At 45.0% G+C, this 60,948-nt stretch overlaps 4 protein-coding genes across 4 annotated transcripts in view; all 4 read left to right on the top strand.

The window, feature by feature from the left end:
* Positions 1 to 3,857: 3,857 nt before the first annotated feature.
* LOC149970157 (G protein-coupled receptor 4-like) lies at positions 3,858 to 10,405 on the top strand. The gene is made up of 3 exons (XM_090228571.1): positions 3,858 to 3,946; positions 4,906 to 4,959; positions 5,395 to 10,405. Exons 1-3 carry the CDS (start codon positions 3,910 to 3,912, stop codon positions 6,342 to 6,344), a joined length of 1,041 nt encoding a protein of 346 aa, XP_090084697.1. The 5' UTR covers positions 3,858 to 3,909; the 3' UTR covers positions 6,345 to 10,405.
* Positions 10,406 to 22,489: 12,084 nt separating this feature from the next.
* On the top strand, positions 22,490 to 29,126 carry LOC149970156 (G protein-coupled receptor 4-like). The gene is made up of 3 exons (XM_090228570.1): positions 22,490 to 22,574; positions 23,534 to 23,587; positions 24,023 to 29,126. Exons 1-3 carry the CDS (start codon positions 22,538 to 22,540, stop codon positions 24,970 to 24,972), a joined length of 1,041 nt encoding a protein of 346 aa, XP_090084696.1. The 5' UTR covers positions 22,490 to 22,537; the 3' UTR covers positions 24,973 to 29,126.
* Positions 29,127 to 37,504: 8,378 nt separating this feature from the next.
* Positions 37,505 to 41,727, top strand: LOC149970155 (G protein-coupled receptor 4-like). The gene is made up of 3 exons (XM_090228627.1): positions 37,505 to 37,651; positions 38,435 to 38,488; positions 38,924 to 41,727. Exons 1-3 carry the CDS (start codon positions 37,552 to 37,554, stop codon positions 39,871 to 39,873), a joined length of 1,104 nt encoding a protein of 367 aa, XP_090084753.1. The 5' UTR covers positions 37,505 to 37,551; the 3' UTR covers positions 39,874 to 41,727.
* Positions 41,728 to 59,161: 17,434 nt separating this feature from the next.
* The window catches only part of LOC149970154 (G protein-coupled receptor 4-like), a 2,030-nt gene continuing 243 nt past the window's right edge, over positions 59,162 to 60,948 (top strand). The window contains exons 1-3 of the mRNA XM_090228626.1: positions 59,162 to 59,338; positions 59,621 to 59,674; positions 60,110 to 60,948. The exon at positions 60,110 to 60,948 is cut by the window's right edge and continues 243 nt beyond it. Coding sequence (XP_090084752.1) covers positions 59,173 to 59,338; positions 59,621 to 59,674; positions 60,110 to 60,948 — 1,059 coding nt within the window. The 5' untranslated portion in view covers positions 59,162 to 59,172. The remainder of the gene's footprint in view (positions 59,339 to 59,620; positions 59,675 to 60,109) is intronic.

The following is a 60,948-nucleotide window of genomic DNA, read 5'->3' as shown; positions in this document are numbered from 1 at the left end:
GATATTCTCCCGGTTGAGCCCATGGTCAACCATTATCTAATTCATACTCCCATGACGCTCTCTCCCACTGCGGCTGCTGCTGCTCCTGCTGCCTCTGTTCCTTCTTCGGCTGCACCTTGGTGCGGCTATACTCCCCTGGTTTAGCCCAGGGTCCTCTCCCGTCGAGGATTTCCTCCCATGTCCAGAAATCCTTACAACGTAACTCCTCTTCTTGCTGCTGCTGCTGCCTGTTGACACGCCGCTTGGTCCGTTGGTGGTGGGTGATTCTGTAATGAGTTTCGTCTTCATACGAAGGAGAGTCGGACCAAAATGCAGCGTGTGGTTTACGATCCATGTTTATTAATAATACGAAACACGAATCTCCAATACAATACTACAAAACAAAACGTAACGAAACCCTAACAGCCTATATAGTGTGAACACAGGGACACATAGGACAGGAACAATCACCCACAAACACACAGTGAAACCCAGGCTACCTAAATATGGTTCCCAATCAGAGACAATGACGAACACCTGCCTCTGACTGAGAACCATATCAGGCTGAACATAGAAATAGACAAACAAGACATGAAACATAGAATACCCACTCAGATCACACCCTGACCAATCAAAACATAGAAAATACAAAGTAAACTATGGTCAGGGCGTGACAATCAACTCCCGAGATGAGTTGATAGGCTTAAACCGAAGTGAAATGGCTAGCTGGATAGCGCACACGCTAATTGTCGTTGTGTTGCTGGTTCGAGCCCAGGGAGGAGCGGGATGGAAGCTATACTGTTACACTGGCAATACTAAAGTGCCTATAAGAACATCCAATAGTCAAAGGTTAATGAAATAGAAATGGTTTAGAAGGAAATAGTCCTATAATTCCTATAATAACTACAACCTAAAACTTCTTACCTGGGAATATTGAAGACTCATGTTAAAAGGAACCACCAGCTTTCATATGTTCTCATGTTCTGAGTAAGGAACTGAAACGTTAGCTTTCTTACATAGCACATATTGCACTTTTACTTTCTTCTCCAACACTCTGTTTTTACATTATTTAAACCAAATTGAACATGTTTCATTATTTATTTGAGGCTAAATTGATTTTATTGATGTAATATATTAAGTAAGGGAATACCCCCTGAAATGGACAAAAATGAATAGGAAGTCATTGGCACTGGACAAACCATATACACGGTGTCCAATACCACTCAATTCGGCGTCGTTTCGTTCAAAGTTGATTGCAAATGCCATATGGCAAATGCCAGGTGTAACACTTTAAAAATCCAACAGGTGGCGAGTGCGCTCCACCGTGGTTTTTCATATTGCAAATGTAACACAAGTCAACATCCAAAAGTACAATTTTGAAAAAGTGAAAAAAAAATCTAAAACTTATCACCCCTTTTAAAAAGTGCCGTTTTTGGAAATTCTTTTGATTTTTTTTTTTGTCAATTACACATGTGTAAGAATTGTATGAATATACTTTTATCCAATTTTATTATCATTATTTTTATTTTTTTACTTGTGCATAAGGAATATGTTTTCTCCACTTGCAATATGATTTCATAGGAAGTCAAAAGTCAAAAATAGCAAAAATTTTGAAAAAACTTCACACCCTTAAAAAGTGCTTTCTAGACTGTTTTTCGAAATATGCCAGACAAGCATTTGTGTAAGTTTATCATGGCATAATGCTATGCTAGGCTCTGCTGGCAGCAGGCAACATTTTCACAAAAATAAGAAAAGCAACCAAATTAAATCATTTACCTTTGAAGAACTTCGGATGTTTTCACTCAGGAGACTACCAGTTAGAGAGCAAATGTTCCTTTTTTCCCAAAATATTATTTTTGTTGGCGAAATAGCTCCCGTTTGTTCGTCACGTTTGGCTAAGAAATCGACCGGAAAATGCGGTCACTACAACGCTGTACTGTTTTCCAAATTAGCTCCATAATATCGACAGAAACATGGCAAACGTTGTTTAGAATCAATCCTCAAGGTGTTTTTCATATAACAATTCGATAATATACCCGTCGGGACAATTGGTTTCTCATAAGAAGCAATTGGAAAAATGGCTACTTGTGTACTTTACGCAAGATTTTCTGCGGGAGCCATGCGGGATCCATTATGTGACCACTTGCTATATATGGTCCCTTACAGCTATTCTTCAACATAAATGCGTAAAAAGACGTCACAATGCTGTAGACACCTTGGGGAATACGTGGAAAACGTAAGCTCATTCGTAGCTCATTCACAGCCATATAAGGAGTCATTGGCATGAGGCGGTTTCACTTCCTGATTGGATTTTTATCTGGGTTTCGCCTGTCACATCAGTTCTGTTGCACTCACAGACAATATCTTTGCGTTAAAGTGTTTTCTATCCAAAGTTGTTAATTATATGCATAGTCGAGCATATTTTCGTGACAAAATATCTTGTTTAAAACGGGAACGTTTTTTAACCAAAAATGAAAATACTGCCCCCTAGTTACAAAAGGTTAATAGTTCAAACAAGGTTAACTAATGCAGGCAGTGTATGTCTCTACGCACCCCAATGTGTCCCTCCTTCCAAGCTGTGTGTGTGTGTGATTGAGTTTTCCTTTGAAATTTTATGGGAAAAAATGACTGATTTACAGTTCATGGGGGTTGCCTAATCACACATATGAACATATGAAGTTTTGGACAGATCTGACTTTTTTAACCCTTCGAAACAGCCCCTGTGATACCGATTATGGCACTTTGGGTTGGCACAGGAAGCTATAAGTCAACACATATCCTCATTGGGGTATGCCTTTACAGAATCCTGAGTTTTAAGTCTTTAAGTTAAGAACTGATTTACACAGGGTTGAATGCACTATGTCTGTCAAACTGCAGGCAGGGTATGGATATACACGTTTAGGGTGATTTTAACCACTTCCGGTTGCTACAGGAAGCTTAGAATCGACACAGGTAGACCTCATAGTGGCTTGATGGACTGTCATTGAAGACAGGTTCATAAGGCATTCATAACCTACATAGGCTTCAGGTTGACTTTAGAGGAGCAGGCAATGTATTCCTATGGGGAGAGAAGTCATTGTAATCTGTGAGACCAAAAAAACCCTGTTTTACTGTTAAGGGTTAATGCCACACGGTCAAGGTTAGGCTTGCACGGATCGGGAGGACCTCAGGAACGTACCTGAGGTCGAATTGTGCTTCTCACCCTAACGGTTCTCTCACTGTCACCCAAAAGCAAATTACATTTAGGGCCAGGCTTCATTTTGGGCCTACGTTTTTTCACGGTCGCTGCACTCAGAGCGAGCTACGGTCAAGCGGGGCATCTCGTTGAACTCGGCACAGCCTAGAGATTATGGAAATGCCATTGCAGGCTCTGTGTGTCTTTAAGCACCGCACTTTGTCACTCCATCCTTGCTGTGTGTGTGTGTGTGTGTGTGTGTGTGTGTGTGTGTGTGTGTGTGTGTGTGTGTGTGTGTGTGTGTGAGAGAGCTTTTCTTAGACATCTGTTGGGAGAAATGACTGACTTACAGTTCATGGGGGTTGCCTAATCACACATATTAAGTTTTGAAAAGATCTGACCTTTTTAACCCTTTGAAACGGCACCTATGACGTCATTTTAAGGCACTTCCGGTTCACACAGGAAGCTGAAAGCGACCTCTAATGCATATTATAAGATGTGTGCATGAAGTGTATTATGTTACAGGTCAGATGTCACATTCCTGTTGTCATTCTGAAATACATCGAAGTAGAAACTTAGTGTGGAATGGATTAGGTCCGGGATCTTTTAACCACTGGTAGTAATGTCACATGATCTCCCTGACCAATCAGCTATCGAAGACTGACAAATGCTACAGTAACACATATTGTGCAATGACTTTTGACATCCTGGAGTGGTGGACTTCCTGTCTCACAGTATTTAAGGCTCAGACGCACATGCTGTATTGTCACTGGGTGTGCACCGTGAGTATCTGTGAGTATCTGTGCTGTATCTGTATCTGTGCTGTATCTGTGAGTATCTGTGCTGTATCTGTGAGTATCTGTGAGTATCTGTGCTGTATCTGTGAGTATATGTAAGTATCTGTGAGTATCTGTGCTGTATCTGTATCTGTGAGTATCTGTGAGTATCAGTGAGTATCTGTGCTGTATCTGTGAGTATCTGTGCTGTATCTGTATCTGTGCTGTATCTGTGAGTATCTGTGCTGTATCTGTGAGTATCTGTGAGTATCTGTGCTGTATCTGTGAGTATATGTAAGTATCTGTGAGTATCTGTGCTGTATCTGTATCTGTGAGTATCTGTGAGTATCAGTGAGTATCTGTGCTGTATCTGTGAGTAATTGTGCTGTATCTGTGAGTATCTGTGAGTATCTGTGCTGTATCTGTGAGTATCTGTGAGTATCTGTGCTGTATCTGTATCTGTGAGTATATGTGCTGTATCTGTGAGTATCTGTGCTGTATCTGTATCTGTGAGTATCTGTGCTGTATCTGTGAGTATCTGTGCTGTATCTGTGAGTATCTGTGCTGTATCTGTGAGTATCTGTGCTGTATCTGTGAGTATCTATGAGTATCTGTGAGTATCTGAGAGTATCTGTGCTGTATCTGTGAGTATCTGTGCTGTATCTGTATCTGTGAGTATCTGAGAGTATCTGTGCTGTATCTGTGAGTATCTGTATCTGTGAGTATCTGTGAGTATCTGTGCTGTATCTGTATCTGTGAGTATCTGTGAGTATCTGTGCTGTATCTGTGAGTATCTGAGAGTATCTGTGCTGTATCTGTGAGTATCTGTGCTGTATCTGTATCTGTGAGTATCTGTGCTGTATCTGTATCTGTGAGTATCTGTGAGTATCTGTGAGTATCTGTGCTGTATCTGTATCTGTGCTGTAAAAAAGAATGGCACGTTTCTAACTTGCATTTCCACTTCCTGATAATTAGTTGATTTGATAGGCGCTACAAGACGAACGCCAGTTAATCTAATTGACCCACCAGGTAAGACAATACTGTAGATTCCACATGGTTGCTAAATGGCTATTTCAACTGATCTTGTGCTTCACGTGATGACTTAGTTTTTCTATTATATGATATTCATTAAAACACGTAGTAACGGCTCAATTGATTAGTTCATTGCATAAAGAAGAGACGTTTTAAGGTATCCTAACATTTACACAATGTGAGAAGGTTCATGTCTATAGGCACTTTGACAGCTCTATTTTGTGTTACATGTTCAGGTTTACTAAAAATACGCAGAACGTAGAAGTATATTGAGCATACTTCCTGTTTCTTTAGAAGGGAAATGCTTTTAGATTTAGAGTAAATATGCATCATTGAGCTCAAAACTAGACCTGTTTTAAAGAATCATGACTGGGATCTTAGATGTTATAGAGTAAAACAGCAGCTATTTCACTTTGTTTCCTCTGAGTGTAGGAGCACAACAGGAAAATATTAAGGAACTTGAACTCGGGAATCTGAAGAACCCTGCCATCAACCAGTTCCTGCAACAACAAGCACCACCAAGGATGGCTGGAGAAAACCTCTACAATGTCACGGACGACGTCCCGTCCACTTGGAGCATCGTTGAAACCGTCGTACAGTGGACAACGTTCTCCATCGGCTTTCCTCTGATCTGTCTGTCCATTTATGCCATGTACTTCCTGATCCGAGCTGATCACATCGCTCCGGTCTACGTTATCAACCTTCTTATTGCAGATCTCGTTCAGATCTGCACGAGGCCGTTCAACCCGTCTGGTACCTGGAAAACGATTGTACTTTTTATTGATTTCTTCGGTATCAGTGCGAGCATTAGTTTCATGGTATGTGTTGCTCTGGAGAGATATCTTGTGATTGCATTTCCTCTCTGGTACCGTTTTCGTCGTAACATCAAATACTCACTCATAATGTCCTCCTTTATCTGGGTTATCCCTTTCATCCAAATCTGCATGTTCTACCTCACACCGACTCTCGAGAGGAAACTGATTCTGTTTGCAGTTAACCTCCTCATACCCTTTCCGTTGCTCGTATTCTTCCTCGTGGGCACGTTGAAAGCTCTGTCCGTCTCCATCTCTGTGCCAGCTGTCGAACAGAGACGGATTATTGGTACCCTGGCCCTTGTGCTGGGCAATTACACAGTCCTGTTCCTACCCCTCATCATACAATATCTGATATCAGGGGTAACAGGCCGAGAAAATGTAAAGATCGGGACCCTCTTTGAGAGATTCAGCCCCCTTGTGGATCCCCTACTCTATGTGTTCATGAGAAAGGGAGCTAAGGACACTCTGGCCTTCCCCTGCTTCGGCAAGCTCATGGGTGACGAGGAGCAGAGTCAGGTCACCAACACCATGACCATGACTGATAGTGTAGTAGAAGGCTCCAGGTAGGACAGATGCAGGGTAATGGACTGTATCTGTACGATTCACTATGTATAACTCCTATCAACTCTAACCACTAGGCTACCCTGCCTCCTCTACACTATAACCACTAGGCTACCCTGCCTCCTCTACACTCTAACCACTAGGGTACCCTGCCGCCTCTACACTCTAACCACTAGGCTACCCTGCCTCCTCTACACTCTAACCACTAGGCTACCCTGCCTCCTCTACACTCTAACCACTAGGCTACCCTGCCTCCTCTACACTCTAACCACTAGGCTACCCTGCCTCCTCTACACTCTAACCACTAGGCTACCCTGCCTCCTCTACACTCTAACCACTAGGCTACCCTGCCCCCTCTACACTCTAACCACTAGGCTACCCTGCCTCCTCTACACTCTAACCACTAGGCTACCCTGCCGCCTCTACACTCTAACCACTAGGCTACCCTGCCTCCTCTACACTCTAACCACTAGGCTACCCTGCCTCCTCTACACTCTAACCACTAGGCTACCCTGCCTCCTCTACACTCTAACCACTAGGGTAATGGACTGTATCTGTACGATTCACTATGTATAACTCCTATCAACTCTAACCACTAGGCTACCCTGCCTCCTCTACACTCTAACCACTAGGCTACCCTGCCTCCTCTACACTCTAACCACTAGGCTACCCTGCCTCCTCTACACTCTAACCACTAGGCTACCCTGCCCCCTCTACACTCTAACCACTAGGGTACCCTGCCTCCTCTACACTCTAACCACTAGGCTACCCTGCCCCCTCTACACTCTAACAACTAGGCTACCCTGCCCCCTCTACACTCTAACCACTAGGCTACCCTGCCCCCTCTACACTCTAACCACTAGGGTACCCTGCCTCCTCTACACTCTAACCACTAGGGTACCCTGCCTCCTCTACACTCTAACCACTAGGCTACCCTGCCTCCTCTACACTCTAACCACTAGGCTACCCTGCCCCCTCTACACTCTAACCACTAGGCTACCCTGCCTCCTCTACACTCTAACCACTAGGCTACCCTGCCTCCTCTACACTCTAACCACTAGGCTACCCTGCCTCCTCTACACTCTAACCACTAGGCTACCCTGCCCCCTCTACACTCTAACCACTAGGGTACCCTGCCTCCTCTACACTCTAACCACTAGGCTACCCTGCCCCCTCTACACTCTAACAACTAGGCTACCCTGCCCCCTCTACACTCTAACCACTAGGCTACCCTGCCTCCTCTACACTCTAACCACTAGGCTACCTGCCACCTCTACACTCTAACCACTAGGCTACCCTGCCTCCTCTACACTCTAACCACTAGGCTACCCTGCCTCCTCTACACTATAACCACTAGGCTACCCTGCCGCCTCTACACTCTAACCACTAGGCTACCCTGCCTCCTCTACACTCTAACCACTAGGCTACCTGCCACCTCTACACTCTAACCACTAGGCTACCCTGCCTCCTCTACACTCTAACCACTAGGCTACCCTGCCTCCTCTACACTATAACCACTAGGCTACCCTGCCTCCTCTACACTCTAACCACTAGGCTACCTGCCACCTCTACACTCTAACCACTAGGCTACCCTGCCTCCTCTACACTCTAACCACTAGGCTACCCTGCCTCCTCTACACTATAACCACTAGGCTACCCTGCCGCCTCTACACTCTAACCACTAGGCTGCCCTGCCGCCCCTACACTCTAACCACTAGGCTACCCTGCCCCCTCTACACTCTAACCACTAGGCTACCCTGCCTCCTCTACACTATAACCACTAGGCTGCCCTGCCTCCTCTACACTCTAACCACTAGGCTACCTGCCTCCTCTACACTATAACCACTAGGCTACCCTGCCTCCTCTACACTCTAACCACTAGGCTACCCTGCCTCCTCTACACTCTAACCACTAGGGTAATGGACTGTATCTGTACGATTCACTATGTATAACTCCTATCAACTCTAACCACTAGGCTACCCTGCCTCCTCTACACTCTAACCACTAGGCTACCCTGCCTCCTCTACACTCTAACCACTAGGGTAATGGACTGTATCTGTACGATTCACTATGTATAACTCCTATCAACTCTAACCACTAGGCTACCCTGCCTCCTCTACACTCTAACCACTAGGCTACCCTGCCGCCTCTACACTCTAACCACTAGGCTACCCTGCCTCCTCTACACTCTAACCACTAGGCTACCCTGCCTCCTCTACACTCTAACCACTAGGCTACCCTGCCTCCTCTACACTCTAACCACTAGGCTACCCTGCCTCCTCTACACTCTAACCACTAGGGTAATGGACTGTATCTGTACGATTCACTATGTATAACTCCTATCAACTCTAACCACTAGGCTACCCTGCCGCCTCTACACTCTAACCACTAGGCTACCCAGCCTCCTCTACACTATAACCACTAGGCTACCCTGCCGCCTCTACACTCTAACCACTAATGGACTGTATCTGTACGATTCACTATGTATAACTCCTATCAACTCTAACCACTAGGCTACCCTGCCTCCTCTACACTCTAACCACTAGGCTACCCTGCCTCCTCTACACTCTAACCACTAGGCTACCCTGCCTCCTCTACACTCTAACCACTAGGCTACCCTGCCGCCTCTACACTCTAACCACTAGGCTACCCTGCCTCCTCTACACTCTAACCACTAGGATACCCTGCCTCCTCTACACTCTAACCACTAGGCTACCCTGCCTCCTCTACACTCTAACCACTAGGCTACCCTGCCTCCTCTACACTCTAACCACTAGGCTACCCTGCCACCTCTACACTCTAACCACTAGGCTACCCTGCCTCCTCTACACTCTAACCACTAGGCTACCCTGCCGCCTCTACACTCTAACCACTAGGCTACCCAGCCTCCTCTACACTATAACCACTAGGCTACCCTGCCGCCTCTACACTCTAACCACTAATGGACTGTATCTGTACGATTCACTATGTATAACTCCTATCAACTCTAACCACTAGGCTACCCTGCCGCCTCTACACTCTAACCACTAGGCTACCCAGCCTCCTCTACACTATAACCACTAGGCTACCCTGCCTCCTCTACACTCTAACCACTAATGGACTGTATCTGTACGATTCACTATGTATAACTCCTATCAACTCTAACCACTAGGCTACCCTGCCTCCTCTACACTATAACCACTAGACTACCCTGCCGCCTCTACACTCTAACCACTAGGCTACCCTGCCTCCTCTACACTCTAACCACTAATGGACTGTATCTGTACGATTCACTATGTATAACTCCTATCAACTCTAACCACTAGGCTACCCTGCCGCCTCTACACTCTAACCACTAATGGACTGTATCTGTACGATTCACTATGTATAACTCCTATCAACTCCTTGTTCAAATTATCGGATCGAAACGAAGCTTTAACAGTGTTCTCTTCTTTGTTAAAATTATACCTTTACGGGCCTCCCGAGTGGCGCAGTGGTCTAAGGCGTCACTACAGACCCGGGTTTGATTCCAGGCTGTGCCATAACCGGCCGCGACCGGGAGTCCCAAGTTACCGGCACACAATTTTCCCAGCATTGTCCGGGTTAGGGGAGGGTTTGGCCAGGGGGGGATTTACTTGGCTCATCGCGCTCTAGCGACTCCTTGTGGCGGCCCGGGCGCCTGCAGGCTGACTTCGGTTGCCAGTGGACGGTGTTTCCTCCGACACGTTGGTGCAGCTGGCTTCCGGGTTAAGCGTGCGGGTGTTAAGGTGTGCGGTTTGGCTGGTCATGTTTCGGAGGATGCAACCTTAGCTGCAACTCCCCAACGGGCTCGGGGGAGGCAATGAGACAAGATCGCAATTGGATAGCACGAAATTGGGGAGGAAAAAGGGGGTTAAAAAATGTATTGTTTTATTGTTGTAGTTAAAATGTGAAGAGTACATGCCTTGCTTTTTTATATAAAATACATGACATACTGTATTGTACACAGCCCTATTCTGCATTGCGCTATCTGTGTTGGGCTTGTATTGCAGCTTTTCAGAAAAATATGGACTTGTTTCCTTCAATAAACTGATAATGTGGATATTTGAGATCACTCTTTCTCCTCTTTTGTTCCCATTCTCTCCCGGAGTCCCTTTAAAAAAAGAGGACACTGAAAGTGGTCAGAGTTAGAGCCAGTTTGTTCATTGTACCTTGGTGACGCAGTGGCCAGGGCAGATAGGGGTTTGAATGACTAGGCATGTTGGGCAGCCTTCCTTCTCCAGAGACACAGTCTGGTTGATGGGCTGACAGGGCTGCGTGAGAGACCCCTCAACGGGTTCCAGGAGAACGAACAGGGAGATCAGGAGAACGCACAGGAACAGGGAGATCAGGAGAACGCACAGGAACAGGGAGATCAGGAGAACGCACAGGAACAGGGAGATCAGGAGAACGCACAGGAACAGGGAGATCAGGAGAACGCACAGGAACAGGGAGATCAGGAGAACGCACAGGAACAGGGAGATCAGGAGACCGCACAGGAAAAGGGAGATCAGGAGACCGCACATGAACAGGGAGATCAGGAGAACGCACAGGAACAGGGAGATCAGGAGAACGCACAGGAACAGGGAGATCAAGGTGCCTACACACGAAGACCTAACATCCTGAAAGAGAGCCTAAGTGAAAACAAATGATTTTCTCTGGCATTAGAAATTGTACAGTGGAAATGTCTTGTTATTTGTGAATAGTTGTAATAACTATATATAACAGTAAGAGAAGTCTGATCAATAGAGACGGGTTTACCTGAAGGATTCAGTCTGATCAATAGAGATGGGTTTACCTGAAGGACTCAGTCTGATCAATAGAGATGGGTTTACCTGAAGGACTCAGTCTGATCAATAGAGATGGGTTTACCTGAAGGACTCAGTCTGATCAATAGAGACGGGTTGAAGGACTCAAAGGGGTCAGCAGGCAGTCGTCACGTTCTGACCTTTATTTTCCTTTGTCTTTATTTAGTGTTGGTCAGGGTGTGAGTTGGGGTGGGCAGTCTATGTTTAGTCTTTATTTAGTATGGTCAGGGTGTGAGTTGGGGTGGGCAGTCTATGTTTAGTCTTTATTTAGTATGGTCAGGGTGTGAGTTGGGGTGGGCAGTCTATGTTTAGTCTTTATTTAGTGTTGGTCAGGGTGTGAGTTGGGGTGGGCAGTCTATGTTTAGTCTTTATTTAGTATGGTCAGGGTGTGAGTTGGGGTGGGCAGTCTATGTTGTCTTTATTTAGTGTTGGTCAGGGTGTGAGTTGGGGTGGGCAGTCTATGTTTTGTCTTTATTTAGTGTTGGTCAGGGTGTGAGTTGGGGTGGGCAGTCTATGTTGTCTTTATTTAGTGTTGGTCAGGGCGTGAGTTGGGGTGGGCAGTCTATGTTTAGTCTTTATTTAGTATGGTCAGGGTGTGAGTTGGGATGGGCAGTCTATGTTTAGTCTTTATTTAGTGTTGGTCAGGGTGTGAGTTGGGGTGGGCAGTCTATGTTTAGTCTTTATTTAGTATGGTCAGGGTGTGAGTTGGGGTGGGCAGTCTATGTTGTCTTTATTTGGTGTTGGTCAGGGTGTGAGTTGGGGTGGGCAGTCTATGTTGTCTTTATTTAGTGTTGGTCAGGGTGTGAGTTGGGGTGGGCAGTCTATGTTTAGTCTTTATTTAGTATGGTCAGGGTGTGAGTTGGGGTGGGCAGTCTATGTTGTCTTTATTTAGTGTTGGTCAGGGTGTGAGTTGGGGTGGGCAGTCTATGTTTAGTCTTTATTTAGTATGGTCAGGGTGTGAGTTGGGGTGGGCAGTCTATGTTTAGTCTTTATTTAGTATGGTCAGGGCGTGAGTTGGGGTGGGCAGTCTATGTTGTCTTTATTTAGTGTTGGTCAGGGTGTGAGTTGGGGTGGGCAGTCTATGTTTAGTCTTTATTTAGTATGGTCAGGGTGTGAGTTGGGGTGGGCAGTCTATGTTTAGTCTTTATTTAGTGTTGGTCAGGGCGTGAGTTGGGGTGGGCAGTCTATGTTTAGTCTTTATTTAGTATGGTCAGGGCGTGAGTTGGGGTGGGCAGTCTATGTTTAGTCTTTATTTAGTATGGTCAGGGTGTGAGTTGGGGTGGGCAGTCTATGTTGTCTTTATTTAGTATGGTCAGGACGTGAGTTGGGGTGGGCAGTCTATGTTGTCTTTATTTAGTGTTGGTCAGGGTGTGAGTTGGGGTGGGCAGTCTATGTTGTCTTTATTTAGTGTTGGTCAGGGCGTGAGTTGGGGTGGGCAGTCTATGTTTCGTCTTTATTTAGTATGGTCAGGGTGTGAGTTGGGGTGGGCAGTCTATGTTGTCTTTATTTAGTATGGTCAGGGCGTGAGTTGGGGTGGGCAGTCTATGTTGTCTTTATTTAGTATGGTCAGGGTGTGAGTTGGGGTGGGCAGTCTATGTTGTCTTTATTTAGTATGGTCAGGGCGTGAGTTGGGGTGGGCAGTCTATGTTGTCTTTATTTAGTGTTGGTCAGGGTGTGAGTTGGGGTGGGCAGTCTATGTTGTCTTTATTTAGTGTTGGTCAGGGTGTGAGTTGGGGTGGGCAGTCTATGTTTAGTCTTTATTTAGTATGGTCAGGGCGTGAGTTGGGGTGGGCAGTCTATGTTTAGTCTTTATTTAGTATGGTCAGGGTGTGAGTTGGGGTGGGCAGTCTATGTTTAGTCTTTATTTAGTGTTGGTCAGGGTGTGAGTTGGGGTGGGCAGTCTATGTTGTCTTTATTTAGTATGGTCAGGGTGTGAGTTGGGGTGGGCAGTCTATGTTTAGTCTTTATTTAGTGTTGGTCATGGCGTGAGTTGGGGTGGGCAGTCTATGTTTAGTCTTTATTTAGTGTTGGTCATGGCGTGAGTTGGGGTGGGCAGTCTATGTTTAGTCTTTATTTAGTATGGTCAGGGTGTGAGTTGGGGTGGGCAGTCTATGTTTAGTCTTTATTTAGTGTTGGTCATGGCGTGAGTTGGGGTGGGCAGTCTATGTTTAGTCTTTATTTAGTATGGTCAGGGTGTGAGTTGGGGTGGGCAGTCTATGTTTAGTCTTTATTTAGTATGGTCATGGCGTGAGTTGGGGTGGGCAGTCTATGTTTTGTGTTTGTATGTTTAGGTTTCTGTTTTCGGCCTAGTATGGTTCTCAATCAGAGGCAGGTGTCGTTAGTTGTCTCTGATTGAGAATCATACTTAGGTAGCCTGGGTTTCCCTGTTGGTTTGTGGGTGTTTGTTTCCTGTGTCAGTGTTTGTCACCACACGGGACTGTTTCGGTTTGGTTTATTTCATGTTATCGTTTATTGTTTTGTATTTCATAGTGTTCAGGCTTTTCTTATTAAAATTTGTCATGAACACTTACCACGCCGCATCTTGGTCCGATCCTTACTCCTCTTCGGACGAAGAGACGTGTGTCCTGATGGGCTGTGTGTTTGGGCATTTAAACAGTGGAGGAGGCTGGTATTCAGGGTTGGAGGCTCTCTGCTCATGATTTCTCCCCTTTCACAACAACCTTGAATAGAATCCCATGTTGGTAACAGAATGGATGACTTTGACACAATGACTTCCTCCTGAACTCTACTTTGCACAGTTTAGACTTCTGCATGTGACTCGGTACCTGTACCCCAGCACATTGACTCGGTACCTGTACCCCCACACATTGACTCGGTACCTGTACCCCCACACATTGACTCGGTACCTGTACCCCCACACATTGACTCGGTACCTATACCCCCACACATTAACTCGGTACCTGTACCCCCACACATTGACTCGGTACCTGTACCCCCACACATTGACTCGGTACCTGTACCCCCACACATTGACTCGGTACCTATACCCCCTGTATGTTGCCTCATTATTGTGTTACTTTTCTAAACTTTTATTCAGTAAATATTTGCTTCACTATTTTCTTGACTGCAGTGTTGGTTAAGGGCTTGTGAGGAAGCATTTCACAGTAAGGTCTGTATACCACCTCTACCAGGGTTGGTTAAGGGCTTGTGAGGAAGCATTTCACTGTAAGGTCTGTATACCACCTCTACCAGGGTTGGTTAAGGGCTTGTGAGGAAGCATTTCACAGTAAGGTCTGTATACCACCTCTACCAGGGTTGGTTAAGGGCTTGTGAGGAAGCATTTCACTGTAAGGTCTGTATACCACCTCTACCAGGGTTGGTTAAGGGCTTGTGAGGAAGCATTTCACTGTAAGGTCTGTATATCACCTCTACCAGGGTTGGTTAAGGGCTTGTGAGGAAGCATTTCACAGTAAGGTCTGTATACCACCTCTACCAGGGTTGGTTAAGGGCTTGTGAGGAAGCATTTCACTGTAAGGTCTGTATACCACCTCTACCAGGGTTGGTTAAGGGCTTGTGAGGAAGCATTTCACAGTAAGGTCTGTATACCACCTCTACCAGGGTTGGTTAAGGGCTTGTGAGGAAGCATTTCACTGTAAGGTCTGTATACCACCTCTACCAGGGTTGGTTAAGGGCTTGTGAGGAAGCATTTCACAGTAAGGTCTGTATACCACCTCTACCAGGGTTGGTTAAGGGCTTGTGAGGAAGCATTTCACAGTAAGGTCTGTATACCACCTCTACCAGGGTTGGTTAAGGGCTTGTGAGGAAGCATTTCACAGTAAGGTCTGTACACCACCTCTACCTTGTCACAACACAACTGATTGGTTCAAACGCATTCAAATGCATTAAGAAGGATATAAATTCCACAAATTCACTTTTAACAAGGCACACCTGTCAATTGAAATGCATTCCAGGTGACTACCTCATGAAGCTGGTTGAGAGAATGCCAAGAGTGTGTAAAGCTGTCATCAAGGCAAAGGGTGGCTACTTTGAAGAATCTCAAATATAAAATATTTATTTACAACTTTTATGTAGTTGGTTACTACATGATTCTATATGTGTTCTTTCATAGTTTTGATGTCATCCATTTATTCTACAATGTAGAAAATAGTAAAAATGAAGAAAAACCCTTGAATGAGTAGGTGTGTCCAAACTTTTGACAGGCACTGTATGTAACCCCACAATTTCAACATTAGTGACAAGGAAGTCATTTTTCTGAAGTATTTGCACAATATTTCATTTGTTGCATTTGTGTGTGGTGGAGGACTGTTATCACGTTTCATCATTGTCTCAACATATTGGTGTTAAGTCTGACGGACCTAGACATTGTGACTGACCTATAAAAGTCTGGTGGAATATCACTAGTAAGTTTGTTTTATTCTCAAGTAGCTGCCTGTACTCCAGCACATCAAGTCTGTGAATATAAAACTAACAGCTTCTTCACCCAAAAAGGTGTATGCATATTAGAGGTCGACCGATTAATAGGAATGGCCGATTAATTAGGGCTGATTTCAAGTTTTCATAACAATCGGAAATCGGTATTTTTGGGCAGATGTTTTTTTTATACCTTTATTTAACAAGTCAGTTAAGAACACATTCTTATTTTCAATGACGGCCTGGGAACAGGTTAACTGCCTCGTTCAGGGGCAGAATGACAGATTTTCACCTTGTCAGCTCGGGGGATTCAATCTTGCAATTCAATTCAATCTTGCAATTTTACAGTTAACTAGTCCAACGCAATAACGACCTGCCTCTCTCTCGTTGTACTCCACAAGGAGTGGAGTGGAGCCTGTTACGTGAATGCAGTAAACCAAGATAAGTTGCTAGCTAGCATTAAGCGTATCTTATAAAAAACAATCAATCATAATCACTAGTTAACTACACATGGTTGATGATATTATCTAGCGTGTCCTGCGTTGCATATAATCTGACTGAGCATACAAGCGTACAAGTATCTAAGTATCTGACTGAGCGGTGGTAGGCAGAGGCAGGCCCGTAAACACTCATTCAAACATCACTTTCGTGTGTTTTGCCAGCAGCTCTTCCTTGTGCGTCAAGCATTGCGCTGTTTGTGACTTTGTGATCAATGTAATGAGTTTCGTCTTCATACGAAGGAGAGTCGGACCAAAATGCAGCGTGTGGTTTACGATCCATGTTTATTAATAATACGAAACACGAATCTCCAATACAATACTACAAAACAAAACGTAACGAAACCCTAACAGCCTATATAGTGTGAACACAGGGACACATAGGACAGGAACAATCACCCACAAACACACAGTGAAACCCAGGCTACCTAAATATGGTTCCCAATCAGAGACAATGACGAACACCTGCCTCTGACTGAGAACCATATCAGGCTGAACATAGAAATAGACAAACAAGACATGAAACATAGAATACCCACTCAGATCACACCCTGACCAATCAAAACATAGAAAATACAAAGTAAACTATGGTCAGGGCGTGACAGTACCCCCCCCCCCCCAAGGTGCGGACTCCGGCCGCAAAACCTGAACCTATAGGGGAGGGTCTGGGTGGGCATCTGTCCGCGGTGGCGGCTCTGGCGCTGGACGTGGACCCCACTCCATGACAGTTTTAATCCCCCTCCTAAACGTCCCTAAATAGGTTACCCACCACAATGATAACATGGGACAGAGGGACAGCTCGGGACAGAGGTAACTCGGGACAGATGGGTAGCTCAGCACTGAGAGGAAGCTCAGCACTGAGAAGAAGCTCAGCACTGAGAGGAAGCCCAGGCAGGTAGTAGAAACTACCAGAACCTGGCTGGCTGGCGGTTTCAGCAGATCCTGGTCGACTAGCAGATCTGGAAGAATCTGGTTGACTGGCGGATCTGGGAGAATCTGGTCGACTGGCGGATCTGGGAGAATCTGGTCGACTGGCGGATCTGGGAGAATCTGGTCGACTGGCGGATCTGGGAGAATCTGGTCGACTGGCAGATCTGGGAGAATCTGGACGACTGGCAGATCTGGGAGAATCTGGACGACTGGCAGATCTGGAAGAGTCTGGACGACTGGCAGATCTGGAAGAGTCTGGACGACGGGCAGATCTGGAAGAGTCTGGACGACGGGCAGATCTGGAAGAGTCTGGACGACTGGCAGATCTGGAAGAGACTGGTCGACACAGACTGGCTGCTCTGGCTGCTCCATGCTGACTGGCAGCTCTGGCTGCTCCATGCTGACTGGCGGCCCTGGCTGCTCTGGCTGCTCCATGCTGACTGGCGGCCCTGGCTGCTCTGGCTGCTCCATGCTGACTGGCGGCCCTGGCTGCTCTGGCTGCTCCATGCTGACTGGCGGCCCTGGCTGCTCCATGCTGACTGGCGGCCCTGGCTGCTCCCTGCTAACTGGCGGCCCTGGCTGCTCCCTGCTAACTGGCGGCCCTGGCTGCTCCCTGCTAACTGGCGGCCCTGGCTGCTCCTTACAAACTGGCAGCTCCGGCGGCTCCTTGCAGACTGGCAGCTCTGGCGGCTCCTTGCAGACTGGCAGCTTTGGCAGCATCCTGCAGACTGGCAGCTCTGGCGGCTCCTTGCAGACTGGCAGCTCCTTGCAGACTGGCAGCTCTATGCATACTGGCAGCTCCTTGCTGACTGGCAGCTCTATACAAACTTGCAGCTCCATGCAGACTGGCAGCTCCATGCAGACTGGCAGCTCCGAACAGGCGGGAGACTCCGGCAACGCTGTAGAGGCGGAAAGCTCTGACAGCGCTAAACAGGCGGGAGACTCCAACAGCGCTGAAGAGGAGGAAGGCTCTGGCAGCGCTGAACAGGTGAGAGACTCCGACAGCGCTGGAGAGGAGGAAGGCTCCGACAGCGCTAAACAGGCGAGGCGCACTGTAGGCCTGATGCGTGGTGCTGGCACTGGTGGTACTGGGCCGAGGACACGCACAGGAAGCCTAGTGCGGGGAGCTGCTACCGGAGGGCTGGGGTGTGGAGGTGGCACAGGATGGGTTAGACCGTGAAGGCGTACTGGAGATCTTGAGAGCGGTGTTGGCACAGGACATGCAAGGCTAGGGAGGTACACAGGAGGCCTGGTGCGTGAGACTGGCACTGTCTTCACCAGCTGACTAGCACGCACCTCAGGACGAGTAGAGAGCACTGACCCAGGTGCCAATAAATCCCCGACACGCTCCTTCGGGCGAATATCATATTTAAAGCACCAACACAGCAACTCCCTCATTTCACTCTCCTCCAATTTCCCCATTAACTCCTTCACAGTCTCTGCTTCGCTTACCTCCAACACCGGTTCTGGTCTCCTCCTTGGCTCCTCACGATAAACAGGGGGAGTTGGCTCAGGTCTGCGACCTGGCGTAGCCATACTCCCTGTTAGCCCCCCCCCAAGAAATTTTTGAGGCTTACTCTCGGGCTTCCATCCGCTCCGTCGTGCTACTTCCTCATATTTGCGCCTCTCAGCTTTCGCCGCCTCCAGTTCTTCCTTGGGACGGCGATATTCTCCCGGTTGAGCCCATGGTCAACCATTATCTAATTCATACTCCCATGACGCTCTCTCCCACTGCGGCTGCTGCTGCTCCTGCTGCCTCTGTTCCTTCTTCGGCTGCACCTTGGTGCGGCTATACTCCCCTGGTTTAGCCCAGGGTCCTCTCCCGTCGAGGATTTCCTCCCATGTCCAGAAATCCTTACAACGTAACTCCTCTTCTTGCTGCTGCTGCTGCCTGTTGACACGCCGCTTGGTCCGTTGGTGGTGGGTGATTCTGTAATGAGTTTCGTCTTCATACGAAGGAGAGTCGGACCAAAATGCAGCGTGTGGTTTACGATCCATGTTTATTAATAATACGAAACACGAATCTCCAATACAATACTACAAAACAAAACGTAACGAAACCCTAACAGCCTATATAGTGTGAACACAGGGACACATAGGACAGGAACAATCACCCACAAACACACAGTGAAACCCAGGCTACCTAAATATGGTTCCCAATCAGAGACAATGACGAACACCTGCCTCTGACTGAGAACCATATCAGGCTGAACATAGAAATAGACAAACAAGACATGAAACATAGAATACCCACTCAGATCACACCCTGACCAATCAAAACATAGAAAATACAAAGTAAACTATGGTCAGGGCGTGACAATCAACTCCCGAGATGAGTTGATAGGCTTAAACCGAAGTGAAATGGCTAGCTGGATAGCGCACACGCTAATTGTCGTTGTGTTGCTGGTTCGAGCCCAGGGAGGAGCGGGATGGAAGCTATACTGTTACACTGGCAATACTAAAGTGCCTATAAGAACATCCAATAGTCAAAGGTTAATGAAATAGAAATGGTTTAGAAGGAAATAGTCCTATAATTCCTATAATAACTACAACCTAAAACTTCTTACCTGGGAATATTGAAGACTCATGTTAAAAGGAACCACCAGCTTTCATATGTTCTCATGTTCTGAGTAAGGAACTGAAACGTTAGCTTTCTTACATAGCACATATTGCACTTTTACTTTCTTCTCCAACACTCTGTTTTTACATTATTTAAACCAAATTGAACATGTTTCATTATTTATTTGAGGCTAAATTGATTTTATTGATGTAATATATTAAGTAAGGGAATACCCCCTGAAATGGACAAAAATGAATAGGAAGTCATTGGCACTGGACAAACCATATACACGGTGTCCAATACCACTCAATTCGGCGTCGTTTCGTTCAAAGTTGATTGCAAATGCCATATGGCAAATGCCAGGTGTAACACTTTAAAAATCCAACAGGTGGCGAGTGCGCTCCACCGTGGTTTTTCATATTGCAAATGTAACACAAGTCAACATCCAAAAGTACAATTTTGAAAAAGTGAAAAAAAAATCTAAAACTTATCACCCCTTTTAAAAAGTGCCGTTTTTGGAAATTCTTTCGATTTTTTTTTTTGTCAATTACACATGTGTAAGAATTGTATGAATATACTTTTATCCAATTTTATTATCATTATTTTTATTTTTTTACTTGTGCATAAGGAATATGTTTTCTCCACTTGCAATATGATTTCATAGGAAGTCAAAAGTCAAAAATAGCAAAAATTTTGAAAAAACTTCACACCCTTAAAAAGTGCTTTCTAGACTGTTTTTCGAAATATGCCAGACAAGCATTTGTGTAAGTTTATCATGGCATAATGCTATGCTAGGCTCTGCTGGCAGCAGGCAACATTTTCACAAAAATAAGAAAAGCAACCAAATTAAATAATTTACCTTTGAAGAACTTCGGATGTTTTCACTCAGGAGACTACCAGTTAGAGAGCAAATGTTCCTTTTTTCCCAAAATATTATTTTTGTTGGCGAAATAGCTCCCGTTTGTTCGTCACGTTTGGCTAAGAAATCGACCGGAAAATGCGGTCACTACAACGCTGTACTGTTTTCCAAATTAGCTCCATAATATCGACAGAAACATGGCAAACGTTGTTTAGAATCAATCCTCAAGGTGTTTTTCATATAACAATTCGATAATATACCCGTCGGGACAATTGGTTTCTCATAAGAAGCAATTGGAAAAATGGCTACTTGTGTACTTTACGCAAGATTTTCTGCGGGAGCCATGCGGGATCCATTATGTGACCACTTGCTATATATGGTCCCTTACAGCTATTCTTCAACATAAATGCGTAAAAAGACGTCACAATGCTGTAGACACCTTGGGGAATACGTGGAAAACGTAAGCTCATTCGTAGCTCATTCACAGCCATATAAGGAGTCATTGGCATGAGGCGGTTTCACTTCCTGATTGGATTTTTATCTGGGTTTCGCCTGTCACATCAGTTCTGTTGCACTCACAGACAATATCTTTGCGTTAAAGTGTTTTCTATCCAAAGTTGTTAATTATATGCATAGTCGAGCATATTTTCGTGACAAAATATCTTGTTTAAAACGGGAACGTTTTTTAACCAAAAATGAAAATACTGCCCCCTAGTTACAAAAGGTTAATAGTTCAAACAAGGTTAACTAATGCAGGCAGTGTATGTCTCTACGCACCCCAATGTGTCCCTCCTTCCAAGCTGTGTGTGTGTGTGATTGAGTTTTCCTTTGAAATTTTATGGGAAAAAATGACTGATTTACAGTTCATGGGGGTTGCCTAATCACACATATGAACATATGAAGTTTTGGACAGATCTGACTTTTTTAACCCTTCGAAACAGCCCCTGTGATACCGATTATGGCACTTTGGGTTGGCACAGGAAGCTATAAGTCAACACATATCCTCATTGGGGTATGCCTTTACAGAATCCTGAGTTTTAAGTCTTTAAGTTAAGAACTGATTTACACAGGCTTGAATGCACTATGTCTGTCAAACTGCAGGCAGGGTATGGATATACACGTTTAGGGTGATTTTAACCACTTCCGGTTGCTACAGGAAGCTTAGAATCGACACAGGTAGACCTCATAGTGGCTTGATGGACTGTCATTGAAGACAGGTTCATAAGGCATTCATAACCTACATAGGCTTCAGGTTGACTTTAGAGGAGCAGGCAATGTATTCCTATGGGGAGAGAAGTCATTGTAATCTGTGAGACCAAAAAAACCCTGTTTTACTGTTAAGGGTTAATGCCACACGGTCAAGGTTAGGCTTGCACGGATCGGGAGGACCTCAGGAACGTACCTGAGGTCGAATTGTGCTTCTCACCCTAACGGTTCTCTCACTGTCACCCAAAAGCAAATTACATTTAGGGCCAGGCTTCATTTTGGGCCTACGTTTTTTCACGGTCGCTGCACTCAGAGCGAGCTACGGTCAAGCGGGGCATCTCGTTGAACTCGGCACAGCCTAGAGATTATGGAAATGCCATTGCAGGCTCTGTGTGTCTTTAAGCACCGCACTTTGTCACTCCATCCTTGCTGTGTGTGTGTGTGTGTGTGTGTGTGTGTGTGTGTGTGTGTGTGTGTGTGTGTGTGTGTGTGTGTGTGTGAGAGAGCTTTTCTTAGACATCTGTTGGGAGAAATGACTGACTTACAGTTCATGGGGGTTGCCTAATCACACATATTAAGTTTTGAAAAGATCTGACCTTTTTAACCCTTTGAAACGGCACCTATGACGTCATTTTAAGGCACTTCCGGTTCACACAGGAAGCTGAAAGCGACCTCTAATGCATATTATAAGATGTGTGCATGAAGTGTATTATGTTACAGGTCAGATGTCACATTCCTGTTGTCATTCTGAAATACATCGAAGTAGAAACTTAGTGTGGAATGGATTAGGTCCGGGATCTTTTAACCACTGGTAGTAATGTCACATGATCTCCCTGACCAATCAGCTATCGAAGACTGACAAATGCTACAGTAACACATATTGTGCAATGACTTTTGACATCCTGGAGTGGTGGACTTCCTGTCTCACAGTATTTAAGGCTCAGACGCACATGCTGTATTGTCACTGGGTGTGCACCGTGAGTATCTGTGAGTATCTGTGCTGTATCTGTATCTGTGCTGTATCTGTGAGTATCTGTGCTGTATCTGTGAGTATCTGTGAGTATCTGTGCTGTATCTGTGAGTATATGTAAGTATCTGTGAGTATCTGTGCTGTATCTGTATCTGTGAGTATCTGTGAGTATCAGTGAGTATCTGTGCTGTATCTGTGAGTATCTGTGCTGTATCTGTATCTGTGCTGTATCTGTGAGTATCTGTGCTGTATCTGTGAGTATCTGTGAGTATCTGTGCTGTATCTGTGAGTATATGTAAGTATCTGTGAGTATCTGTGCTGTATCTGTATCTGTGAGTATCTGTGAGTATCAGTGAGTATCTGTGCTGTATCTGTGAGTAATTGTGCTGTATCTGTGAGTATCTGTGAGTATCTGTGCTGTATCTGTGAGTATCTGTGAGTATCTGTGCTGTATCTGTATCTGTGAGTATATGTGCTGTATCTGTGAGTATCTGTGCTGTATCTGTATCTGTGAGTATCTGTGCTGTATCTGTGAGTATCTGTGCTGTATCTGTGAGTATCTGTGCTGTATCTGTGAGTATCTGTGCTGTATCTGTGAGTATCTATGAGTATCTGTGAGTATCTGAGAGTATCTGTGCTGTATCTGTGAGTATCAGTGCTGTATCTGTATCTGTGAGTATCTGAGAGTATCTGTGCTGTATCTGTGAGTATCTGTATCTGTGAGTATCTGTGAGTATCTGTGCTGTATCTGTATCTGTGAGTATCTGTGAGTATCTGTGCTGTATCTGTGAGTATCTGAGAGTATCTGTGCTGTATCTGTGAGTATCTGTGCTGTATCTGTATCTGTGAGTATCTGTGCTGTATCTGTATCTGTGAGTATCTGTGAGTATCTGTGAGTATCTGTGCTGTATCTGTATCTGTGCTGTAAAAAAGAATGGCACGTTTCTAACTTGCATTTCCACTTCCTGATAATTAGTTGATTTGATAGGCGCTACAAGACGAACGCCAGTTAATCTAATTGACCCACCAGGTAAGACAATACTGTAGATTCCACATGGTTGCTAAATGGCTATTTCAACTGATCTTGTGCTTCACGTGATGACTTCGTTTTTCTATTATATGATATTCATTAAAACACGTAGTAACGGCTCAATTGATTAGTTCATTGCATAAAGAAGAGACGTTTTAAGGTATCCTAACATTTACACAATGTGAGAAGGTTCATGTCTATAGGCACTTTGACAGCTCTATTTTGTGTTACATGTTCAGGTTTACTAAAAATACGCAGAACGTAGAAGTATATTGAGCATACTTCCTGTTTCTTTAGAAGGGAAATGCTTTTAGATTTAGAGTAAATATGCATCATTGAGCTCAAAACTAGACCTGTTTTAAAGAATCATGACTGGGATCTTAGATGTTATAGAGTAAAACAGCAGCTATTTCACTTTGTTTCCTCTGAGTGTAGGAGCACAACAGGAAAATATTAAGGAACTTGAACTCGGGAATCTGAAGAACCCTGCCATCAACCAGTTCCTGCAACAACAAGCACCACCAAGGATGGCTGGAGAAAACCTCTACAATGTCACGGACGACGTCCCGTCCACTTGGAGCATCGTTGAAACCGTCGTACAGTGGACAACGTTCTCCATCGGCTTTCCTCTGATCTGTCTGTCCATTTATGCCATGTACTTCCTGATCCGAGCTGATCACATCGCTCCGGTCTACGTTATCAACCTTCTTATTGCAGATCTCGTTCAGATCTGCACGAGGCCGTTCAACCCGTCTGGTACCTGGAAAACGATTGTACTTTTTATTGATTTCTTCGGTATCAGTGCGAGCATTAGTTTCATGGTATGTGTTGCTCTGGAGAGATATCTTGTGATTGCATTTCCTCTCTGGTACCGTTTTCGTCGTAACATCAAATACTCACTCATAATGTCCTCCTTTATCTGGGTTATCCCTTTCATCCAAATCTGCATGTTCTACCTCACACCGACTCTCGAGAGGAAACTGATTCTGTTTGCAGTTAACCTCCTCATACCCTTTCCGTTGCTCGTATTCTTCCTCGTGGGCACGTTGAAAGCTCTGTCCGTCTCCATCTCTGTGCCAGCTGTCGAACAGAGACGGATTATTGGTACCCTGGCCCTTGTGCTGGGCAATTACACAGTCCTGTTCCTACCCCTCATCATACAATATCTGATATCAGGGGTAACAGGCCGAGAAAATGTAAAGATCGGGACCCTCTTTGAGAGATTCAGCCCCCTTGTGGATCCCCTACTCTATGTGTTCATGAGAAAGGGAGCTAAGGACACTCTGGCCTTCCCCTGCTTCGGCAAGCTCATGGGTGACGAGGAGCAGAGTCAGGTCACCAACACCATGACCATGACTGATAGTGTAGTAGAAGGCTCCAGGTAGGACAGATGCAGGGTAATGGACTGTATCTGTACGATTCACTATGTATAACTCCTATCAACTCTAACCACTAGGCTACCCTGCCTCCTCTACACTATAACCACTAGGCTACCCTGCCGCCTCTACACTCTAACCACTAGGCTACCCTGCCTCCTCTACACTCTAACCACTAGGCTACCCTGCCTCCTCTACACTCTAACCACTAGGCTACCCTGCCTCCTCTACACTCTAACCACTAGGGTAATGGACTGTATCTGTACGATTCACTATGTATAACTCCTATCAACTCTAACCACTAGGCTACCCTGCCTCCTCTACACTCTAACCACTAGGCTACCCTGCCTCCTCTACACTCTAACCACTAGGCTACCCTGCCTCCTCTACACTCTAACCACTAGGCTACCCTAGCCCCTCTACACTCTAACCACTAGGGTACCCTGCCTCCTCTACACTCTAACCACTAGGCTACCCTGCCCCCTCTACACTCTAACAACTAGGCTACCCTGCCCCCTCTACACTCTAACCACTAGGCTACCCTGCCCCCTCTACACTCTAACCACTAGGGTACCCTGCCTCCTCTACACTCTAACCACTAGGGTACCCTGCCTCCTCTACACTCTAACCACTAGGCTACCCTGCCTCCTCTACACTCTAACCACTAGGCTACCCTGCCCCCTCTACACTCTAACCACTAGGGTACCCTGCCTCCTCTACACTCTAACCACTAGGCTACCCTGCCTCCTCTACACTCTAACCACTAGGCTACCCTGCCTCCTCTACACTCTAACCACTAGGCTACCCTGCCTCCTCTACACTCTAACCACTAGGCTACCCTGCCCCCTCTACACTCTAACCACTAGGGTACCCTGCCTCCTCTACACTCTAACCACTAGGCTACCCTGCCCCCTCTACACTCTAACAACTAGGCTACCCTGCCCCCTCTACACTCTAACCACTAGGCTACCCTGCCCCCTCTACACTCTAACCACTAGGGTACCCTGCCTCCTCTACACTCTAACCACTAGGGTACCCTGCCTCCTCTACACTCTAACCACTAGGCTACCCTGCCTCCTCTACACTCTAACCACTAGGCTACCCTGCCTCCTCTACACTCTAACCACTAGGCTACCCTGCCTCCTCTACACTATAACCACTAGGCTACCCTGCCCCCTCTACACTCTAACCACTAGGCTACCCTGCCTCCTCTACACTCTAACCACTAGGCTACCTGCCACCTCTACACTCTAACCACTAGGCTACCCTGCCTCCTCTACACTCTAACCACTAGGCTACCCTGCCTCCTCTACACTATAACCACTAGGCTACCCTGCCGCCTCTACACTCTAACCACTAGGCTACCCTGCCTCCTCTACACTCTAACCACTAGGCTACCTGCCACCTCTACACTCTAACCACTAGGCTACCCTGCCTCCTCTACACTCTAACCACTAGGCTACCCTGCCTCCTCTACACTATAACCACTAGGCTACCCTGCCTCCTCTACACTCTAACCACTAGGCTACCTGCCACCTCTACACTCTAACCACTAGGCTACCCTGCCTCCTCTACACTCTAACCACTAGGCTACCCTGCCTCCTCTACACTATAACCACTAGGCTACCCTGCCGCCTCTACACTCTAACCACTAGGCTGCCCTGCCGCCCCTACACTCTAACCACTAGGCTACCCTGCCCCCTCTACACTCTAACCACTAGGCTACCCTGCCTCCTCTACACTATAACCACTAGGCTGCCCTGCCTCCTCTACACTCTAACCACTAGGCTACCTGCCTCCTCTACACTATAACCACTAGGCTACCCTGCCTCCTCTACACTCTAACCACTAGGCTACCCTGCCTCCTCTACACTCTAACCACTAGGGTAATGGACTGTATCTGTACGATTCACTATGTATAACTCCTATCAACTCTAACCACTAGGCTACCCTGCCTCCTCTACACTCTAACCACTAGGCTACCCTGCCTCCTCTACACTCTAACCACTAGGGTAATGGACTGTATCTGTACGATTCACTATGTATAACTCCTATCAACTCTAACCACTAGGCTACCCTGCCTCCTCTACACTCTAACCACTAGGCTACCCTGCCGCCTCTACACTCTAACCACTAGGCTACCCTGCCTCCTCTACACTCTAACCACTAGGCTACCCTGCCTCCTCTACACTCTAACCACTAGGCTACCCTGCCTCCTCTACACTCTAACCACTAGGCTACCCTGCCTCCTCTACACTCTAACCACTAGGGTAATGGACTGTATCTGTACGATTCACTATGTATAACTCCTATCAACTCTAACCACTAGGCTACCCTGCCGCCTCTACACTCTAACCACTAGGCTACCCAGCCTCCTCTACACTATAACCACTAGGCTACCCTGCCGCCTCTACACTCTAACCACTAATGGACTGTATCTGTACGATTCACTATGTATAACTCCTATCAACTCTAACCACTAGGCTACCCTGCCTCCTCTACACTCTAACCACTAGGCTACCCTGCCTCCTCTACACTCTAACCACTAGGCTACCCTGCCTCCTCTACACTCTAACCACTAGGCTACCCTGCCGCCTCTACACTCTAACCACTAGGCTACCCTGCCTCCTCTACACTCTAACCACTAGGATACCCTGCCTCCTCTACACTCTAACCACTAGGCTACCCTGCCTCCTCTACACTCTAACCACTAGGCTACCCTGCCTCCTCTACACTCTAACCACTAGGCTACCCTGCCACCTCTACACTCTAACCACTAGGCTACCCTGCCTCCTCTACACTCTAACCACTAGGCTACCCTGCCTCCTCTACACTCTAACCACTAGGCTACCCTGCCTCCTCTACACTCTAACCACTAGGGTAATGGACTGTATCTGTACGATTCACTATGTATAACTCCTATCAACTCTAACCACTAGGCTACCCTGCCGCCTCTACACTCTAACCACTAGGCTACCCAGCCTCCTCTACACTATAACCACTAGGCTACCCTGCCGCCTCTACACTCTAACCACTAATGGACTGTATCTGTACGATTCACTATGTATAACTCCTATCAACTCTAACCACTAGGCTACCCTGCCGCCTCTACACTCTAACCACTAGGCTACCCAGCCTCCTCTACACTATAACCACTAGGCTACCCTGCCTCCTCTACACTCTAACCACTAATGGACTGTATCTGTACGATTCACTATGTATAACTCCTATCAACTCTAACCACTAGGCTACCCTGCCTCCTCTACACTATAACCACTAGACTACCCTGCCGCCTCTACACTCTAACCACTAGGCTACCCTGCCTCCTCTACACTCTAACCACTAATGGACTGTATCTGTACGATTCACTATGTATAACTCCTATCAACTCTAACCACTAGGCTACCCTGCCGCCTCTACACTCTAACCACTAATGGACTGTATCTGTACGATTCACTATGTATAACTCCTATCAACTCCTTGTTCAAATTATCGGATCGAAACGAAGCTTTAACAGTGTTCTCTTCTTTGTTAAAATTATACCTTTACGGGCCTCCCGAGTGGCGCAGTGGTCTAAGGCGTCACTACAGACCCGGGTTTGATTCCAGGCTGTGCCATAACCGGCCGCGACCGGGAGTCCCAAGTTACCGGCACACAATTTTCCCAGCATTGTCCGGGTTAGGGGAGGGTTTGGCCAGGGGGGGATTTACTTGGCTCATCGCGCTCTAGCGACTCCTTGTGGCGGCCCGGGCGCCTGCAGGCTGACTTCGGTTGCCAGTGGACGGTGTTTCCTCCGACACGTTGGTGCAGCTGGCTTCCGGGTTAAGCGTGCGGGTGTTAAGGTGTGCGGTTTGGCTGGTCATGTTTCGGAGGATGCAACCTTAGCTGCAACTCCCCAACGGGCTCGGGGGAGGCAATGAGACAAGATCGCAATTGGATAGCACGAAATTGGGGAGGAAAAAGGGGGTTAAAAAATGTATTGTTTTATTGTTGTAGTTAAAATGTGAAGAGTACATGCCTTGCTTTTTTATATAAAATACATGACATACTGTATTGTACACAGCCCTATTCTGCATTGCGCTATCTGTGTTGGGCTTGTATTGCAGCTTTTCAGAAAAATATGGACTTCTTTCCTTCAATAAACTGATAATGTGGATATTTGAGATCACTCTTTCTCCTCTTTTGTTCCCATTCTCTCCCGGAGTCCCTTTAAAAAAAGAGGACACTGAAAGTGGTCAGAGTTAGAGCCAGTTTGTTCATTGTACCTTGGTGACGCAGTGGCCAGGGCAGATAGGGGTTTGAATGACTAGGCATGTTGGGTAGCCTTCCTTCTCCAGAGACACAGTCTGGTTGATGGGCTGACAGGGCTGCGTGAGAGACCCCTCAACGGGTTCCAGGAGAACGAACAGGGAGATCAGGAGAACGCACAGGAACAGGGAGATCAGGAGAACGCACAGGAACAGGGAGATCAGGAGAACGCACAGGAACAGGGAGATCAGGAGAACGCACAGGAACAGGGAGATCAGGAGAACGCACAGGAACAGGGAGATCAAGGTGCCTACACACGAAGACCTAACATCCTGAAAGAGAGCCTAAGTGAAAACAAATGATTTTCTCTGGCATTAGAAATTGTACAGTGGAAATGTCTTGTTATTTGTGAATAGTTGTAATAACTATATATAACAGTAAGAGAAGTCAGATCAATAGAGACGGGTTTACCTGAAGGACTCAGTCTGATCAATAGAGACGGGTTTACCTGAAGGACTCAGTCTGATCAATAGAGACGGGTTTACCTGAAGGACTCAGTCTGATCACTAGAGACGGGTTTACCTGAAGGACTCAGTCTGATCAATAGAGATGGGTTTGCCTGAAGGACTCAATCTGATCAATAGAGACGGGTTTACCTGAAGGACTCAATCTGATCACTAGAGACGGGTTTACCTGAAGGACTCAGTCTGATCACTAGAGATGGGTTTACCTGAAGGACTCAGTCAGATCAATAGAGACGGGTTTACCTGAAGGACTCAGTCTGATCAATAGAGACGGGTTTACCTGAAGGACTCAGTCTGATCAATAGAGACGGGTTTACCTGAAGGACTCAGTCTGATCACTAGAGATGGGTTTACCTGAAGGACTCAATCTGATCACTAGAGATGGGTTTACCTGAAGGACTCAGTCTGATCAATAGAGATGGGTTTGCCTGAAGGACTCAGTCTGATCAATAGAGATAGGTTTGCCTGAAGGACTCAGTCTGATCACTAGAGACGGGTTTACCTGAAGGACTCAGTCTGATCACTAGAGATGGGTTTGCCTGAAGGACTCAAAGGGGTCAGCAGGCAGTCGTCACGTTCTGACCTTTATTTTCCTTTGTCTTTATTTAGTGTTGGTCAGGGCGTGAGTTGGGGTGGGCAGTCTATGTTTAGTCTTTATTTAGTATGGTCAGGGCGTGAGTTGGGGTGGGCAGTCTATGTTTAGTCTTTATTTAGTGTTGGTCAGGGTGTGAGTTGGGGTGGGCAGTCTATGTTTAGTCTTTATTTAGTATGGTCAGGGTGTGAGTTGGGGTGGGCAGTCTATGTTTAGTCTTTATTTAGTATGGTCAGGGTGTGAGTTGGGGTGGGCAGTCTATGTTTAGTCTTTATTTAGTATGGTCAGGGTGTGAGTTGGGGTGGGCAGTCTATGTTTAGTCTTTATTTAGTATGGTCAGGGCGTGAGTTGGGGTGGGCAGTCTATGTTATGTCTTTATTTAGTGTTGGTCAGGGTGTGAGTTGGGGTGGGCAGTCTATTTTTAGTCTTTATTTAGTATGGTCAGGGCGTGAGTTGGGGTGGGCAGTCTATGTTTAGTCTTTATTTAGTATGGTCAGGGCGTGAGTTGGGGTGGGCAGTCTATGTTTAGTCTTTATTTAGTGTTGGTCAGGGCGTGAGTTGGGGTGGGCAGTCTATGTTGTCTTTATTTAGTATGGTCAGGGTGTGAGTTGGGGTGGGCAGTCTATGTTTTGTGTTTCTATGATTGACTCGGTACCTGTACCCCCGCACATTTACTCGGTACCTGTACCCCCACACATTGACTCAGTACCTGTACCCCAACACATTGACTCAGTACCTGTACCCCCACACATTAACTCGGTACCTGTAACCCCACACATTAACTCGGTACCTGTACCCCCACACATTGACTCGGTACCTGTACCCCCACACATTGACTCGGTACCTGTACCCCCACACATTGACTCGGTACCTGTACCCCCACACATTGACTCGGTACCTGTACCCCCACACATTGACTCAGTACCTGTACCCCCACACATTGACTCAGTACCTGTACCCCCACACATTAACTCGGTACCTGTACCCCCACACATTAACTCGGTACCTGTACCCCCACACATTGACTCGGTACCTGTACCCCCACACATTGACTCGGTACCTGTACCCCCACACATTGACTCGGTACCTGTACCCCCACACATTACCTCGGTACCTGTACCCCCACACATTGACTCGGTACCTGTACCCCTACACATTAACTCGGTACCTGTACCCCCACACATTAACTCGGTACCTGTACCCCCACACATTAACTCGGTACCTGTACCCCCACACATTCACTCGGTACCTGTACCCCACACATCAACTCGGTACCTGTACCCCCACACAATGACTCGGTACCTGTACCCCCACACATTGACTCGGTACCTGTACCCCCACACATTAACTCGGTACCTGTACCCCCTGTATGTTGCCTCATTATTGTGTTACTTTTCTAAACTTTAGTTTATTCAGTAAATATTTGCTTCACTATTTTCTTAACTGCAGGGTTGGTTAAGGGCTTGTGAGGAAGCATTTCACTGTAAGGTCTGTATACCACCTCTACCAGGGTTGGTTAAGGGCTTGTGAGGAAGCATTTCACTGTAAGGTCTGTATACCACCTCTACCAGGGTTGGTTAAGGGCTTGTGAGGAAGCATTTCACAGTAAGGTCTGTATACCACCTCTACCAGGGTTGGTTAAGGGCTTGTGAGGAAGCATTTCACAGTAAGGTCTGTATACCACCTCTACCAGGGTTGGTTAAGGGCTTGTGAGGAAGCATTTCACAGTAAGGTCTGTACACCACCTCTACCTTGTCACAACACAACTGATTGGTTCAAACGCATTCAAATGCATTAAGAAGGATATAAATTCCACAAATTAACTTTTGACAAGGCACACCTGTCAATTGAAATGCATTCCAGGTGACTACCTCATGAAGCTGGTTGAGAGAATGCCAAGAGTGTGTAAAGCTGTCATCAAGGCAAAGGGTGGCTACTTTGAAGAATCTCAAATATAAAATATTTATTTACAACTTTTTTGTTGTTGGTTACAACATGATTCCATATGTGTTCTTTCATAGTTTTGATGTCATCCATATTATTCTACAATGTAGAAAATAGTAAAAATGAAGAAAAACCCTTGAATGAGTAGGTGTGTCCAAACTTTTGACAGGTACTGTATGTAACCCCACAATTTCAACATTAGTGACAAGGCAGTCATTTTTCTGAAGTATTTGCACAATATTTCATTTGTTGCATTTGTGTGTGGTGGAGGACTGTTATCACGTTTCATCATTGTCTCAACATATTGGTGTTAAGTCTGACGGACCTAGACATTGTGACTGACCTATAAAAGTCTGGTGGAATATCACTAGTAAGTTTGTTTTGTTCTCAAGTAGCTGCCTGTACTCCAGCACATCAAGTCTGTGAATATTAAACTAACAGCTTCTTCACCCAAAAAGGTGTATGCATATTCGAGGTCGACCGATTAATCGGAAGGGCCGATTTCAAGTTTTCACAACAATTGGAAATCTGTAACTGTTTAACTGGTCTAGGAACAGGGGGTTAACTGGTCTAGGAACGGTGGGTTAACTGGTCTAGGAACAGGGGGTTAACTGGTCTAGGAACAGTGGGTTAACTGGTCTAGGAACAGGGGGTTAACTGGTCTAGGAACAGTGGGTTAACTGGTCTAGGAACAGGGGGTTAACTGGTCTAGGAACAGGGGATTAACTGGTCTAGGAACAGGGGGTTAACTGGTCTAGGAACAGTGGGTTAACTGGTCTAGGAACAGGGGATTAACTGGTCTAGGAACAGGGGGTTAACTGGTCTAGGAACGGTGGGTTAACTGGTCTAGGAACAGGGGGTTAACTGGTCTAGGAACAGGGGGTTAACTGGTCTAGGAACAGTGGGTTAACTGGTCTAGGAACAGTGGGTTAACTGGTCTAGGAACAGTGGGGTTAACTGGTCTAGGAACAGTGGGTTAACTGGTCTAGGAACAGTGGGTTAACTGGTCTAGGAACGGTGGGTTAACTGGTCTAGGAACAAGGGGTTAACTGGTCTAGGAACAAGGGGTTAACTGGTCTAGGAACAGGGGGTTAACTGGTCTAGGAACAGTGGGTTAACTGGTCTAGGAACAGTGGGTTAACTGGTCTAGGAACAGTGGGGTTAACTGGTCTAGGAACAGTGGGTTAACTGGTCTAGGAACAGTGGGTTAACTGGTCTAGGAACAGTGGGTTAACTGGTCTAGGAACAGTGGGTTAACTGGTCTAGGAACAGTGGGTTAACTGGTCTAGGAACAGTGGGGTTAACTGGTCTAGGAACAGTGGGTTAACTGGTCTAGGAACGGTGGGTTAACTGGTCTAGGAACAGGGGGTTAACTGGTCTAGGAACAGGGGGTTAACTGGTCTAGGAACAGTGGGTTAACTGGTCTAGGAACAGTGGGTTAACTGGTCTAGGAACAGTGGGTTAACTGGTCAAGGAACAGTGGGGTTAACTGGTCTAGGAACGGTGGGTTAACTGGTCTAGGAACAGTGGGTTAACTGGTCTAGGAACAGTGGGGTTAACTGGTCTAGGAACAGTGGGTTAACTGGTCTAGGAACAGTGGGTTAACTGGTCTAGGAACAGTGGGTTAACTGGTCTAGGAACAGTGGGTTAACTGGTCTAGGAACAGTGGGTTAACTGGTCTAGGAACAGTGGGGTTAACTGGTCTAGGAACAGTGGGTTAACTGGTCTAGGAACGGTGGGTTAACTGGTCTAGGAACAGGGGGTTAACTGGTCTAGGAACAGGGGGTTAACTGGTCTAGGAACAGTGGGTTAACTGGTCTAGGAACAGTGGGTTAACTGGTCTAGGAACAGTGGGTTAACTGGTCAAGGAACAGTGGGGTTAACTGGTCTAGGAACGGTGGGTTAACTGGTCTAGGAACAGTGGGTTAACTGGTCTAGGAACAGTGGGTTAACTGGTCTAGGAACAGTGGGTTAACTGGTCTAGGAACAGTGGGTTAACTGGTCTAGGAACAGGGGGTTAACTGGTCTAGGAACAGTGGGTTAACTGGTCTAGGAACAGGGGGTTAACTGGTCTAGGAACAGGGGGTTAACTGGTCTAGGAACAGTGGGTTAACTGGTCTAGGAACAGTGGGTTAACTGGTCTAGGAACAGTGGGTTAACTGGTCTAGGCTATTCTTCAACATAAATGCGTAAAAAGACGTCACAATGCTGTAGACACCTTGGGGAATACGTAGAAAACGTAAGCTCATTCGTAGCTCATTCACAGCCCTATAAGGAGTCATTGGCATGCGGCGGTTTCACTTCCTGATTGGATTTTTTTATCTGGGTTTCGCCTGTAACATAAGTTCTGTTGCACTCACAGACAATATCTTTGCAGTTTTGGAAACTTCAAAGTGTTTTCTATCCAAAGTTGTTAATTATATGCATATTCGAGCATCTTTTCGTGACAAAATATCTTGTTTAAAACGGGAACGTTTTTTATCCAAAAATGAAAATACTGCCCCCTAGTTACAAAGGGTTAATAGTTCGAACAAGGTTAACTAATGCCGGCAGTGTATGTCTCTACTACCCAATGGGTCCCTCCTTCCCTCCTAACCCCTAACCCTAACCCCTAACCCTAACCCTAACCCAACCCTAACCCTAACACCCCAATGGGTCCCTCCTTCCAAGCTGTGTGTGATTTAGTTTTTCTTTTAAATGTTATGGGAGAAATGACAGGCTTCATTTTGGGCCTACTTTTTTCACGGTCGCTGCACTCAGAGCGAGCTACGGTCAAGCGGGGCATCTCGTTGAACTCGGCACAGCCTAGAGATTATGGAAATGCCATTGCAGGCTCTGTGTGTCTTTAAGCACCGCACTTTGTCACTCCATCCTTGCTGTGTGTGTGTGTGTGTGTGTGTGTGTGTGTGTATGTGTGTGTGTGTGAGAGAGCTTTTCTTAGACATCTGTTGGGAGAAATGACTGACTTACAGTTCATGGGGGTTGAGGCCTAATCACACATAGGAAGTTTTGGAAAGATCTGACCTTTTTAACCCTTTGAAACGGCACCGGAAGTCAAAAGTCAAAAATAGCAAAAATTTTGAAAAAACTTCACACCCTTAAAAAGTGCTTTCTAGACCGTTTTTCGAAATATGCCAGACAAGCAGACAAGCATTTGTGTAAGTTTATCATGGCATAATAAAAATAAGAAAAGCAACCAAATTAAATCATTTACCTTTGAAGAACTTCGGATGTTTTCACTCAGGAGACCAGTTAGAGAGCAAATGTTCATTTTTTCCAAAAATATTATTTTTGTTGGCGAAATAGCTCCCGTTTGTTCGTCACGTTTGGCTAAGAAATCGACCGGAAAATGCGGTCACTACAACGCTGTACTGTTTTCCAAATTAGCTCCATAATATCGACAGAAACATGGCAAACGTTGTTTAGAATCAATCCTCAAGGTGTTTTTCATATAACAATTCGATAATATACCCGTCGGGACAATTGGTTTCTCATAAGAAGCGATTGGAAAAATGGCTACTTGTGTACTTTACGCAAGATTTTCTGCGGGAGCCATTATGTGACCACTTGCTATATATGGTCCCTTACAGCTATTCTTCAACATAAATGCGTAAAAAGACGTCACAATGCTGTAGACACCTTGGGGAATACGTGGAAAACGTAAGCTCATTCGTAGCTCATTCACAGCCATATAAGGAGTCATTGGCATGAGGCGGTTTCACTTCCTGATTGGATTTTTATCTGGGTTTCGCCTGTCACATCAGTTCTGTTGCACTCACAGACAATATCTTTGCGTTAAAGTGTTTTCTATCCAAAGTTGTTAATTATATGCATAGTCGAGCATATTTTCGTGACAAAATATCTTGTTTAAAACGGGAACGTTTTTTAACCAAAAATGAAAATACTGCCCCCTAGTTACAAAAGGTTAATAGTTCAAACAAGGTTAACTAATGCAGGCAGTGTATGTCTCTACGCACCCCAATGTGTCCCTCCTTCCAAGCTGTGTGTGTGTGTGATTGAGTTTTCCTTTGAAATTTTATGGGAAAAAATGACTGATTTACAGTTCATGGGGGTTGCCTAATCACACATATGAAGTTTTGGACAGATCTGACTTTTTTAACCCTTCGAAACAGCCCCTGTGACACCAATTATGGCACTTCCGGTTGGCACAGGAAGCTATAAGTAAACACATATCCTCATTGGGGTATGCTTTTACAGAATCCTGAGTTTTAAGTCTTTACGTTAAGAACTGATTTACACAGGCTTGAATGCACTATGTCTGTCAAACTGCAGGCATGGTATGGATATACACTTTTAGGGTGATTTTAACCACTTCCGGTTGCTACAGGAAGCTTAGAATCGACACAGGTAGACCTCATAGTGGCCTGATGGACTGTCATTGAAGACAGGTTCATAAGGCATTCATAACCTACATAGGCTTCAGGTTGACTTTAGAGGAGCAGGCAATGTATTCCTATGGGGAGAGAAGTCATTGTAATCTGTGAGACCAAAAAAACCCTGTTTTACTGTTAAGGGTTAATGCCACACGGTCAAGGTTAGGCTTGCACGGATCGGGAGGACCTCAGGAACGTACCTGAGGTCGAATTGTGCTTCTCACCCTAACGGTTCTCTCACTGTCACCCAAAAGCAAATGACATTTAGGGCCAGGCTTCATTTTGGGCCTACTTTTTTCACGGTCGCTGCACTCAGAGCGAGCTACGGTCAAGCGGGGCATCTCGTTGAACTCGGCACAGCCTAGAGATTATGGAAATGCCATTGCAGGCTCTGTGTGTCTTTAAGCACCGCACTTTGTCACTCCATCCTTGCTGTGTGTGTGTGTGTGTGTGTGTGTGTGTGTGTGTGTGTGTGTGTGTGTGTGTGTGTGTGTGTGTGTGTGAGAGAGCTTTTCTTAGACATCTGTTGGGAGAAATGACTGACTTACAGTTCATGGGGGTTGCCTAATCACACATATTAAGTTTTGAAAAGATCTGACCTTTTTAACCCTTCGAAACAGCACCTATGACGTCATTTTAAGGCACGTCCGGTTCACACAGGAAGCTGAAAGCGACCTCTAATGCATATTATAAGATGTGTGCATGAAGTGTATTATGTTACAGGTCAGATGTCACATTCCTGTTGTCATTCTGAAATACATCGAAGTAGAAACTTAGTGTGGAATGGATTAGGTCCGGGATCTTTTAACCACTGGTAGTAATGTCACATGATCTCCCTGACCAATCAGCTATCGAAGACAAATGCTACAGTAACACAAATTGTGCAATGACTTTTGACATCCTGGAGTGGTGGACTTCCTGTCTCACAGTATTTAAGGCTCAGACGTACATGCTGTATTGTCACTGGGTGTGCACCGTGAGTATCTGTGAGTATCTGTGCTGTATCTGTATCTGTGAGTATCTGTGCTGTATCTGTGCTGTATCTGTATCTGTGAGTATCTGTGCTGTATCTGTATCTGTGAGTATCTGTGCTGTATCTGTATCTGTGAGTATCTGTGAGTATCAGTGAGTATCTGTGCTGTATCTGTGAGTATCTGTATCTGTGAGTATCTGTGCTGTATCTGTATCTGTGAGTATCTGTGAGTATCAGTGAGTATCTGTGCTGTATCTGTGAGTATCAGTGAGTATCTGTGCTGTATCTGTGAGTATCTGTGAGTATCTGTGAGTACATGTGAGTATCTGTGCTGTATCTGTGAGTATCTGTGCTGTATCTGTGAGTATCTGTGCTGTATCTGTGAGTATCTGTGCTGTATCTGTATCTGTGAGTATCTGTGAGTATCTGTGAGTATCAGTGAGTATCTGTGCTGTATCTGTGAGTATCTGTGAGTATCTGTGAGTACATGTGAGTATCTGTGCTGTATCTGTGAGTATCTGTGCTGTATCTGTGAGTATCTGTGCTGTATCTGTGAGTATCTATGAGTATCTGTGAGTATCTGAGAGTATCTGGGCTGTATCTGTGAGTATCTGTGCTGTATCTGTATCTGTGAGTATCTGTGAGTATCTGTGCTGTATCTGTGAGTATCTGTGAGTATCTGTGCTGTATCTGTGAGTATCTGTGAGTATCTGAGAGTATCTATGCTGTATCTGTATCTGTGCTGTAAAAAAGAATGGCACGTTTCTAACTTGCATTTCCACTTCCTGATAATTAGTTGATTTGATAGGCGCTACAAGACGAACGCCAGTTAATCTAATTGACCCACCAGGTAAGACAATACTGTAGATTCCACATGGTTGCTAAATGGCTATTTCAACTGTTCTTGTGCTTCACGTGATGACTTAGTTTTTCTATTATATGATATTCATTAAAACACGTAGTAACGGCTCAATTGATTAGTTCATTGCATAAAGAAGAGACGTTTTAAGGTATCCTAACATTTACACAATGTGAGAAGGTTCATGTCTATAGGCACTTTGACAGCTCTATTTTGTGTTACATGTTCAGTTTTACTAAAAATACGCAGAACGTAGAAGTATATTGAGCATACTTCCTGTTTCTTTAGAAGGGAAATGCTTTTAGATTTAGAGTAAAGATGCATCGTTGAGCTCAAAACTAGACCTGTTTTAAAGAATCATGACTGGAATCTTAGATGTTATAGAGTAAAACAGCAGCTATTTCACTTTGTTTCCTCTGAGTGTAGGAGCACAACAGGAAAATATTAAGGCCCTTGAACTTGGGAATGTGAAGAACCCTGCCATCAACCTGTTCCTGCAACAACAAGCACCACCAAGGATGGCTGGAGAAAACCTCTACAATGTGACGGACGACGTCCCGTCCACTTGGAGCATCGTTGAAACCGTCGTACAGTGGACAACGTTCTCCATCGGCTTTCCTCTGATCTGTCTGTCCATTTATGCCATGTACTTCCTGATCCGAGCTGATCACATCGCTCCGGTCTATGTTATCAACCTTCTTATTGCAGATCTCGTTCAGATCTGCACGAGGCCGTTCAACCCGTCTGGTGCCTGGAAAATGATTGTAAATTTGATTGATTTCTTCGGTATCAGTGCGAGCATTAGTTTCATGGTATGTGTTGCTCTGGAGAGATATCTTGTGATTGCATTTCCTCTCTGGTACCGTTTTCGTCGTAACATCAAATACTCGCTCATAATGTCCTCCTTTATCTGGGTTATCCCTTTCATCCAAATCTGCATGTTGTACCTCACACCGACTCTCGAGAGGAAACTGATTCTGTTTGCAGTTAACCTCCTCATACCCTTTCCGTTGCTCGTATTCTTCCTCGTGGGCACGTTGAAAGCTCTGTCCGTCTCCATCTCTGTGCCAGCTGTCGAACAGAGACGGATTATTGGTACCCTGGCCCTTGTGCTGGGCAATTACACAGTCCTGTTCCTACCCCTCATCATACAATATCTGATATCAGGGGTAACAGGCCGAACAAATGTAAAGATCGGGACCCTCTTTGAGAGATTCAGCCCCCTTGTGGATCCCCTACTCTATGTGTTCATGAGAAAGGGAGCTAAGGACACTCTGGCCTTCCCCTGCTTCGGCAAGCTCATGGGTGACGAGGAGCAGAGTCAGGTCACCAACACTATGACCATGACTGATAGTGTAGTAGAAGGCTCCAGGTAGGACAGATGCAGGGTAATGGACTGTATCTGTACGATTCACAATGTATAACTCCTATCAACTCTAACCACTAGGCTACCCTGCCCCCTCTACACTCTAACCACTAGGCTACCCTGCCTCCTCTACACTCTAACCACTAGGCTACCCTGCCACCTCTACACTCTAACCACTAGGCTACCCTGCCTCCTCTACACTCTAACCACTAGGCTACCCTGCCTCCTCTACACTCTAACCACTAGGGTAATGGACTGTATCTGTACGATTCACTATGTATAACTCCTATCAACTCTAACCACTAGGCTACCCTGCCTCCTCTACACTCTAACCACTAGGCTACCCTGCCTCCTCTACACTCTAACCACTAGGCTACCCTGCCGCCTCTACACTCTAACCACTAGGCTACCCTGCCTCCTCTACACTCTAACCACTAGGCTACCCTGCCTCCTCTACACTCTAACCACTAGGCTACCCTGCCTCCTCTACACTCTAACCACTAGGGTAATGGACTGTATCTGTACGATTCACTATGTATAACTCCTATCAACTCTAACCACTAGGCTACCCTGCCTCCTCTACACTCTAACCACTAGGCTACCCTGCCTCCTCTACACTCTAACCACTAGGCTACCCTGCCTCCTCTACACTCTAACCACTAGGCTACCCTGCCGCCTCTACACTATAACCACTAGGCTACCCTGCCCCCTCTACACTCTAACCACTAGGCTACCCTGCCTCCTCTACACTCTAACCACTAGGGTAATGGACTGTATCTGTACGATTCACTATGTATAACTCCTATCAACTCTAACCACTAGGCTACCCTGCCTCCTCTACACTCTAACCACTAGGCTACCCTGCCTCCTCTACACTCTAACCACTAGGGTAATGGACTGTATCTGTACGATTCACTATGTATAACTCCTATCAACTCTAACCACTAGGCTACCCTGCCGCCTCTACACTCTAACCACTAGGCTACCCTGCCTCCTCTACACTCTAACCACTAGGCTACCCTGCCACCTCTACACTCTAACCACTAATGGACTGTATCTGTACGATTCACTATGTATAACTCCTATCAACTCTAACCACTAGGCTACCCTGCCGCCTCTACACTCTAACCACTAATGGACTGTATCTGTACGATTCACTATGTATAACGCCTATCAACTCCTTGTTCAAATTATCGGATCGAAACGAAGCTTTAACAGTGTTCTTTTCTTTGTTAAAATTATACCTTTACGGGCCTCCCGAGTGGCGCAGTGGTCTAAGGCGTCACTACAGACCCGGGTTTGATTCCAGGCTGTGCCATAACCGGCCGCGACCGGGAGTCCCAAGTTACCGGCACACAATTTTCCCAGCATTGTCCGGGTTAGGGGAGGGTTTGGCCAGGGGGGGATTTACTTGGCTCATCGCGCTCTAGCGACTCCTTGTGGCGGCCCGGGCGCCTGCAGGCTGACTTCGGTTGCCAGTGGACGGTGTTTCCTCCGACACGTTGGTGCAGCTGGCTTCCGGGTTAAGCGTGCGGGTGTTAAGGTGTGCGGTTTGGCTGGTCATGTTTCGGAGGATGCAACCTTAGCTGCAACTCCCCAACGGGCTCGGGGGAGGCAATGAGACAAGATCGCAATTGGATAGCACGAAATTGGGGAGGAAAAAGGGGGTTAAAAAATGTATTGTTTTATTGTTGTAGTTAAAATGTGAAGAGTACATGCCTTGCTTTTTTATATAAAATACATGACATACTGTATTGTACACAGCCCTATTCTGCATTGCGCTATCTGTGTTGGGCTTGTATTGCAGCTTTTCAGAAAAATATGGACTTGTTTCCTTCAATAAACTGATAATGTGGATATTTGAGATCACTCTTTCTCCTCTTTTGTTCCCATTCTCTCCCGGAGTCCCTTTAAAAAAAGAGGACACTGAAAGTGGTCAGAGTTAGAGCCAGTTTGTTCATTGTACCTTGGTGACGCAGTGGCCAGGGCAGATAGGGGTTTGAATGACTAGGCATGTTGGGCAGCCTTCCTTCTCCAGAGACACAGTCTGGTTGATGGGCTGACAGGGCTGCGTGAGAGACCCCTCAACGGGTTCCAGGAGAACGAACAGGGAGATCAGGAGAACGCACAGGAACAGGGAGATCAGGAGAACGCACAGGAACAGGGAGATCAGGAGAACGCACAGGAACAGGGAGATCAGGAGAACGCACAGGAACAGGGAGATCAGGAGAACGCACAGGAACAGGGAGATCAGGAGAACGCACAGGAACAGGGAGATCAGGAGACCGCACAGGAAAAGGGAGATCAGGAGACCGCACATGAACAGGGAGATCAGGAGAACGCACAGGAACAGGGAGATCAGGAGAACGCACAGGAACAGGGAGATCAAGGTGCCTACACACGAAGACCTAACATCCTGAAAGAGAGCCTAAGTGAAAACAAATGATTTTCTCTGGCATTAGAAATTGTACAGTGGAAATGTCTTGTTATTTGTGAATAGTTGTAATAACTATATATAACAGTAAGAGAAGTCTGATCAATAGAGATAGGTTTACCTGAAGGATTCAGTCTGATCAATAGAGATGGGTTTACCTGAAGGACTCAGTCTGATCAATAGAGATGGGTTTACCTGAAGGACTCAGTCTGATCAATAGAGATGGGTTTACCTGAAGGACTCAGTCTGATCAATAGAGACGGGTTTACCTGAAGGACTCAGTCTGATCAATAGAGATGGGTTTACCTGAAGGACTCAGTCTGATCACTAGAGATAGGTTTACCTGAAGGACTCAGTCTGATCACTAGAGATGGGTTTACCTGAAGGACTCAGTCTGATCAATAGAGATGGGTTTACCTGAAGGACTCAGTCTGATCAATAGAGATGGGTTTACCTGAAGGACTCAGTCTGATCACTAGAGATGGGTTTACCTGAAGGACTCAGTCTGATCAATAGAGATGGGTTTACCTGAAGGACTCAGTCTGATCAATAGAGACGGGTTGAAGGACTCAAAGGGGTCAGCAGGCAGTCGTCACGTTCTGACCTTTATTTTCCTTTGTCTTTATTTAGTGTTGGTCAGGGTGTGAGTTGGGGTGGGCAGTCTATGTTTAGTCTTTATTTAGTATGGTCAGGGTGTGAGTTGGGGTGGGCAGTCTATGTTTAGTCTTTATTTAGTATGGTCAGGGTGTGAGTTGGGGTGGGCAGTCTATGTTTAGTCTTTATTTAGTGTTGGTCAGGGTGTGAGTTGGGGTGGGCAGTCTATGTTTAGTCTTTATTTAGTATGGTCAGGGTGTGAGTTGGGGTGGGCAGTCTATGTTGTCTTTATTTAGTGTTGGTCAGGGTGTGAGTTGGGGTGGGCAGTCTATGTTTTGTCTTTATTTAGTGTTGGTCAGGGTGTGAGTTGGGGTGGGCAGTCTATGTTGTCTTTATTTAGTGTTGGTCAGGGCGTGAGTTGGGGTGGGCAGTCTATGTTTAGTCTTTATTTAGTATGGTCAGGGTGTGAGTTGGGGTGGGCAGTCTATGTTTAGTTTTTATTTAGTATGGTCAGGGTGTGAGTTGGGATGGGCAGTCTATGTTTAGTCTTTATTTAGTGTTGGTCAGGGTGTGAGTTGGGGTGGGCAGTCTATGTTTAGTCTTTATTTAGTATGGTCAGGGTGTGAGTTGGGGTGGGCAGTCTATGTTGTCTTTATTTGGTGTTGGTCAGGGTGTGAGTTGGGGTGGGCAGTCTATGTTGTCTTTATTTAGTGTTGGTCAGGGTGTGAGTTGGGGTGGGCAGTCTATGTTTAGTCTTTATTTAGTATGGTCAGGGTGTGAGTTGGGGTGGGCAGTCTATGTTGTCTTTATTTAGTGTTGGTCAGGGTGTGAGTTGGGGTGGGCAGTCTATGTTTAGTCTTTATTTAGTATGGTCAGGGTGTGAGTTGGGGTGGGCAGTCTATGTTTAGTCTTTATTTAGTATGGTCAGGGCGTGAGTTGGGGTGGGCAGTCTATGTTGTCTTTATTTAGTGTTGGTCAGGGTGTGAGTTGGGGTGGGCAGTCTATGTTTAGTCTTTATTTAGTATGGTCAGGGTGTGAGTTGGGGTGGGCAGTCTATGTTTAGTCTTTATTTAGTGTTGGTCAGGGCGTGAGTTGGGGTGGGCAGTCTATGTTTAGTCTTTATTTAGTATGGTCAGGGCGTGAGTTGGGGTGGGCAGTCTATGTTTAGTCTTTATTTAGTATGGTCAGGGTGTGAGTTGGGGTGGGCAGTCTATGTTGTCTTTATTTAGTGTTGGTCAGGGTGTGAGTTGGGGTGGGCAGTCTATGATGTCTTTATTTAGTGTTGGTCAGGGCGTGAGTTGGGGTGGGCAGTCTATGTTTCGTCTTTATTTAGTATGGTCAGGGTGTGAGTTGGGGTGGGCAGTCTATGTTGTCTTTATTTAGTATGGTCAGGGCGTGAGTTGGGGTGGGCAGTCTATGTTGTCTTTATTTAGTATGGTCAGGGTGTGAGTTGGGGTGGGCAGTCTATGTTGTCTTTATTTAGTATGGTCAGGGCGTGAGTTGGGGTGGGCAGTCTATGTTGTCTTTATTTAGTGTTGGTCAGGGTGTGAGTTGGGGTGGGCAGTCTATGTTGTCTTTATTTAGTGTTGGTCAGGGTGTGAGTTGGGGTGGGCAGTCTATGTTTAGTCTTTATTTAGTATGGTCAGGGCGTGAGTTGGGGTGGGCAGTCTATGTTTAGTCTTTATTTAGTATGGTCAGGGTGTGAGTTGGGGTGGGCAGTCTATGTTTAGTCTTTATTTAGTGTTGGTCAGGGTGTGAGTTGGGGTGGGCAGTCTATGTTGTCTTTATTTAGTATGGTCAGGGTGTGAGTTGGGGTGGGCAGTCTATGTTTAGTCTTTATTTAGTGTTGGTCATGGCGTGAGTTGGGGTGGGCAGTCTATGTTTAGTCTTTATTTAGTGTTGGTCATGGCGTGAGTTGGGGTGGGCAGTCTATGTTTAGTCTTTATTTAGTATGGTCAGGGTGTGAGTTGGGGTGGGCAGTCTATGTTTAGTCTTTATTTAGTGTTGGTCATGGCGTGAGTTGGGGTGGGCAGTCTATGTTTAGTCTTTATTTAGTATGGTCAGGGTGTGAGTTGGGGTGGGCAGTCTATGTTTAGTCTTTATTTAGTATGGTCATGGCGTGAGTTGGGGTGGGCAGTCTATGTTTTGTGTTTGTATGTTTAGGTTTCTGTTTTCGGCCTAGTATGGTTCTCAATCAGAGGCAGGTGTCGTTAGTTGTCTCTGATTGAGAATCATACTTAGGTAGCCTGGGTTTCCCTGTTGGTTTGTGGGTGTTTGTTTCCTGTGTCAGTGTTTGTCACCACACGGGACTGTTTCGGTTTGGTTTATTTCATGTTATCGTTTATTGTTTTGTATTTCATAGTGTTCAGGCTTTTCTTATTAAAATTTGTCATGAACACTTACCACGCCGCATCTTGGTCCGATCCTTACTCCTCTTCGGACGAAGAGACGTGTGTCCTGATGGGCTGTGTGTTTGGGCATTTAAACAGTGGAGGAGGCTGGTATTCAGGGTTGGAGGCTCTCTGCTCATGATTTCTCCCCTTTCACAACAACCTTGAATAGAATCCCATGTTGGTAACAGAATGGATGACTTTGACACAATGACTTCCTCCTGAACTCTACTTTGCACAGTTTAGACTTCTGCATGTGACTCGGTACCTGTACCCCAGCACATTGACTCGGTACCTGTACCCCCACACATTGACTCGGTACCTGTACCCCCACACATTGACTCGGTACCTGTACCCCCACACATTGACTCGGTACCTATACCCCCACACATTAACTCGGTACCTGTACCCCCACACATTGACTCGGTACCTGTACCCCCACACATTGACTCGGTACCTGTACCCCCACACATTGACTCGGTACCTATACCCCCTGTATGTTGCCTCATTATTGTGTTACTTTTCTAAACTTTTATTCAGTAAATATTTGCTTCACTATTTTCTTGACTGCAGTGTTGGTTAAGGGCTTGTGAGGAAGCATTTCACAGTAAGGTCTGTATACCACCTCTACCAGGGTTGGTTAAGGGCTTGTGAGGAAGCATTTCACTGTAAGGTCTGTATACCACCTCTACCAGGGTTGGTTAAGGGCTTGTGAGGAAGCATTTTACAGTAAGGTCTGTATACCACCTCTACCAGGGTTGGTTAAGGGCTTGTGAGGAAGCATTTCACTGTAAGGTCTGTATACCACCTCTACCAGGGTTGGTTAAGGGCTTGTGAGGAAGCATTTCACAGTAAGGTCTGTATACCACCTCTACCAGGGTTGGTTAAGGGCTTGTGAGGAAGCATTTCACTGTAAGGTCTGTATACCACCTCTACCAGGGTTGGTTAAGGGCTTGTGAGGAAGCATTTCACAGTAAGGTCTGTATACCACCTCTACCAGGGTTGGTTAAGGGCTTGTGAGGAAGCATTTCACTGTAAGGTCTGTATACCACCTCTACCAGGGTTGGTTAAGGGCTTGTGAGGAAGCATTTCACAGTAAGGTCTGTATACCACCTCTACCAGGGTTGGTTAAGGGCTTGTGAGGAAGCATTTCACAGTAAGGTCTGTATACCACCTCTACCAGGGTTGGTTAAGGGCTTGTGAGGAAGCATTTCACAGTAAGGTCTGTACACCACCTCTACCTTGTCACAACACAACTGATTGGTTCAAACGCATTCAAATGCATTAAGAAGGATATAAATTCCACAAATTCACTTTTAACAAGGCACACCTGTCAATTGAAATGCATTCCAGGTGACTACCTCATGAAGCTGGTTGAGAGAATGCCAAGAGTGTGTAAAGCTGTCATCAAGGCAAAGGGTGGCTACTTTGAAGAATCTCAAATATAAAATATTTATTTACAACTTTTATGTAGTTGGTTACTACATGATTCTATATGTGTTCTTTCATAGTTTTGATGTCATCCATTTATTCTACAATGTAGAAAATAGTAAAAATGAAGAAAAACCCTTGAATGAGTAGGTGTGTCCAAACTTTTGACAGGCACTGTATGTAACCCCACAATTTCAACATTAGTGACAAGGAAGTCATTTTTCTGAAGTATTTGCACAATATTTCATTTGTTGCATTTGTGTGTGGTGGAGGACTGTTATCACGTTTCATCATTGTCTCAACATATTGGTGTTAAGTCTGACGGACCTAGACATTGTGACTGACCTATAAAAGTCTGGTGGAATATCACTAGTAAGTTTGTTTTATTCTCAAGTAGCTGCCTGTACTCCAGCACATCAAGTCTGTGAATATAAAACTAACAGCTTCTTCACCCAAAAAGGTGTATGCATATTAGAGGTCGACCGATTAATAGGAATGGCCGATTAATTAGGGCTGATTTCAAGTTCATAACAATCGGAAATCGGTATTTTTGGGCAGATGTTTTTTTTCTACCTTTATTTAACAAGTCAGTTAAGAACACATTCTTATTTTCAATGACGGCCTGGGAACAGGTTAACTGCCTCGTTCAGGGGCAGAATGACAGATTTTCACCTTGTCAGCTCGGGGGATTCAATCTTGCAATTCAATTCAATCTTGCAATTTTACAGTTAACTAGTCCAACGCAATAACGACCTGCCTCTCTCTCGTTGTACTCCACAAGGAGTGGAGTGGAGCCTGTTACGTGAATGCAGTAAACCAAGATAAGTTGCTAGCTAGCATTAAGCGTATCTTATAAAAAACAATCAATCATAATCACTAGTTAACTACACATGGTTGATGATATTATCTAGCGTGTCCTGCGTTGCATATAATCTGACTGAGCATACAAGCGTACAAGTATCTAAGTATCTGACTGAGCGGTGGTAGGCAGAGGCAGGCCCGTAAACACTCATTCAAACATCACTTTCGTGTGTTTTGCCAGCAGCTCTTCCTTGTGCGTCAAGCATTGCGCTGTTTGTGACTTTAAGCCTATCAATGTAATGAGTTTCGTCTTCATACGAAGGAGAGTCGGACCAAAATGCAGCGTGTGGTTTACGATCCATGTTTATTAATAATACGAAACACGAATCTCCAATACAATACTACAAAACAAAACGTAACGAAACCCTAACAGCCTATATAGTGTGAACACAGGGACACATAGGACACATCTGTTCAGAATAACACCGAGGTCAGGTTCAGTCCAGAGTGGGGAGTTCTGTTCAGAATGACACAGTGGTCAGGTTCAGTCCAGAGTGGGGAGTTCTGTTCAGAATAACACCGAGGTCAGGTTCAGTCCAGAGTGGGGAGTTCTGTTCAGAATGACACAGTGGTCAGGTTCAGTCCAGAGTGGGGAGTTCTGTTCAGAATAACACAGAGGTCAGGTTCAGTCCAGAGTGGGGAGTTCTGTTCAGAATAACACCGAGGTCAGGTTCAGTCCAGAGTGGGGAGTTCTGTTCAGAATAACACCGAGGTCAGGTTCAGTCCAGAGTGGGGAGTTCTGTTCAGAATAACACAGAGGTCAGGTTCAGTCCAGAGTGGGGCGTTCTGTTCAGAATAACACAGAGGTCAGGTTCAGTCCAGAGTGGGGCGTTCTGTTCAGAATAACACCGAGGTCAGGTTCAGTCCAGAGTGGGGCGTTCTGTTCAGAATAACACCGAGGTCAGGTTCAGTCCAGAGTGGGGAGTTCTGTTCAGAATAACACCGAGGTCAGGTTCAGTCCAGAGTGGGGCGTGGAATGTAAATGTCATGTACACTGAACAAAAAATATATAAACCAAACATGCAACAATTTCAATGATTTTCATATAAGGAAATCAGTCAATTGAAATAAATTCATTAGGTCCTTATCTATGGGGCACAGCCATAGGTGGGCCTTGGAGGGCATAGGCCCACCCACTGGGGAGTCAGGACCAGCCAATCAGAATTACTTTTTTCCCCACAAAAGGGCTTTATTACAGACAGAAATACTCCTCAGTTTCATCAGCTTTCTGGGTGGCTGGTCTCAGAAGATCCCTCAGGTGAAGAAGCCGGATGTGGAGGTACTGGGTTGGCATGGTTACACGTGGTCTGTAGTTGGGAGGCCGGTTGGACATACTGAAAAATTCTCTAAAGTTATGTTGGAGGCGGCTTATGGTAGAGAAATTAACATAAAAATGATCTGGCAACAGCTCTGGTGGACATTCCTGCAGTCAGCATGCCAATTGCACACTCCCTCAAAACTTGAGGCATCTGTGTCATTGTGTTTTGTGACAAATCTGCACATTTTTTATAGATTTTTTATAGAGTAGCCTTTTATTGTCCCCAGCACGAGGTGCACCTGTGTAATGATCATGCTTTTTAATCAACGTATTGATATACCACACCTGTCAGGTGGATGGATGATCTTGGCAAAGGAGAAATGCTCACTAACAGGGATGTAAACAAATCTGTGCATAAATGTATAAATAAATAAATAAAAAAATTTTGGGGAGAAAAAAGATTTTTGTGTGTATAGAAGAATTCTGGAACGTTTAAATTCAGTTCATGCGCTTCTATGTTTTGTTCAGTATATATATATATATATATATATATATATATATATATATATATATATATATACGACTCATATGACTGTTATATATATGTATATATGCCCACAGCAAACGCATGTGGTTCACCTAAGCCTTTTTAAACGGGTTTCACCATCCTACATTCAGTTGGCATTGATCCTAAGTTTTATATCGTTGGTCAGACGATCCCCTGGTTATTCAACGTGTCGATCCTGGTTCACTTTCACCCAGTGAAATACTCCAGCGCCATCTAGTGGTGATGACCTGCTAGCAGCCGTGTCGGGGGGCCAAGAGGATTTCTCCTTCCTCTGTGTCTAATGAATAACTAACGCCTTCTCACAAAACGTCTTTATTTCCTGTTCCTGTTAAATACACAGCAGAGATGTCACACTGCGTCTGAACTGCCCCTTTTACTGCTCTTTACAGTATAGGACTTGTTTATTGTTTATTGTTTATTGTTTACTCCATGTGTAACTCTGTGTTGTTGTTTCCTTCGCACTGCTTTGCTTTATCTTGGCCAGGTCGCAGTTGTAAATGAGAACTTGTTCTCAACTAGCCTACCTGGTTAAATAAAGGTGAAAATAAAAAAATAAAAAATAGTGCCCTACTTCTGGCCAGAGTTACGCAATAGAGGGACCAAGGGTTCCATTTGGGAGACACCCTAGAACAATAGAGGGACCAAGGGTTCCATTTGGGAGACACCCTAGAACAAGTGTCTTATTGTTAAATAAAAACAACAACACGTGAGCAGATCAAAGCGTCTGTCCTCTGCTTTGCTAAACGCCGTTTCACCGTCAGGACTCATCTTTCAAGAAGAGCCTTCAGTCAAAATGTCTGCTTTGCTAAACGCCGTTTCACCGTCAGGACTCATCTTTCAAGAAGAGCCTTCAGTCAAAATGTCTGCTTCTACAATCTATTATCACAACCCTCTGGCCAGAATGATCAAAGTTGAGGTAGAGTACAGCATCTTCACGTATTACACCATCACCCAACCCTCTGGCCAGAAATACCATCTAATAAGGAGACATCACGGGACTGATGTTATGATGAGAGTTATATTATTTATTAAGGAGACTGATGTTATGATAAGACTTATATTATTTAATAAGGAGACTGATGTTATGATAAGACATATTATTTAATAAGGAGACTGATGTTATGATAAGACTTATATTATTTAATAAGGAGACTGATGTTATGATAAGAGTTATATTATTAAATAAGGAGACTGATGTTATGATAAGAGTTATATTATTAAATAAGGAGACTGATGTTATGATAAATGTTATATTATTTAATAAGGAGACTGATGTTATTGTAACGGTTTTCTTCGTGAGAAGGAGAGTCGGACCAAAATGCAGCGTGTAGATTGCGATCCATGTTTTAATGAACAAACGTAAAACACAAATCAATGCAAACACTACAAAATAAAGAACGTGATGAACGTAACGAAAACCTAAAACAGCCTATCTGGTGAAAAACACATAGACAGGAACAATCACCCACAAACACACAGTGAAACCCAGGCTACCTAAATATGGTTCCCAATCAGAGACAATGACGAACACCTGCCTCTGACTGAGAACCATATCAGGCTGAACATAGAAATAGACAAACAAGACATGAAACATAGAATACCCACTCAGATCACACCCTGACCAATCAAAACATAGAAAATACAAAGTAAACTATGGTCAGGGCGTGACAATCAACTCCCGAGATGAGTTGATAGGCTTAAACCGAAGTGAAATGGCTAGCTGGATAGCGCACACGCTAATTGTCGTTGTGTTGCTGGTTCGAGCCCAGGGAGGAGCGGGATGGAAGCTATACTGTTACACTGGCAATACTAAAGTGCCTATAAGAACATCCAATAGTCAAAGGTTAATGAAATAGAAATGGTTTAGAAGGAAATAGTCCTATAATTCCTATAATAACTACAACCTAAAACTTCTTACCTGGGAATATTGAAGACTCATGTTAAAAGGAACCACCAGCTTTCATATGTTCTCATGTTCTGAGTAAGGAACTGAAACGTTAGCTTTCTTACATAGCACATATTGCACTTTTACTTTCTTCTCCAACACTCTGTTTTTACATTATTTAAACCAAATTGAACATGTTTCATTATTTATTTGAGGCTAAATTGATTTTATTGATGTAATATATTAAGTAAGGGAATACCCCCTGAAATGGACAAAAATGAATAGGAAGTCATTGGCACTGGACAAACCATATACACGGTGTCCAATACCACTCAATTCGGCGTCGTTTCGTTCAAAGTTGATTGCAAATGCCATATGGCAAATGCCAGGTGTAACACTTTAAAAATCCAACAGGTGGCGAGTGCGCTCCACCGTGGTTTTTCATATTGCAAATGTAACACAAGTCAACATCCAAAAGTACAATTTTGAAAAAGTGAAAAAAAAATCTAAAACTTATCACCCCTTTTAAAAAGTGCCGTTTTTGGAAATTCTTTCGATTTTTTTTTTTGTCAATTACACATGTGTAAGAATTGTATGAATATACTTTTATCCAATTTTATTATCATTATTTTTATTTTTTTACTTGTGCATAAGGAATATGTTTTCTCCACTTGCAATATGATTTCATAGGAAGTCAAAAGTCAAAAATAGCAAAAATTTTGAAAAAACACACCCTTAAAAAGTGCTTTCTAGACTGTTTTTCGAAATATGCCAGACAAGCATTTGTGTAAGTTTATCATGGCATAATGCTATGCTAGGCTCTGCTGGCAGCAGGCAACATTTTCACAAAAATAAGAAAAGCAACCAAATTAAATCATTTACCTTTGAAGAACTTCGGATGTTTTCACTCAGGAGACTACCAGTTAGAGAGCAAATGTTCCTTTTTTCCCAAAATATTATTTTTGTTGGCGAAATAGCTCCCGTTTGTTCGTCACGTTTGGCTAAGAAATCGACCGGAAAATGCGGTCACTACAACGCTGTACTGTTTTCCAAATTAGCTCCATAATATCGACAGAAACATGGCAAACGTTGTTTAGAATCAATCCTCAAGGTGTTTTTCATATAACAATTCGATAATATACCCGTCGGGACAATTGGTTTCTCATAAGAAGCAATTGGAAAAATGGCTACTTGTGTACTTTACGCAAGATTTTCTGCGGGAGCCATGCGGGATCCATTATGTGACCACTTGCTATATATGGTCCCTTACAGCTATTCTTCAACATAAATGCGTAAAAAGACGTCACAATGCTGTAGACACCTTGGGAAATACGTGGAAAACGTAAGCTCATTCGTAGCTCATTCACAGCCATATAAGGAGTCATTGGCATGAGGCGGTTTCACTTCCTGATTGGATTTTTATCTGGGTTTCGCCTGTCACATCAGTTCTGTTGCACTCACAGACAATATCTTTGCGTTAAAGTGTTTTCTATCCAAAGTTGTTAATTATATGCATAGTCGAGCATATTTTCGTGACAAAATATCTTGTTTAAAACGGGAACGTTTTTTAACCAAAAATGAAAATACTGCCCCCTAGTTACAAAAGGTTAATAGTTCAAACAAGGTTAACTAATGCAGGCAGTGTATGTCTCTACGCACCCCAATGTGTCCCTCCTTCCAAGCTGTGTGTGTGTGTGATTGAGTTTTCCTTTGAAATTTTATGGGAAAAAATGACTGATTTACAGTTCATGGGGGTTGCCTAATCACACATATGAAGTTTTGGACAGATCTGACTTTTTTAACCCTTCGAAACAGCCCCTGTGACACCAATTATGGCACTTCCGGTTGGCACAGGAAGCTATAAGTAAACACATATCCTCATTGGGGTATGCTTTTACAGAATCCTGAGTTTTAAGTCTTTACGTTAAGAACTGATTTACACAGGCTTGAATGCACTATGTCTGTCAAACTGCAGGCAGGGTATGGATATACACGTTTAGGGTGATTTTAACCACTTCCGGTTGCTACAGGAAGCTTAGAATCGACACAGGTAGACCTCATAGTGGCTTGATGGACTGTCATTGAAGACAGGTTCATAAGGCATTCATAACCTACATAGGCTTCAGGTTGACTTTAGAGGAGCAAGCAATGTATTCCTATGGGGAGAGAAGTCATTGTAATCTGTGAGACCAAAAAAACCCTGTTTTACTGTTAAGGGTTAATGCCACACGGTCAAGGTTAGGCTTGCACGGATCGGGAGGACCTCAGGAACGTACCTGAGGTCGAATTGTGCTTCTCACCCTAACGGTTCTCTCACTGTCACCCAAAAGCAAATGACATTTAGGGCCAGGCTTCATTTTGGGCCTACGTTTTTTCACGGTCGCTGCACTCAGAGCGAGCTACGGTCAAGTGGGGCATCTCGTTGAACTCGGCAAAGGCCTTGAGAATATGGAAATGCCATTGCAGGCTCTGTGTGTCTTTAAGCACCGCACTTGGTCACTCCATCCTTGCTGTGTGTGTGTGTCTGTGTGTGTGTGTGAGAGAGCTTTTCTTTGACATCTGTTGGGAGAAATGACTGACTTACAGTACATGGGGGTTGCCTAATCACACATATGAAGTTTTGAAAAGATCTGACCTTTTTAACCCTTCGAAACAGCACCTATGACATCATTTTAAGGCACTTCCGGTTTACACAGGAAGCTGAAAGCGACCTCTAATGCATATTATAAGATGTGTGCATGAAGTGTATTATGTTACACGTCAGATGTCACATTCCTGTTGTCATTCTGAAATACATCGAAGTAGAAACTTAGTGTGGAATGGATTAGGTCCGGGATCTTTTAACCACTGGTAGTAATGTCACATGATCTCCCAGACCAATCAGCTATCGAAGACTGACAAATTGTAGAGACGTGACAGGGCATCGGCCTTGGTGTTCTTAGAACCTGGACGATAGGTCAGCGTGAAGTCAAATCTTGTGAAGAAAAGGGCCCACCTTTTTTTTTAACATCGATGGGGTTGTAGCGGAGCGGGTCGAGAGCTTCAAGTTCCTTGGTGTCCACATCACCAACAAACCATAATGGTTCAAACATACCAAGAAGGTTGTGAAGAGGGCACGACCACGCCTTTTCCCCATCAGGAAACTGAAAAGATTTGGCATGGGTCCCCAGATCCTCAAAAAGTTCTACAGCTGCACCATCGAGAGCATCCTCACCGGTTGCATCACCGCCTGGTATGGTAACTGCTCGGCATACGAACATAAGGCGCTACAGAGGGTGGTGCGTACGGCCCAGTACATCACTGGGGCCAACCTTCCTGCCATCCAGGACCTCAACCCAGGCGTTGTCAGAGGAAGGACCAAAATATTGTCAAAGACTCCAGTCACCCAAGTCAAAGACTGTTCTCTCTACTACTGCCATAAGACTGCAGAACAATTAACAATTGTTTTTACACTGCTGCCACTCGCTGTTTATTATCTATGAATAGTCACTTTAGCCCTACCTACATGTTCAAATTGCTTCCATTAACCTGTACCCACGCACATCGACTCGGTACCTGTACCCCCTCGCATCGACTCGGACCTGTACCCCCGCGCATCGACTCGGTACCTGTACCCCCGCGCATCGACTCGGTACCTGTACCCCCGCGCATCGACTCGGTACCTGTACCCCCGCGCATCGACTCGGTACCTGTACCCCCGCGCATCGACTCGGTATCTGTACCCCTCGCGTCGACTCGGTACCTGTACCCCCGCGCATCGACTCGGTACCTGTACCCCGCGCATCGACTCGGTACCTGTACCCCCACACATCAACTCGGTACCTGTCCCCCTGCGCATCGACTCGGTACCTGTACCCCCACACATCGACTCGGTACCTGTACCCCCACACATTAACTCGGTACCTGTACGTATGTTGCCTCATTATTGTGTTACTTTTCTAAACTTTAGTTTATTCAGTAAGTATTTGCTTCACTATTTTCTTAACTGCAGGGTTGGTTAAGGGCTTGAGAGGAAGCATTTCACTGTAAGGTCTGTACACCACCTCTACCTTGTCACAACACAACTGATTGGTTCAAACGCATTCAAACGCATTAAGAAGGACAGAAATTCCACAAATTAACTTTTAACAAGGCACACCTGTCAATAGACAGGCATTCGAGGTGACTACCTCATGAAGCTGGTTGAGAGAATGCCAAGAGTGTGCAAAGCTGTCATCAAGGCAAAAGGTGGCAACTTTGAAGAATCTCAAATATAAAATATTTATTTACAACTTTTTTGTTGTTGGTTACAACATGATTCCATATGTGTTCTTTCATAGTTTTGATGTCATCCATATTATTCTACAATGTAGAAAATAGTAAAAATGAAGAAAAACCCTTGAATGAGTAGGTGTGTCCAAACTTTTGACAGGTACTGTATGTAACCCCACAATTTCAACATTAGTGACAAGGAAGTCATTTTTTCTGAAGTATTTGCACAATATTTCATTTGTTGCATTTGTGTGCGTGTGGTGGAGGACTGTTATCACGTTTCATCATTGTCTCAACATATTGGTGTTAAGTCTGACGGACCTAGATATTGTGACTGACCTATAAAAGTCTGGTGGAATATCACTAGTAAGTTTGTTTTATTCTCAAGTAGCTGCCTGTACCCCAGCACATCAAGTCTGTGAAAATTAAACTAACAGCTTCTTCACCCAAAAAGGTGTATGCATATTCGAGGTCTACCGATTAATCGGAAGGGCTGATTTCAAGTTTTCACAACAATTGGAAATCTGTATTTTTCAGCGCCAATTTTTTTTTTAAATTCCTTTATTTAACTGCAAGTTAAGAACAAATTCTTATTTTCAATGGCGGCCTAGGAACAAATAATCTAGGAACAGTGGGTTAACTGGTCTAGGAACGGTGGGTTAACTGGTCTAGGAACGGTGGGTTAACTGGTCTAGGAACAGGGGGTTAACTGGTCTAGGAACAGGGGGTTAACTGGTCTAGGAACGGTGGGTTAACTGGTCTAGGAACGGTGGGTTAACTGGTCTAGGAACAGGGGGTTAACTGGTCTAGGAACAGGGGGTTAACTGGTCTAGGAACAGGGGGTTAACTGGTCTAGGAACAGTGGGTTAACTGGTCTAGGAACAGGGGATTAACTGGTCTAGGAACAGGGGGTTAACTGGTCTAGGGACGGTGGGTTAACTGGTCTAGGAACAGGGGGTTAACTGGTCTAGGAACAGGGGGTTAACTGGTCTAGGAACAGTGGGTTAACTGGTCTAGGAACAGGGGGTTAACTGGTCTAGGAACGGTGGGTTAACTGGTCTAGGAACAGTGGGTTAACTGGTCTAGGAACAGTGGGTTAACTGGTCTAGGAACAGTGGGTTAACTGGTCTAGGAACTGTGGGTTAACTGGTCTTGGAACAGTGGGTTAACTGGTCTAGGAACAGTGGGTTAACTGGTCTAGGAACAGTGGGTTAACTGGTCTAGGAACAGTTGGTTAACTGGTCTAGGAACAGTGGGTTAACTGGTCTAGGGACAGTGGGTTAACTGGTCTAGGAACAGTGGGTTAACTGGTCTAGGAACAGTGGGTTAACTGGTCTAGGAACAGTGGGTTAACTGGTCTAGGAACAGGGGGTTAACTGGTCTAGGAACAGTGGGTTAACTGGTCTAGGAACAGTGGGTTAACTGGTCTAGGAACAGTGGGTTAACTGGTCTAGGAACAGTGGGTTAACTGGTCTAGGAACAGTTGGTTAACTGGTCTAGGAACAGTGGGTTAACTGGTCTAGGAACAGTGGGTTAACTGGTATATGAACAGTGGGTTAACTGGTCTAGGAACAGTGGGTTAACTGGTCTAGGAACAGTGGGTTAACTGGTCTAGGAACGGTGGGTTAACTGGTCTAGGAACAGTGGGTTAACTGGTCTAGGAACAGTGGGTTAACTGGTATGTGAACAGTGGGTTAACTGGTCTAGGAACAGTGGGTTAACTGGTCTAGGAACAGTGGGGTTAACTGGTCTAGGAACTGTGGGTTAACTGGTCTTGGAACAGTGGGTTAACTGGTCTAGGAACAGTGGGTTAACTGGTCTAGGAACAGTGGGTTAACTGGTCTAGGAACAGTTGGTTAACTGGTCTAGGAACAGTGGGTTAACTGGTCTAGGAACAGTGGGTTAACTGGTCTAGGAACAGTGGGTTAACTGGTCTAGGCTATTCTTCAACATAAATGCGTAAAAAGACGTCACAATGCCTTGGGGAATACGTAGAAAACGTAAGCTCATTCGTAGCTCATTCACAGCCATATAAGGAGTCATTGGCATGAGGCGGTTTCACTTCCTGATTGGATTTTTATCTGGGTTTCGCCTGTAACATAAGTTCTGTTGCACTCACAGACAATATCTTTGCAGTTTTGGAAACTTCAAAGTGTTTTCTATCTAAAGTTGTTAATTATATGCATATTCGAGCATCTTTTCGTGACAAAATATCTTGTTTAAAACGGGAACGTTTTTTATCCAAAAATGAAAATACTGCCCCCTAGTTACAAAAGGTTAATAGTTCGAACAATGTTAACTATTGCAGGCAGTGTATGTCTCTACTACCCAATGGGTCCCTCCTTCCCTCCTAACCCCTAACCCTAACCCCTAACCCTAACACCCCAATGGGTCCCTCCTTCCAAGCTGTGTGTGATTTAGTTTTTCTTTTAAATGTTATGGGAGAAATGACTGATTTACAGTTCATGGGGGTTGAGGCCTAATCACACATATGAAGTTTTGGAAAGATCTGACTTTCTTAACCCTTCGAAACAGCCCCTGTGACACCAATTATGGCACTTCCGGTTGGCACAGGAAGCTATAAGTAAACACATATCCTCATTGGGGTATGCTGTTACAGAATCCTGAGTTTTAAGTCTTTACGTTAAGAACTGATTTACACAGGCTTGAATGCACTATGTCTGTCAAACTGCAGGCAGGGTATGGATATACACGTTTAGGGTGATTTTAACCACTTCCGGTTGCTACAGGAAGCTTAGAATCGACACAGGTAGACCTCATAGTGGCCTGATGGACTGTCATTGAAGACAGGTTCATAAGGCATTCATAACCTACATAGGCTTCAGGTTGACTTTAGAGGAGCAGGCAATGTATTCCTATGGGGAGAGAAGTCATTGTAATCTGTGAGACCAAAAAAAACCTGTTTTACTGTTAAGGGTTAATGCCACACGGTCAAGGTTAGGCTTGCACGGATCGGGAGGACCTCAGGAACATACCTGAGGTCGAATTGTGCTTCTCACCCTAACGGTTCTCTCACTGTCACCCAAAAGCAAATGACATTTAGGGCCAGGCTTCATTTTGGGCCTACGTTTTTTCACGGTCGCTGCACTCAGAGCGAGTTACGGTCAAGCGGGGCATCTCGTTGAACTCGGCACAGCCTAGAGATTATGGAAATGCCATTGCAGGCTCTGTGTGTCTTTAAGCACCGCACTTTGTCACTCCATCCTTGCTGTGTGTGTGTGTGTGTGTGTGTGTGTGTGTGTGTGTGTGTGTGTGTGTGTGTGTGTGTGTGTGTGTGTGTGTGTGTGTGTGTGTGTGTGTGAGAGCTTTTCTTAGACATCTGTTGGGAGAAATGACTGACTTACAGTTCATGGGGGTTGCCTAATCACACATATTAAGTTTTGAAAAGATCTGACCTTTTTAACCCTTTGAAACGGCACCTATGACGTCATTTTAAGGCACTTCCGGTTCACACAGGAAGCTGAAAGCGACCTCTAATGCATATTATAAGATGTGTGCATGAAGTGTATTATGTTACACGTCAGATGTCACATTCCTGTTGTCATTCTGAAATACATCGAAGTAGAAACTTAGTGTGGAATGGATTAGGTCCGGGATCTTTTAACCACTGGTAGTAATGTCACATGATCTCCCTGACCAATCAGCTATCGAAGACAAATGCTACAGTAACACAAATTGTGCAATGACTTTTGACATCCTGGAGTGGTGGACTTCCTGTCTCACAGTATTTAAGGCTCAGACGTACATGCTGTATTGTCACTGGGTGTGCACCGTGAGTATCTGTGAGTATCTGTGCTGTATCTGTATCTGTGAGTATCTGTGCTGTATCTGTATCTGTGAGTATCTGTGAGTATCAGTGAGTATCTGTGCTGTATCTGTGAGTATCTGTGAGTATCTGTGAGTACATGTGAGTATCTGTGCTGTATCTGTGAGTATCTGTGCTGTATCTGTGAGTATCTGTGCTGTATCTGTGAGTATCTGAGAGTATCTATGCTGTATCTGTATCTGTGCTGTAAAAAAGAATGGCACGTTTCTAACTTGCATTTCCACTTCCTGATAATTAGTTGATTTGATAGGCGCTACAAGACGAACGCCAGTTAATCTAATTGACCCACCAGGTAAGACAATACTGTAGATTCCACATGGTTGCTAAATGGCTATTTCAACTGTTCTTGTGCTTCACGTGATGACTTAGTTTTTCTATTATATGATATTCATTAAAACACGTAGTAACGGCTCAATTGATTAGTTCATTGCATAAAGAAGAGACGTTTTAAGGTATCCTAACATTTACACAATGTGAGAAGGTTCATGTCTATAGACACTTTGACAGCTCTACTTTGTGTTACATGTTCAGTTTTACTAAAAATACGCAGAACGTAGAAGTATATTGAGCATACTTCCTGTTTCTTTAGAAGGGAAATGCTTTTAGATTTAGAGTAAAGATGCATCGTTGAGCTCAAAACTAGACCTGTTTTAAAGAATCATGACTGGAATCTTAGATGTTATAGAGTAAAACAGCAGCTATTTCACTTTGTTTCCTCTGAGTGTAGGAGCACAACAGGAAAATATTAAGGCCCTTGAACTCGGGAATCTGAAGAACCCTGCCATCAACCTGTTCCTGCAACAACAAGCATCGCCAAGGATGGCTGGAGAAAACCTCTACAATGTGACGGACGACGTCCCATCCACTTGGAGCATCGTTGAAACCGTCGTACAGTGGACAACGTTCTCCATCGGCTTTCCTCTGATCTGTCTGTCCATTTATGCCATGTACTTCCTGATCCGAGCTGATCACATCGCTCCGGTCTACGTTATCAACCTTCTTATTGCAGATCTCGTTCAGATCTGCATGAGGCCGTTCAACCCGTCTGGTACCTGGAAAACGATTGTACCTTTGATTGATTTCTTCGGTATCAGTGCGAGCATTAGTTTCATGGTATGTGTTGCTCTGGAGAGATATCTTGTGATTGCATTTCCTCTCTGGTACCGTTTTCGTCGTAACATCAAATACTCGCTCATAATGTCCTCCGTTATCTGGGTTATCCCTTTCATCCAAATCTGCGTGTTCTACCTCACACCGACTCTCGAGAGGAAACTGATTCTGTTTGCAGTTAACCTCCTCATACCCTTTCCGTTGCTCGTATTCTTCCTCGTGGGCACGTTGAAAGCTCTGTCCGTCTCCATCTCTGTGCCAGCTGTCGAACAGAGACGGATTATTGGTACCCTGGCCCTTGTGCTGGGCAATTACACAGTCCTGTTCCTACCCCTCATCATACAATATCTGATATCAGGGGTAACAGGCCGAACAAATGTAAAGATCGGGACCCTCTTTGAGAGATTCAGCCCCCTTGTGGATCCCCTACTCTATGTGTTCATGAGAAAGGGAGCT

The sequence above is a fragment of the Oncorhynchus mykiss genome, unplaced genomic scaffold, assembly GCF_057628025.1.
Source record: "Oncorhynchus mykiss isolate SJ-2025 unplaced genomic scaffold, ASM5762802v1 scaffold93, whole genome shotgun sequence".
Classification (NCBI taxonomy): domain Eukaryota; kingdom Metazoa; phylum Chordata; class Actinopteri; order Salmoniformes; family Salmonidae; genus Oncorhynchus; species Oncorhynchus mykiss.
This window is presented reverse-complemented; position numbering and strand designations above follow the sequence as displayed.

Coding starts and splice junctions, on each gene's coding strand:
- LOC149970157 (XM_090228571.1), top strand. CDS start 3,910: ATGCTGTATTGTCACTGGGTGTGCACCGTGAGTATCT. Junction 3,947..4,905: donor GGTGTGCACCGTGAGTATCT/GTGAGTATCTGT, acceptor CCTGATAATTAG/TTGATTTGATAGGCGCTACA. Junction 4,960..5,394: donor TAATCTAATTGACCCACCAG/GTAAGACAATAC, acceptor CTCTGAGTGTAG/GAGCACAACAGGAAAATATT.
- LOC149970156 (XM_090228570.1), top strand. CDS start 22,538: ATGCTGTATTGTCACTGGGTGTGCACCGTGAGTATCT. Junction 22,575..23,533: donor GGTGTGCACCGTGAGTATCT/GTGAGTATCTGT, acceptor CCTGATAATTAG/TTGATTTGATAGGCGCTACA. Junction 23,588..24,022: donor TAATCTAATTGACCCACCAG/GTAAGACAATAC, acceptor CTCTGAGTGTAG/GAGCACAACAGGAAAATATT.
- LOC149970155 (XM_090228627.1), top strand. CDS start 37,552: ATGACTTTTGACATCCTGGAGTGGTGGACTTCCTGTCTCACAGTATTT. Junction 37,652..38,434: donor GGTGTGCACCGTGAGTATCT/GTGAGTATCTGT, acceptor CCTGATAATTAG/TTGATTTGATAGGCGCTACA. Junction 38,489..38,923: donor TAATCTAATTGACCCACCAG/GTAAGACAATAC, acceptor CTCTGAGTGTAG/GAGCACAACAGGAAAATATT.